Source organism: Canis lupus, chromosome 18, assembly GCF_011100685.1.
Source record: "Canis lupus familiaris isolate Mischka breed German Shepherd chromosome 18, alternate assembly UU_Cfam_GSD_1.0, whole genome shotgun sequence".
Lineage (NCBI taxonomy): Eukaryota > Metazoa > Chordata > Mammalia > Carnivora > Canidae > Canis > Canis lupus.
This window is the reverse complement of record NC_049239.1, coordinates 39,418,847-39,490,935: the sequence shown is the minus strand read 5'-3', so window position 1 is coordinate 39,490,935 and position 72,089 is coordinate 39,418,847. Positions and strand designations below refer to the sequence as shown.

At 41.8% G+C, this 72,089-nt stretch overlaps 1 protein-coding gene and 1 long non-coding RNA gene across 4 annotated transcripts; one reads left to right on the top strand and one right to left on the bottom strand.

Moving 5' to 3' along the window:
* The first annotated feature begins 5,187 nt into the window (after positions 1 to 5,187).
* OR5AK6 (olfactory receptor family 5 subfamily AK member 6) lies at positions 5,188 to 6,117 on the top strand. The gene is given in 1 exon segment (NM_001388598.1): positions 5,188 to 6,117. A coding segment is annotated over 1 exon segment (930 nt).
* An 11,587-nt stretch (positions 6,118 to 17,704) lies between these two features.
* On the bottom strand, positions 17,705 to 53,958 carry LOC111090962. 3 transcript variants are annotated; one of them, XR_005372956.1, is made up of 6 exons: positions 53,895 to 53,958; positions 32,498 to 32,599; positions 32,225 to 32,353; positions 20,425 to 20,545; positions 18,136 to 20,192; positions 17,705 to 17,758 (listed from the first exon to the last, which is right to left on the bottom strand). It is a non-coding gene; the product is annotated as an uncharacterized LOC111090962 (long non-coding RNA). The 3 variants fall into 3 exon arrangements; XR_005372957.1 differs by lacking the exons at positions 32,225 to 32,353; positions 32,498 to 32,599; positions 53,895 to 53,958 and adding an exon at positions 23,207 to 23,426; XR_005372958.1 differs by lacking the exons at positions 18,136 to 20,192; positions 32,225 to 32,353; positions 32,498 to 32,599; positions 53,895 to 53,958 and adding an exon at positions 23,207 to 23,405.
* Between the last annotated feature and the right edge of the window lie 18,131 nt (positions 53,959 to 72,089).

Genomic DNA, 72,089 nt, shown 5'->3' with positions numbered 1-72,089 from the left:
AATGGAGGAAGGGAGGCAAGAAGGGAAAAAGCAAGGAAAGAAGGAAGACAAGGAGGGAGGATGAGGAGGCAAGGAAGCAGGAAGGGAGAAAGGCAAGGAGGAAACCTCCCCAAAACAAAAACAACAAGTCTCTAATGGTAGTAATACAAAAACAAAGTTGTTCCCTCTGGAAATCCAAATATTTCTTCAGCAGAAAATAACTACTGAACATTGTTTTGTCTTATTTTTTTCCCAATTGCATCTCAGCCCTAAAACTTCAAATTCCCAAAAGAGCCAGTGTGGATCCCTTTTATAGTCCCAGCTATAAAATCCCTGACTGGAAGGAACCACACAGAGGTGGAAATCAGCTTGCACAAGTTTCAGAATACAGAAGAGAATCTGGAGGCAACTCCAGTGTAAGTGAAGCAAAGTAATTCTCAGTTTTCACCATCAGCTGTTTATCAACACAGTCAGTGCATGCAGGAGATGGCCTAGGGAAAGGATCAGAGCCGGAGTTCCCCAGCTTCACCCCAAGACCGGGAGGAATCACTTCATCATTGGTGAGGTCATGAAAATGAAGCAAGGGAACTCAGTTGGGCAGACTGTTGCCTGGGAAAGACATGAATGAACAAATAATTGAATGAATCCATTAATAGATCAATTAATCGATATTGTATGCCTTTAATGTATGCTTTGCATGTTATTATGGCCATTTGATGAGTACCCCATTGGATACCTGACCCTTTGCTGGGATGTTTACATGGATTTGCTCACTTGATCCTCACATAACTGCAAAGCAGACTTTACTTTTTCCTCTTCTTCGTTTTAGCTTTTTATTTTCAAGTCATTAATTTTCACAGAAAGATGATACAAAGAGGTACAAAGATAGTACACAGAGGTCTCATGTATCCGTCACCCATTTTCGAAGGAAAATGGTTGCATCTTATACAATTATACTATGATACCAAGCCAGGATTGTGTGTGATGATACTATGATACTATATCAAACAAGGTGTGAGTGACAATGTGTGTATCCAGCTCTGTGGCATTTTATCCCATGTACAGATTTGTGTAACCATCACCACAGTCAAGATGCAGACCTATGCTACCACAGACATCCCATTCCATACAAACCTCCCTTGTCTAACCCCTTGTAGCCATGTCCCTCCTCTCCCAACCCCCTGGCAATCACTAGTCTGTTCTCCATCTCTATGTTGTAATTTGGAGATTATTAGGTAAAAGGAATCCTGCACTATGTGACCTCTTGAGTTGGCTCTTTTCACTCACTCTACTGCCATTGCCATCCATTGGAATTGTTGCAAGCATCCATAGTTTGTTCCTCTTTATTGCTAAGTAATATTATTGCTAAATAATCTATTCCACAGTATAGATGTACCATTGTTTCTTTAACCAGTCACCTATTAGAGGATATTTTGGTTGTTTGTAGTTTTTAAGCGATCATCAAAAATTATGTACAGGCTTTTACATGTGTGTAAATTTTTTGCAAACATAATTTCCCAGGAGCATAAGTGCTGGGTGGTATGCCACGTGTGTGTTTAGTTGTTAAGAAACAGCCAAACTATTTTCCAGAGTGACCGTACCATGATACACTCCCCCCAGGCAGTGTGTGAGATATCCAGCTACTCTGCATGCTCCTCAGCATTTGGTATTGTCACTGGTTTTTATTTTAGCCATTCTGATGGAAGTGCAGTGATACCTCATCATGTTCTTAGTTTGCTTGTACCTAATGCCCAATGATGTAAGATATCTCGTCATATGCTTATTTATCATCTTTGAGATATTGGCCCTCGTTGGTGAATTTTCTGTTCATCTTTTACCCATTTTCTAATTTGATTGTTTTCTTTCATATAGACATTGCTAGTGTATATTCTAGGTATAGAAAGGACTCTATCCCTTTGTCAGATACATTTTATCAGTTTGAGTGAAATGTGGAAACTTTATTTCCCTTTGCATTCCTTTTTTCTCCCCATTTGTAGTATACTTGCCTGAAATATTTCCTCCACACATATTAAGAACCACATTAGACCAGGTCAAACCTTTTGCTTCAACTGTGAAACAGGGGCAGCCTGAGTGGCTCAGCAGTTTAAAGCCTACTTCAGCCCAGGGCATGATCCTGGAAACCTGAGATCAAGCCCCATGTCGGGCTCCCTGCATGGAGCCTGCTTCTCTCTCTGCCTGTGTCTCTGCCTCTCTCTCTCTCTCTCTCTCTCTCTTTCTCTCTCATGAATAAATAAATACCTATATGTTTGCTCTTCCCATGCTGTCCTTAAAAGATTCCTTCTTTTAAAATCAACTAAAAGAAAAAAGATAAACAATAAAAAAAATAATAATAAAATCAACTAAAAGAAAGAGTTTGGCAGAGTGCATAGAAAAACATTCTGCAATTATGTGATATGTACAAGAAACTCACTTCAAAGGTAGTGATATTTGTAGGTTTAAAGTAAGAAGACAATAAAGATATACCATGCAAACACTAATCGAAAAAATGAGACAGTAGCTATATTAATATCAGAAAGGGTACATTTCACAGAAAATAATAAAAGATTTTATTTTTTTTAATTTTTATTTATTTATGATAGTCACAGAGAGAGAGAGAGAGGCAGAGACACAGGCAGAGGGAGAAGCAGGCTCCATGCACCGGGAGCCCGACGTGGGATTTGATCCCAGGTCTTCAGGATCACGCCCTGGGCCAAAGGCAGGCGCCAAACCGCTGCACCACCCAGGGATCCCAATAAAAAAAAACCTACTAGGCCTAGAGAGGGACACTGCATAAGATAAAAAGATTAGCCTTCCAAGAAGAAATAGTATCTTAAATGCACAGGCACCAAGCAATGATTTGTCAGCATCTATCTACATCAAGCCTCACTCAGAGTAGACACACGCTAATTACTTTTAAATGAATAAACCAAAGAAGGCAGGAATGTCTAACTTCTTTTTGATATTTGCTCTGTCTTTTAGTTTTCTTTTTTTTTAAGTTACTTATTTGTTTGTTTGTTTGTTTATTGAGAGTGTATGTGAGTAGGGGGAAGGGCAGAGGAAGAAGGAGAGAGAGAGAGAGAGAGAATCCCAAGCAGGCTCCATGAGCAGTGTGAGCCCTGGGGCTCAGTCTCATGACCCTGAGATCATAATCTGAGCCAAAACCAAGAGTTGGACACTTAACTGACTGGTCACCAAGACAACCCTTAGTTTTCTGTTCTTAGAGTTAACCCCTCATGACTCCTTGAATCAGAGAGGCACATTTTTTTTAAAAAAATGAATATACCTTCTTAAGAGAAAACAAAATACTGTGCATTAATTGTGAAAAAATCTATCTGTAACTTTAGTTGTTCTGCTGCATTTCATAAATCTTTTCATTCATTTCCTCTTTCATTAATTAATTTATTTATATATTCAATTAGCCAGTATTTACAGAGGCAGGTACTTGCCCCAGCTGCTGTATTCATGGAACCTACAATTCATGAGAAAAATTGAAATTAAGCAAAGATGTATAAATAATTTTACAAATAATTATCAGTGTTAAACTGATAGAAGATAAAAGGACCAAGCTTATGGATTGACACACCCAGCTCAGTTGAGCAGTAGGAATAATAGCTGAGGAAGGGTTGTTCAAACTGAGGCCAGAATAAAGAGTAAGAGAAATGGAAATGACTATTGGAATGAAAACTGGACCAGATAGTACTTAAGGGAAAGGGAGGAAAATGCTGGAGAGGTCAGAAGTGGAGGAAAGCAAAGAACATGAGAACATGATGGCTGCTGCATTGTGCACACGGAAAGAAGAAACTTAATATGAGGATAGGAAATAAAGTAGGAGCCAGATCATGTGGAATTCTATGGATGAGTCGAAATCTTCAGATAATATAAATTGCATTTAGGTGTATTTTGGTATTTTAATAAAAATATGTGATGCATAAAAGAAAGCAAAAATTAATAAAAATATTTTGTATGTTCTTTAATTGATAGATTTTTAAAACACCAATCAGTTTGCACCCTGAGAACATATTTTTGGTCCATGGCAATTTCCCCAAACTGTAGATGAAGTTCTCTAAGTTTAGTGACAAGGTTCAGCTACCTCCATATTAGTCTTTAAAATCCCAAGTCTGGTTTCTTTGGAGATGTTTTGCTTAGAAGACCTATCGAGTATAGAAAGAGCTAGATTGAAGTCACCAAGTATAAGTGTATTATTATCTAAGTATTTCTTCACCTTGGTTTATGTATACAATGGAATATTACTCAGCTATTAGAAATAACAAATACCCACCATTTGCTTCAACGTGGATGGAACTGGAGGGTATTATGCTGAGTGAAGTAAGTCAGTCGGAGAAGGACAAACATTATATGTTCTCATTCATTTGGGGAATATAAGTAATAGTGAAAGGGAAAATAAGGGAAGGGGGAAGAAATGTGTGGGAAATATCAGAAAGGGAGACAGAACGTAAAGACTGCTAACTCTGGGAAACGAACTAGGGGTGGTAGAAGGGGAGGAGGGCGGGGAATGGGAGTGAATGGGTGATGGGCACTGGGTGTTATTCTGTATGTTAGTAAATTGAACACCAATAAAATAAATAAATAAATAAATAAATAAATAAATAAATAAATAAATAAAAAGAAAAAAAAAATCCCAAGTCTGGAGGGTATTATGCTGAGTGAAATAAGTCAATTGGAGAAGGACAAACATTATATGGTCTCATTAATTTGGGGAACATAAAAAATAGTGAAAGGGAATAAAGGGGAAAGAATAAAAAATGAGTGGGAAATATCAGAATGGGAGACAGAACATGAAGGACTCCTAACATTGGGAAACGAACTAGGGGTGGTGGAAGGGGAGGTGGGAGGCGGGTGGGGGTGACTAGGTGATGGGCACTGAGGTGGGCACTTGATGGGATGAGCACTGGGTGTTATTCTATATGTTGGCAAATTGAACAGCAATAAAAAATAAATTTATAAAAAGAAAAAAAAAGAAAATATTACCTAAAATAAATAAATAAATAAATAAATAAATAAATAAATAAATAAAATAAAATAAAATCCAAGTCTATTTGGTAACAGAAAATATCCTCTAACACCACTGTGAAACCAAATATTATATCAGTATATCATTGCCAATTCCAAAACTAAAGGACCACACATGGCTTTAGCTTTCTCTTCTTTCTTTGCTCCTTTTCAGCTGATGCTTAATCTTTGCTAGCCATGGAACAAAACAATGGCACTAAAGTAACTGAATTCATCCTCCTGGGATTTGCTGGTCAACACAAGTCTTGGCATATCCTCTTCATAGTATTTCTAGTGATCTATGTGGCCACCCTAATGGGGAATATTGGGATGATCCTACTCATCAAGATTGATTCTCGCCTTCACACCCCAATGTACTTTTTCCTACAACACCTGGCATTTGTGGATCTCTGCTACACCTCTGCTATCACTCCCAAGATGCTGCAAAACCTTGTAGAAACAGAGCAATCCATCTCATTCATAGGATGTATGGTGCAATTACTAGTCTATGGAGCTTTTGCAACAACCGACTGCTACATCCTGGCTGCAATGGCAGTGGACAGGTATGTGGCCATCTGCAACCCACTCCGCTATCCGACAGTCATGTCCCAGGCAGTCTGCATTCAACTCCTGATTGGCTCATACTTCGTAGGCTTCTTGAATGCCTCTGTAAACACAAGTTTTGCTTTTTCATTGAACTTTTGCAAATCCAATAAAATTAACCACTTTTTCTGTGATGAACCCCCACTCCTTGCCCTCTCGTGCTCCAACATTGACTTCAACATCATGCTACTAACTGTCTTTGTGGGGTTTAACTTGATGTTCACTGTGCTGGTTGTCATCTTTTCCTACATATATATTCTGGCTGCCATCCTGAAGATATCTTCTGCTGCAGGGAGGAAGAAAGCCTTCTCCACATGCGCCTCCCACTTGACAGCAGTCATAATTTTCTATGGGACTCTCTCTTACATGTACCTGCATCATGGGACCAAGGAGTCTCAAGAGCAAGAAAAAATGGCTTCTGTGTTTTATGGCATTATGATCCCCATGTTAAACCCCCTCATCTACAGCCTGAGAAACCAAGATGTGAAGGAAGCCCTAAAAGGGATTCCAAAGAAGGCCTTCTAGTTTCATCATTAATTTCTAATTCTTTACACTTGTAAACAACCAGACTCACAGTGCCAATGTTTAAGAAATCAAAACCAAGGAGCCAAACAACATAGGAAAAGTTGCTCAGTTTTTCTAATACTGAGCTGCAAATAAAGTAACAATGAGACAAACAGTTTACATCAGTGTAACTGGCAAAAACCGAAAAAAGAATGATAACACCTATTAATTGCTGTGATATAAGGAATATGATGCTCTCACCCATTGTTAATGGGAAATTGAAATGTTACTTCACTCTAGAAGGAATCTGGCAATATGTTTTTAAAACAAACAAAGAAAAACTCTTCAATTCAGAATTTCAGACTAGCAAATTGATATATGGAAATAAAAGTTCAAGTCTATAAGGCCATTTATTTAAAGATACTTATTGCAGCATTGTTTAGGAAGACAAGATCAAGAAAATGAATATTCCTTAATAGGGAAATAAATGTGTATTGTTGTAATTCCAAAATGTATCTATTGCTGCATAACAAATTTCTATAAATTTAAGGGCTTAAAAACATGATGATTATATTATAGTTTTATGGGTCAAGAATATGGACCCTGCTTAACTGCATCCTCTGAGATGCTACAATCAAGGTGTCAGTCAGAACTGGGAACTCATCTGAAGGCTCAACTGGGGATCCACTTCCAAGCTCCCTCACATTATTGGGACAATTTACCTCTTTGCAGTTCTAACATATTCCTGCCTTCCTGTTAGCCATTAACCAGAGGTTGCTCCCAGCTCTTAGAGTCTATCCACAGTTCTTCTCCATGTGGCCCTCTCCATAATCTTTCTCATATCATGGCAGCTTATTTCTTCAGTGCCAGAAGGCTATATACAGTCAATCAGTATACATACATCATGTGAAACAGCACACCTTTGTATGCTCAAATTGTACTGCTACTTCAAGAGTCAGTCTCTCCCTGAAGTTTTCCCAGCTTAGCACTTGTTCCTGCCAACTCTCTAAGAAGGTAATTCCTTCTTCCACTGAATCTCATAGCACTTTATTTGCAACAATAAACATTATTTATTATTTATCACTTCCTGTCTACATTATTTACTTGCCTAAAGACCCTCAATATCATTTATAAGGTAGTTGAGATACATTGTCTTTGTATAACCTTCTAACATCTGGTATAAAGACTTAGAGACAGTAGATATTCTATAAATATTGAATGAAGGAATGATGATAAAATACAATAATATAAACAGCTTTCTAACTGGAAGTTATGTGAGAATGTCGCCTACACTAGTGGTCTTTAAATATCAGTTGTAGACAGCAGCATTCAAATGATCACAAAAAGTTTTTTTTTAAGATGTTATTTATTTATTCATGAGAGACAGAGACAGAGAGAGAGAGGCAGAGACTCAGGCAGAGAGAGAAGCAGGCTTCATGCAGGGAGGCTGACGTGGGACTCGATCCCAGGTATCCAGGATCACTCCCTGGGCCAAAGACAGGCGCTAAACCACTTAGCCACCCAGGAATCCCCACAAAAAGTTTTTAAAGTGCAAATGATCATATCCTAGCCCCGGAGGTGTTGATTCAGTAACATTAGTCAGAGCCAAATATCTATAATTATCTATATATGCAGAGTGTTTCTTTAGTAGTATGGTCCACAGGAAAGTAGTATATAAGAGCACAGAATTTTGAATAGTTTAGTATGTTGTTGATAATGCCAACCCTGACACTCATCAGCAGTGTCCCTTTACAAGTTAGTTGGTCTTTCAAACCTTATTTCCCATAATAGTACATATCTCATGAGATTTTTTTGTTTGCTTGTTTGTTAGTAATAGATAGGTAAGCTAATGAATAGAAATCATAGTACCTGGCACTAAAAACTCTCAACAATTGTGAATAGTAATCAAGTACTAACAAGGATTATTTCAACGTGGGAATGGCAGACATTATAAAAATGCCTTCATTACACACAAACACACAGAGAGTCAATAAAAAGTCTCCCAAGGTTTGCAACATGAACACTTTCCCCTTTGGGAAACTCCTCTCTCCTTCAGCAGAAAGCTAACTAATGAGGTTGGGTTTGGGGGGCAGGGGTTGTTTATTTGGTTTTTTTTAATCCTATTTCAGCATCGAGAGTCACAGATGCTCCAGGGAAAAGGTACTACTCCCATAGACATCAAATATAAACTCTTTCTGTGAAGAAATCACTTGGCAAAAAAATCAGCCTGCACTAGCCTGCAGGGAAAAAAAATCTAATGACAAATCCCCTGTAAATAAATCAAATTGCATTTTTCCTACTCTGCTGGGCATTATTTCAATAGATGGGAACCACAGTAAAATCTATAGGACTAGAGCCAATATGGCAGCATAATCAACTCCAAGGTTGAGTAGAGTCATCTTATCTTCAGCAAGGTAAAAAGTATAAATGGAGAGGGGAAATTATCAATTGTTTTGAGAAGTTATAAAATAGCAGGGAGGGACACCTGGGTGCCTCAGTGATTGAGCGTCTGCCTTTGGCTCAGGTCATGATCCCAGGGTCCTGGGTTTGAGTCCCAGATCAGGCTCCCCACAAGGAGCCTGCTTCTCCCCCTGCCTATATCTCTGCCTATCTCTCATGAATGAATAAATAAAATCTTTTTAAAATAATTTTAAAAATTACTTCACATCCCACACATTTTTCTGCAAAATGCCTTACTCACCAACAATATGTTATTAACATTTTTCCTAAGAATACATATAGATCTATCTCATTATTTTTAGGTATTTCATGAAATACAAACTATAGATTAAGTCTCATTTGTTTTAGCATCACCCTATCTACCGTTTATATTTTGATATAAAAAGCAGTACTGTGTAGGGGATCCCTGGGTGGCTCAGCGGTTTGGTGCCTGCCTTTGTCCCAGGGCGCGATCCTGGAGTCCCGGGATCAAGTTCCACTTTGGGCTCCGGGTATGGAGCCTGCTTCTCCCTCCTCCTGTGTCTCTGCCTCTCTCTCTCACTCTGTGTCTATCATGAATAAATAAATAAATATTTAAACAAAAAAAAAGCAGTACTGCGTAGAATCCTCTGGGCTTAAATTTTTCCCATCTCATTTCATCAAAGATTAAACTGAGGTTGAGGGAAGTTTACAAGCTGTTGCCCAAAATCACATACCTTTTGAATGAGAGTTTCAAGATTCAAATCTAGATCTTTCCAACTGCTAATTCCAACTTTTCATGGCAGGTAGTATAAAATAAAAATTCAAGTTGGCTTAGACATAATATAATTTTGGCAACTTCAAAATACTTACATTATTCATCCAGTTAATAGTCCCTTCCAGAACTTCCACTTCTGGCCAAGATGGCCAGAGTAATAGGGATTGGATTTATCCTTCTTGAAACATGAAAAGGTGGACAAAATTATAAAATAATAGCTTGAAAGGTATATCAGGCAATAAAGAACAATGATTCTTAGAGGCAAGTAACAAATGAGCTCTAAAATTTCCCCAGGTTTATGCCTTAAGAAAGTTTTGAGACCCAATGCAGTGAGGTTCGGGGACTTCCTAAAGGAAATGGATCTGAAAATCTGGAGAGACCAAGGCAACTAGAACTTGCAGGACAGGATATTGAAGAAAAGGAGTTGCACAGAGAAAAAAAAGACCTAGATGTGCAGAGGGTCCCCGTCGATTATTTAGCTGAGTACTAGTCAGTACACACACATGAGGAAACAATTTGAGGTTAGAGAAGGAAATACTGAAAAGATTATAGATAACAGCACTTGATGCTCCCACAAGGCTGGGAATAGTGCCATTCTCACCAGCCAAACTGGAGAACTTTCAGGAGTCATGATGCATTGGGTAGACCACATGGAAAGAACTTGCTTCAGTAGTGGAAATAATTAGCCCTAAACTGAACAGTGTTCCTGTTCCAACTAAAAAATCTACAAAGAACGTCTCAAAAGTATTGTACTGTTGTGTGGAGGGGTAGGGCTAAATGGGTGATGGATGTTAAGGAGGGTACTTGCTATAATGAGCACTGACTGTTATATGTAAGTGATGAATCACTAAACTCTACTCCTGAAACTAATACTACACTATATGTTAACTAACTTAAATTTATTTATTTATTGGGGGAAAAAAGTATCATATTCTTTCCAAGTCATTTAACTGTGTTCCAGACAAAGCTCAAGAATATTTATGAGGGACACCTGGGTGGCTCAGCGGTTGAGCATCTGCCTTCAGCTCAGGGCATGATCCTGGGATCCAGGATCGAGTCCTGCATCTGGCTCCCTGCAAGGACCCTGCTTCTCCCTCTGCGTAGATCTCTGTGTGTGTCTCTCATGAATATATAAATAAATATTTTTTAAATAATATTTATAAGAATACAAAAACATCTATCACTAAACATGGTAAAATTCACAATGCCTAACATCCAATCAAAAATTACCATTCATGCAAAAAAGCAGGAAAATACAACCAAACCATAATGAGAGAAAAATCAATGGTCAAAACTGAACACTGCCAAAGATGTCAGAATTAGCCATTGAGAACATTAAAACAATTATTGTAACTGTACTCCATATGTTCAAAAAAGATAAGTAGGGGTTTGAAAGATCAGATAAAGACTACAGTGTCTGATTATAATATATATATATTTCATTATGTATTATGTATAATTAATTATACATTAATTAACTATAGATTAGACATTCCAAAACATGTGCTTAGTGATCCTAAAGACACAGCAATAGAAAGCATCCAAATTGAGAGAAAAGTGAATCAAAAGAAAAATGCAGAGCATATCAGTGAGCTGTGAAACAACCTCAAGAAAGTTCACATCTGTGTAATTGGAGTCCCTGAAGAACAGGAAAAAAACAGGGTTGATATAAATTTTTTTAAAAGACAATGCTAAAGGACGCTTGGGTGGCTCAAAAGTTGAGCGTCTGCCTTCAGCCCAGAACGTGATCCTGGAGTCCTGGGATCAAGTCCCTCATCGGGCTTCCTGCATGGAGCTTGCTTCTCTCTGCCTTTTAAAAAAAAGAAAAGAAAAGAAAGACAATGCCGAGAATTTTGTAAATTTGATGAAAACTTGAAAACCTGAAACCCACAAATTCAAGATCCACAAAAAACTCCATTCAAAAACGATACCAAGGCATATCAAAATCAAATGGTTCAACACCAGAAATAAAAGGAAAATCTTAAATACATTCAAAGAAAAAAAACACATTATGAATAGCAGAACATAAGTAAGCATAAAACACATTTCTCAGAAACAATGCAAACAGACAGTGGAGCAATGTCTTAAAGATCTTAAAGGAAAAGAAAATACTTTTAGAATAGACCAACTAATTGCATATCCACCCTTTCCTGAACACACCCACCCAGTGAATCCTTCGACTTTGCAATACACTCAAAACTTATTTATAATGTTAAACCATTTTTCACCTTTTATTTAAGTTATTGTCCAGGTGTCTTAATTTCAAAATTATTATGGATAAATTAAGATGATTTCCGTTATCGTTCCACCATACCTAAAGCAAGTCAGGTTGTCCCTGTATATTACCTTACTCTCTCCCCACTAGATTCAGAACTGCTCATAGGAAGAAACCAAATTTTATTCACTTATATAACAAACTCTTCGCAAAGAAGCATCTTACATTAAGTATGACCTGAAGTGAAGTGTCATTTATTTTCTTGCTAAAAGGTCACTTAGCTGTGAGCACTTATACATCAAGGAATTTGAAGGAACCCGAGGTGTCAATAATAACAGATATCTTCATATGCATTATAATCATATACCAGGGATCCCTGGGTGGCGCAGCGGTTTGGCGCCTGCCTTTGGCGCAGGGCGCGATCCTGGAGACCCGGAATCGAGTCCCAAGTCGGGCTCCCGGTGCATGGAGCCTGCTTCTCCCTCTGCCTATGTCTCTGCCTCTCTCTCTCTCTGTGACTATCATAAATAAATAAAAATTTTTAAATTTTTTTTTAAAAAATCATATACCAAAGCCATATTTTGACTTTATCTTAATGATAAAGAATCAATTCTAAGGTTACTTATGTTAACAAAGATAAGACCTGTAATGATTAACCAAATGAACATCTTTTCTTATCTCATGGCAACTTCTGAAGCTGCCACCCTAAATCTGTTGGTCAGAGCCAGACAGGTAAGAGTTTCTTAGTGTGATCATATTCAGAAGCTTAGCAATTCCTAAAACAGCAGGCGAGGATTTAAATCACCATAAAAATAATAAAGATTTCCAAATAGTCCCAGCTTTGGACTTCACCAGCTCCTAGAACTATAAAAAATGCTACTGATGTGATTTCAACTACTTTCCTTTAGAATTTTCTCATTATTCCTTTTCACCTGTCACAAAGTTCTTCCTCTATGTAGACTCTTTTTTTCTTCAGTAAAAATATGTAATATCTGTGCCTAAAGCTGTAGAAACATACAATGACCTTTTTTTCAATTTCTCTCTTTTTTAGTAGGTGACACAGGGATCAAAATACTTTAAAAGCATATTGCAGACTTCATTCCTTCATTTCATCTATTCCCTGCCTTGTTCCCAGGAAAAGTTTAAAGCATATTATGGACTGTCTAAACACAATTTTAGAATTTTTATTCAAGAAATTTTAAGCCACTATAAAATTTTAATCCACAAAGCCATTTTTTCAAATTTCAATCTGTAAAGGTGATTTTAATGTTGAAATACCCATTTAATAAGTGAACATAAACTTTCTATTTGAGACAAATTATTCTGCAAAACTTCATCATAGATGATTAGAGATTGAGGTAGCCTCAGTCTACACTAGCATCAAAATCCAATGACTTATAAAAGGGTAAAAGGGGGCAACCCTGGCGGCGCAGCAGTTTAGCGCCGCCTGCAGCCCAGGGTGTGATCCTGGAGACCTGGGATCGAGTCCCACATCGGGCTCTCTGCATGGAGCCTGCTTCTCCCTCTGCCTGTGTCTCTGCCTCTCATTCTCTCTCTGTGTCTCTATGAATAAATAAATAAAATTTAAAAAATAATAATAATAATAAATAAAAGGGTAAAAGGTAAGGAATGTGCTTCCTTGATCCTTGTGAGTTTTCACATTTTCTGGCAGATGTGAGTATAAAGGGAAGTAGAGAAATCAGTAGATAAAATGAGACCTTTGCTCTAAGAATTGTAAAGGGGAAGCTGGAGAAAATCAAACACTGGGAGCAAGTCCCCTGCAAAATCATTTCATGGAAGAATTGAATTTTACAATAGCGTCATTCCATGGATGAATGCCATGAATGTTCTTTTATGTAAGAAAGTTTATTATAATCTTGGAGAGGGAATTACACTTATTATTAACTAACATTATTATAGGCTTTCTACATGTCCACATATAGAAAATACATTATCACATTGACCTTTAACAAAAAAATGCCCATTTTCAGATTATGAAAACTTGATAATCCTTATTTTCACATTATGCAACTCAGAACAGTTGAACAACTTGTTCAAGCCTCATAACTCAATGGTGCAACTAGGTTTTTAATTTAATACCAGAGACTGCACTCTTGATATATATATACATATATATATATATATATATATATATATATATATATATGATTCATATATGTGAGATTCATATATGTGAGATTCATATATGTGAGATTCATAGTTTCATAGTCATGGGATTCTTAACATGTACATATGTTATGTACATATATGTCCTACCTCTTCATTATCCATCTGCAGCTCCAATGCCATCAATCACTTCATCTGTGCTGAACCCCCAGTGACTCTTTATGCTCCCATATACATATCATCATGGCAATCACTGCCTTTTTGGAGTTTAATCTGAGTATTGCATTGACTGTCATGTTTGGTCACCATATTGTCCCACATGTGTATCCTGGCTGCTGTCCTGAGGATGTCCTCAGGAAGGAGAAGACTTCCCTGCTCTGACTCTGACCTAACAGATGTTTCACCGTGTCCATAAGACTCTTGTGGATATTTACAGCATGATTCTAACAAACCCCAGGAGAATATGAAAGTGACCACCATGTCTTGCAGCACTGTGATTCCCATGTTGAACCCTTGATCTACAGGCTAAGAAACAAGGAAGTGATAGAAGCACAGATATGATAGCAAAGAACTATTTATGAACTGGACCTCATTTCTTAATATTAAGCACAAGGAAATATTCAAGCAAATTTTTTTCCAAGAAGCTATTTGCTCAAAGCAATTTCTCCAATAGCCTCAAAAACACATTGAGATTTCTAAACCCCTAAATTACATGAAAGGTTACCAAATTCTCACAGAGATAGATTTATCTGGAGAGGCAATATAGCCCTTCTGCCTGATGAGCAAGCTTCTCTTGCTAATGACTGATCTTTATAGAAAGTAGGAAAATCAGCAATCAATATGCTACAGCAATATCACCCAAAGGGTATTTGAAAACCAGTCAATGCAATATTAATCTGAGAAAAGCAACATCAACTTCCAAGAAAAGTTAAGGGTAGAAATGGGAACTTTCTGGGCACTGGGAAAGCAGGCAAGAGTCCATAAAGACATTTGAGGTAGACTGGGGTGCAAAAGAAAATATTAAACAAATACCCATGAAGGTCCATCACAGAGCAGAACCTCCAGGGGTAGTCAAAATAGAAAACTTTCCTCAGATCCTGGAGGAATACAGCTCTCATATTATCTCATCACCTGACTGCCCAGATGCCCTCTGCCAAAATCTGAAACCATTAGTGACCCCAGAGACATAGGACATCTTCAACTGGCCAAGGTGCTAACAGTCATGGCCAGCAGCAAGCTGCCATACCAAAAGGCTTCTAACATTAGGCCTAGCAGTATCCTGCCCAGTCAGTAGCATCGGCTGGCAAAACAATGGAAAGCTTCTCTCATTCCAGCATCACACATTCTGTTAGCTGCGTCAATGCAGACAACATCTGCCCTAACCCAGCATTTCCCAAAATGGAGTCCAGAGAATTTATTCTTACAACAAGCTCAACAGGAAAAGGATTCCAAGGCCAAGAAGTAAAAAAATTCTAAGCTAATCAATATCATATTTGTTTACCACTAGAGTTTCCAGAAGTATAGTACACAGAAATGTGCATTTTGAATCTTTCTGAAGACAGAAAGAGTATGGAGTATTTTCCAGATTTGTTGGGACACAGGACCCTTTTTAATCTAGGGGCCATTTGCTATATTGTCTCAATTCTAAAATGTATATTTCTTTCATATTTTAATGTTTCCGATGTTAGGGCTAGCTTAAAATCCAATGTACATTTAACAGAGCAATAAAATTATTCTAAAATTGAAGGTGACTGTCAATCTATCTACTATAATATAATAAAGGAAATACACTTTAACAGCTTGGAACTCATGTTTCCTCTAGAACAGTATGAAAAATACCTCTTTTAAAAAGAGCTGGCTAAATGCATTTATAAAAGTAACTAAAGTGGGTAGACTATTGAAGTAGTTCCCAGAAAACATCAGTTTAACAATATCTTCAGCTCTAAACAGAATGCCACATTTTGTATATAAATAATCAATATTTTATCCAGTCATTAACACAAGTGTCTTAAAGATTTCCAATAGAAAGCATGCTGTTTATTCTGTTCTAGTTATTGTGGATGTTAAACGTTTTTATTTCTTTAAAAAGTGTCTGGGGGCACCTGGGTGGCTCAGTGATGAGCATCTGCCTCTGGCTCAGGTCATGATCCCAGGGTCCAGGAATTGAGTCCCGCATCAGGCTCCTTGCAGGAAGCCTGCTTCTCCTTCTGCCTATGTCTCTGCTTCACTCTCTCAATCTCTCATGAATAAACAAAACAAAATCTTTTAAAAATAAAAATAAAAAAATAGAAAGTATCTGATGATTCAGGCTGGCCATTTCATACAGCCTACCTATTTTGGTGAATTCCTAGTTCTTGAACACACATACTATGGTCATTATTTACTAACTTTAATAATTTACTATGAGTCAGCTTTCTTCCTCACCTAAAGGGAAGTAAACTTTGTAAACACTTTCTATAATCCCAGCCTAGGCTGATCCAAAGAGTAGAAGTTAATTCCAGATGGGGTCTACTTCAGCTCCAAGAATGGTTAGTCATTCCCACGCATCAGCTCTCTCTGACCATACCTCATCTAATAGGATGCCACCCCACCTATGGACTTAGAATAGCCAAATGTCACTATCTGTACTCCTTGGTAGGGCTCTTGTAACAGAAACCACCAAACTGGAATTTATTGTCTCACATTTCTGGAGGCTAGAAGTCTGAAATCAAGGTGTTGACCAGATTGGTTCCTTCTGAGCACTTTAAGATAAAGGAGCTGTTCCAGGCCTCTCTCTTTGCCTTATGGATGGATGTCTTAACATATATTCACGTGGTGTTCTCTGTATCTATATGTCTGTCTCCAAATTTCCCCTATACGTAAGGACACCAATTATGTGACATCATTTTAATTTAATTTAATGTTTTAAAATATTTCTGTAAAGACTTTCTCTCCAAATAAGGCCCCATTCTGAGGTAGTGAGGTTTAGGACTTCAACACATGAATTTTGAACAGGTACAATTCAACCCATAGCACCATTTATAATAAAGGCCACTCAACTGTTTAGGACACTAAGAATATAGACCTAAACATCTAGGCCCAAAACAAAACCAGATCAATCCTTTATTCCCTCTTCCTTTCTTGATAGATGAGTTCTCTGGGTGGCAATTTAGACCGTCATGGCATTCCAGAGTTACCGGAATTCCATTCCATTATCTCTGGCCAGGATGCCTCTTACACTCTTTAAAAGAAGTGTGCTCTAGTTCACAAATCAGAACCAGACAGCCATAGAGAACAACTGAGCACCAATAAATTCTCAGGGGTATGACTTAAGCATAAGGAAGACCATAAGAAGGTGAAGGATTGGGTGTTATGCTATATGTTGACAAATTGAACTCCAATAAAAAAAAAGAAAGTGAAAGATTATTATTAAAAAAAACTCAATTTCAAGCTTAACTACAACCTCCAAAAGCACCAAACCCAAAATCAAAATTCAATGATAATAGCCAATAAGGATGATAATTCTAGCAACCATTTATTTATTGAATCATTACTGCGTGTCTGGAATAGATACTTTTTATGCATGGTTTTATTTCATCCTCAGTACCCCTGTATGAGGTTGATACTTTCAATTAAATTTTATATGTAAGTAAAAAGCTTACCACATACCCTGGAATGTGGTGTATGTTTAATAACCAAAGCTTGCATGAATGTCTAATTAATAGATGACAAAATAAAGCTTCAGAAGCACCTAGAGCTGCACAAATAGTGAAAGATGCAGGCTATATTTGGATCCAGGCATGTTAAACTCCACAGCCTAAGATTGTATCTACTAAACTATATTGTGGCCCATTCCCACCCTGTGTCACAGAAGCCTGTGATTGTATAAAACCCAAGACATCCATCACATCCTAAGTCACTGTAGCCTTTTATTGATTCCCCTATGTAGTCTTCAGAGCTTGAAAATCACTCTTTTAAGATTCAACTAGTGGGATCCCTGGGTGGCGCAGCGGTTTGGCGCCTGCCTTTGGCCCAGGGCGCGATCCTGGAGACCCGGGATCGAATCCCACGTCGGGCTTCCGGTGCATGGAGCCTGCTTCTCCCTCTGCCTGTGTCTCTGCCTCTCTCTCTCTCTCACTGTGTGCCTATCATAAAAAAAAAAAAAAAGATTCAACTAGGACCTCAGAAATGTGATTGTGAACCTCCTCTTTTTCCAGGACTCCTTCTCCACACACACACACACACACACACACACACACACACACACACATATACACACACAAATAGTCCCCAAAACTCTGTATGTGCATCAGGAATGGTCTGAGCTGCGTTTCACAGACTCATATGGCCAATGGCTTCCTGCTTCCCAGACTTAAGTGGCTGGCCGGTGAAAAGAAACCATTCCCTGGCTCAGATAAGCCCAAGAAGCTACTTCAACTGAATCTATTTCACATTTTCCAGCATCTAGCAGTTCTGGGAGCTATAGGCCCCAGCTCTGTGCTTGACCCACATGCCTATTTACCTGAGCTCAAGAACTCAGAGGCAGCGTGTCCCTGGGGTCTTCAAACTCAGCCTGTTTGGGGTTTCTTCAGTTTAAGAGAACTGTCCGAGCAGAACTTCTTCAGTCAAGAAGATCCAAGGATAGTGTAGTCTTGCTACCACCACCATTGTCCCCTACTACTCTCGTTGTCAGTAGAGGAAACACTGTGGCCTGGCCCAGCAAAACATGGTAAGTTTTCAGAGATACATGCTCTTTAACTTGACATCAATTGATGAATGTACCAGATCCCCCAATAATTGAAAGTCGATTGATTAAGGAAGAACCCTCTATTTGCTTAGTTTCTAAATCAACTGTTCTCTTTCAACTCACATTAGAGTTACCATTTCTTTTCCTTAATTTCTGTACCAGAACTATATAGAGTGTCCAAAAAAGTGCAAAGTGCTTCTACATACACCATCCTATCTGACATAACAACTCTATGAATCCACTCTGTCATTGGCAAAGAAAATTGTCCATTTTCTTTTATAGACAAAGAAAATGAAATTCAAAATGGTCCATTGGCTTTCCAAATCCCTCAACTAGGGAATCACAAACCAAGATGGGCATTTACTAGTTGGGTTTCTTTTTTTATTCTGTTTCCTTTCTATTACAACCCATTGCATCTCTGATTCTCAACACTCCCTTTCAACTCTAATGTCTCTGATGATATTACATAAACCCCATTTTCATTCTTGCTTCACAGTCTCTAATCAATTTTCGGAAATTCATTTCTTCAACAAATACTTTTAGGATGCATGCTCAGTGTCATATTTTGAGCTGAGTAAGGGCATAAAAATGAGGAAGCTGGGCATGGCATCTCCCTTCATGCAGCTTTACAGTCTAGCATTATTGGCACAACTTCTCCAGAACTTAGCTGAAGATGCCAAAAGCATACCACCAAAAAGATATGGTTCAACCATATTCAAACATAGGGAACAAAGGACCTTTCATAAAAGGAAGTCGGGGTTTAATTCCTGAAAGTACTCATTAGAAAGAATCCTGAGTGCTTAGAGAAATGATTTAAGAGGCTAAAGTGAGCCATCTATAAAGGGAACACCTGGCCAGCCTTCTGTCTGCGAGAGTTGAGAAAGCTCATTAGAAGAACATTTTTATCTTACCTTTTTACCATGTGAAATTCTCAAACCGAGCCAGACATAAAAGCTTCTGGAGTCTGTGTTTTCATAACAACTATTCATAACAACAGTGCGAGCCAAATTCAGTCTGACTAATGCAGCTAAATCACTGTCTACACTAGGACACAGGCTCCAGGCCATTAGTATCTGGAGCCTTTGTCTATAGTCCATATCTCTAAATTTCACAGGGTTTCCATGTTCTCATTTGTAATGTGGGGACTGCAATAACCTGTCAAAAATAATTGTTAGGAAGAATCTTTGAGAAAATGTAATCAAATACACTGTGAAAACTCTTCTTATATAATCCCTCCTAGAGTCTCTGTCCTAAGATTTTCTTAAGCTCAAAAGAGCTACCATTTTTAGAGTAATAAGGAAGTCTCTGCCATCTGGTTTGAAGAATAAAATTTGCCTTTGCAAGAGTCTAGCATTCTTAGAGGGAGCTCTTTGGTACCTTTTGTTATGCAGACATTAGCTGAGCATTTATTCTTTATTTGTTTTTGAGAGGAAGATCTGAGTAAGATCACTCAGGTGATTGTCCAAGGATTTAACTGGCTTCAGCTGCAGTTTGATCCAGAGGCTCAGATAATAACATGCAGACTTGGTTTCCTCGCATCATTTAGCTCTGCCTCGTTCCTGGGTTGTCCTCAGACTCTAGTTTGTCTCTCTCCTTATAGAAAATGTCTGTTGCAACTCCAAGCCTCACATGACCAAATCCAGTAGTGGGCAGAAAACATTTCTTTCCAGGAATTCCAGAAAATATCTGCTCAAAGCTCACTGTCTCAGCTTAGATTGTGTGCCATTCTCGGAAGCAACTGCAGCCGGGAGGGATGATCAGCTCATGCCGCTGACTCAGGAGATGGAGCCAGTCGTTCCCAACCACAAAACTGAATGGGAAGGATGGCTTCCCTGGAGGAAATTTACCAAAAGAAGAAAGATTAAACTCTAGACTACAAGTGATAGATGTCCACTTATTTGGGAAAAGAGAAATTCCTACACACATCATTGTAACACAAGGTAGACTAAGACCAGCCAGGTAAAGATATGGGCAAAGGGCAAGAGGCAAAGGTCAGGGACCAGAGAAAGGCTGATTCTGAGAAGGATTCAGGAAAGTCTTGAGCACTAGTCTTGATTCTCCTACCAGCATAGTGGGAACTGGTCTCATTTCATCTTCAGGAGCCCTGGGTTCCAGCTGCTGCTCCTTCACCGGCCTGTCAATGCCATATACACCAACATAATTCTCCTCTATAGAAGTTCCTCACCTACCAAAAATAAATAAATAAATAAATTAAAAAAAAAAAAAAAAAAAAAAACCTTAAACTCTTAAGCCTCTCCAGTTCTAACCTTTAGGATTTTAGCTCTGACCTGCACTGTTGGTTTCCTCCTCTCTCTGCCCTCAGGTATCTGGATACCCATGTGTCCCTTACTCTGTGATAGATATGCTGGTCCTGTCCTCTTTGGGTTCTGTTCCATCTCCTGTCATCAACCAGCCTGACATTAACTGCTTTGGTGAGTAATGAAAGAATTTCTGATATGGGATTGTTATTTGCATTTTGACAGAAGTCATCTAGAGCTTGTGTTTTAACACAACAGATTTATTAGAGTAATGGAAATTTGAGTATTTTGCTTTTATTTTTTTAATAAATTTATTTTTTATTGGTGTTCAATTTACCAACATACAGAATAACACCCAGTGTTCATCCTGTCAAGTGCCCCCCTCAGTGCCCGTCACCCATTCACCCCCACTCTCGCCCTCCTCCCCTTCCACCACCCCTAGTTCGTTTCCCAGAGTTAGGAGTCTTTATGTTCTGTCTCCCTTTCTGATATTTCCCACACATTTCTTCTCCCTTCCCTTATATTCCCTTTCACTATTACTTATATTCCCCAAATGAATGAGAACATATAATGTTTGTCCTTCTCCGATTGACTTACTGTTGGTGGGAATGTGAACTGGTGCAGCCACTCTGGAAAACTGTGTGGAGGTTCCTCAAAGAGGTAAAAATAGACCTGCCCTACAACCCAGCAATTGCACTGTTGGGGATTTACCCCAAAGATACAGAGTATTTTGCTTTTAATCAAGTGGGCCATGGTTTCTTTCTGAAACCATCCATGAACTTGGCTGCCTTCACTACAGTTAGCAGTAGAATAATTAAGGAAACCAGACTTAGAGAAGCCAACTTTCAGACTTTAATACTTATATTACATAGATGACAACAAACATATTAAAGAATTTTTTGTGCAGGCATTTGTAATTCCACTTTGACATAAGAGCTCTGAGTCCTCTCTAAAGTCATTTCCCTAAAGCAAGCATGAGACATTGTGAATTTTGAGGTTGTGCTTAAACAGTGGTACACAGTCTCATGTGGCTCAGAAGAAACATGAAAGAGCTGCCCTATGGAAAGAACTGATGTCTCTGGTCAACATCCCTCAAGAACTGATGTCTCCTCTGCCAACAGCCATCTGAGTGAGCTTCTTCCTCAGAGGAAGAGGATCTTCCTCCAGTAGAGCCTTGAAATAAGAGCACAGCTCTGACTAACACCTCTAAGACCCTGAGCCAGTTAAGCTATGTCTGGATTCTTGACCTGAAGAAACAATAGGATAATAACCATCCTTTACTTTAAGCCACTAAGTTTTAGGGTAATTTGTTATACAATAAGAAAAATTCCTATAATAACCAATCAAAGATGCCTTTCAGAATCCAACTTTAAAAAAAAAAAAAAAAAACTTTTCCTTCTTCCCCTATACCTGTCCCTCATGCTACAAATCACTTCTGGGCCTTTGTTATTCTTGAAAAGTCTACTATTTTTCAGGCAATGTACTGGCCTAGAGAATTAAACCCAGAATTGATCATTTCCATGAAATGTACTCTTTCCAAAAAATTGTATAGGCACCCAAATCTCAGAAAGGTTTTTTCCCATTAAAAATGTAGTCCCTGGGAAGTTGTGATTAAATACTTTTATATTTTAACATTTATATCTCTAACATATATATGTTTTATATATTATACATATAGTTCCCACAGGATTCTGTTTGCTGTCATCTCATTTCAGATAAACACACATTTCATATTAAGAAGCCTAGACTATAAGAAGAACAAAGTCCATTCAAATGCCCTAAACCAGCTGGCAGGTGAAAGCATATGAACCACCTCCCAAGAGATCATTTGGGGTCATTAGCTGACATTTTTAACAAACTTCACCTATTCATCATGTTCTTCCACAAGCCCCAGCATGACCATCACTGGTAAGCGGCTTCAGTTGCTAAAAAGCAGGGGGTCCAGCACTTAGGAAGGGACCCCATGGGGACTCTTAATTCTGAAAGGTCACAACTGCTGCTGGAAGAAGAGACACCATTGTCACTGGCAGGCACTCTATTAATATTCCATCAAAGTCCTCTAAGGCTTCTCTCTGTGTCTGACTCCCTCATTGGTTTCATATTAGATGTTAGACGGCTCACTTCAGCTTTCAAATTCCAGTGGATTTTTTAGTCAAATCAACCCTAAAACAGTTTTTATGTATCTGTTTGTTAGGGAGGGGAATTGGGGAGAAGGGAGAGACCGAAAATGACTAAAACACAGAGGTTGTTGCCTCAAGGACAGAGACTGTACAGAACTGAATAAAGAGTTTCAGCAATAGTTCAACAATGACCTCCAAAGGCACTGAAGTAGGAAGCTGAAGACCTAGAGTCTTAATTTCAGCTGGGCCCCCAGACATCACGTGTTCGTGGGCAAGTTACTTCCTCTCTCTGCCTCAGTTTTCTCATCTGTACAGGAAAAAATTGGGGCTGGATTGGGGATGGTGAAGTAGACAGAATTCTAGGATGGCCTCCCAAGATTCCCATCCCTCAATGGCAAGATCATGGGGAAAGTCACAGATCATAGGAGAACATTCCTTGGACCAAATCAAAGATGGAAGAGCCCCTACCTTTCCACCAAGTGCTCATCAGTTTTCCACAAATCTAAAAAATCGGAGTAGCAAGAAACTCAGACTCAGGATGCCCTCTCTGATATCATGGGAAGAGCATAGAAAGCTAATCAGACCAGGGTTCAAATCCTGACTCTGCCACTAACTGTGAGATCACAAAGTACTCTATTCTTTGGAGTCCCAGTCTCATCTATAATAATGATACCCACCTACAACTGACACAACAGCACTCATGGCAACACCCAACAGATGCTTAATAATGAACAGAAATAACAAAGACTGAACCTGCACTGTGGCATGGAACACACACTGGAGTGGTGGCCACAAGCCCTACTGGGCCTACAGGCTGCTGTAGACAACAGTTAAGACCCTGGACTCTGCAGCCAGACTTCCTTGGTTAGAATCCTAACTCCACCATTTACTAACTGTGGGGGAGCACTTCAATTTTATAAGTTACATGAACTTCAAAGTTACTTGAACATGCCATATCTTGGTGTTCCTCTCTATAAAATAACGACCATATTAATAGTCCCTCATTCATAACGCTGTTGTGAGAATTAAATGAGTTCAAAAGATGTGAAACACCAAAACCATATCTGACATGTAGTTCATACTCAATAAACATTAGTGATTATCATTATTATTCATTCATTCCACCTACATTTGTTGACAATAAAGGTTCCAAAAGCTATGTTAGGTGCCAGAACTACAAAAATGTGTATGTCAGGCTGCTCAATGGAGGATCTCAACAAAAGCAAATAAATAGATTTTTTTATATTTCATTTATTTATTTGAGAGAAAGAGCACATGCACAGGCAAGAGCAAGGGGAGAGGGGCAGAGGCAGAGGGAGAAGCAGACCTCCCGCTGAGCAGAGATTCCCAAGTTGGGGCTCCATCCCAGGACCCTGCGATCATGACCTGAGCCAAAAGCAGACACTTAATTGACTGAGCCACCCAGGTGCCCCTAGATTTTTTAAATTACAAAATGAAATCATAATTACAGCAACAAAAGAATTGAAATACTATGGGATCCCAGAAGAGGGCACCTAACATTGGAAGAAGAAAGGAAGTCATCCTAGAGAAGGGAATATTTTAATTGTACCTTACTTTGATAAGTCATGTAAAAAAAGAAAACCAAAGAGAACTGGGGAGGGGTCATAGCTGTCGAAAACTAAAAATAGTCATACCTTAGAAACATCATGCTGAGTGAAAAAAAAATTTATAACACTATACAATTTCTGTAATATGACTTTCATACAAAATGACAACCTACATTTTGCAAAAATACATACAAAAAAATAAAAAAAATCTCATGAGATATACTGAATGGGAGTGGAGAGACAAAATTTAAGAGCATGAATAAAATTTAAAGAGAGAGAAAACAAGATCATGAACACCCAATGGTGATGATGTATCAGCAGCCAGAAGTGGGAATTAGGGAGTAAGGACCAAATAAAATGTGGGGAAATTTGCTGATGATATATTCCACCTGAAATTCTGGAAGGGTCAGATCACTTACTGTTGGTAAAATAAGATATCAGGTTATTGATCTGAATTCTCAGAAGTAGTGTTACAAGCAGTGTACACATGTACACACACGTACAGACACACAAGTTTAAATGTGAAGAGGAGCACAAGCCCACCTGGGCCAATAGGAAAGGGGTAAATCAGGCCTGTACTAACCTACCTGACCCTCTTATACAGTAAGAAACAGGTACCCCTTCCCCTGGACAAACTCAGTAGTAATAGGGCCAGCAAGCAGAGCACAAGCTGGATTTTGGCGCCACGAATGCCCTCAGCAGGGTACCCTTGTGCAGGATACAAGTGCACAACCCTACCAGGTAGTCCTACAGATCAAACCTTTAGGAAAAAACTGAACAGCCCTAAACCACACAAAAAAAAATCAAAGGTGCAGGTGGTGAGAGCACCCTCTCTTGGCAAGTCCAGGAGTGCTGAGCCTCAGAGCAGGAAAGTGGCCAATGTCAGCCTCCCACATTACTGCATTTTCTGGGCTTGGGAAAGACCATCTCTTGCAAAATGAGATGACATCTCATCATCGTCATCAGATGGAATGTTTACAGTGCGCTCTAGGAATGCCCAAGTCAACACACGACTCTAACTTCAAATTATTTTCCCTCTGGCCAACGTGATTTAACCCAAACACTGCCTTTCTTTCTCTGGCCAAGGATCTTTATGGAGAAGTTACACCTACATTCCAAACTTTGAAGAATGGTGGGATGTTGGAAAGCGGCAGAGGGAGAAGAAGGTAAGAGAGGATGGGATATGAAGGGATTAAAGGAGTAACCAACCCAAAGTGAGAAAAAAAAAAACAAATCATAATCCAATCTTTAGTTGGTATAAAGAATTCAAAATCTGAAAAGGGAGACGTCTGGGTGGCTCAGTAGTTGAGCGTCTGCCTTTGGCTCAGGGTGTGATCCCAGAGTCCAAAACAGAGTCCTGCATTGGGCTCTCTGCGAGGAGCCTGCTTCTCCCTCTGCCTATGTGTCTGCCTCTCTCTGTGTGCCTCTCATGAATAAATAAACAAAATCTTTAAAAAATAAAAATAGAAAAAATAAAAATCTGAAAAGGAATTTCATATCCATAAGTTAATGGGATCTTCACAACAACCTTGTAGAATTGGTATTAAAATCATTAGTGGTGCTGGAAGAGGAAGAAGAGCCATTGTGAGGGGAGGGATGGGAGAGCTGGAGTCTCAAGGTAGGGAGGCCAGCTCTTTACCAGAGAAAAAAGTATGTTTAACTGTAGAAGCACATGGCAGGCAATCAGGCATCAGTAGTAGGGTCATAGACTCTGAAGACAAATGGATCTGGATTCCAGCCACCTAGAGGGGATTTGGAAAGTCCATTAACCATTTTAATCTCATTTCTTTATTTGCAAAAGGGGATGTAATAATACCTGCATCATAGAGTTATTATGAGGGATAAATTTACAAAGTGCTTAACAAAAAATGGCTATCACATAGTAACTGATAAATAGAAGCTACTGTTCATTCACGTATTCAAATAATATTACTGAGTGTTTTTGTGAGTCAATCCCTGATCCAAGCGCAGGGCCCAATGTTCAGCAAAAAAACAGACATGGTAATTGTCTTCATTAAACAGTCTTACGGAGTACATAGGCATATAGTTAGAAACAGGTACCCCTGTTTCTAAAATAAAATTTAAAAAAGAAAAAGAAAAGAAAAAAATAAAAAGCACTTCCACAATTTTCCTCCACCAAATCTTACCTGCCTGCCTGATTCTCTGTCCATATACTCCTACCATCCATCCCATGCTTATGTTCCTATGCAAAGTGAACCCCTCTGTTTACACACCAAACCCCATATCTTTTTGCTGAGTCAAGAATATTATTCTTTGATGTTGGCAAATCAAACTCCAATAAAAAAAAATATACAGGAAAAAAAGAATTAAAAGAATAATTACCAAAATAGATATTAATTGTGAACTATTCTATCTATCCTACCATCGTTGTACTGTCTCTCATATCTCATTTCCTTCCTTCCTTAGCTTAACTTCCATAGTCAGTCATCATTGCAATCCTCTGGGAACACATCTTTGGCTCCCTTGTCGCCCTCTTGCTTTGCCATATTCACTTGGTTAAAGTGTAGCTCTAATTCAATCCAATCCATTGGCCATTTTGCAGTGTTACCCATTCAACTAACAGACAAAAAACAGGCTACCATGTTGGCTGGTCTCACTTTATCCTCTTTCCATCCCAAAGCCCCATTTGCTATCTGGCAACCACACTATATTCCTCAGTCCATCCACTCTCTCAGCCAGCTATTTCATCTTAATCTCTTCTCTCCTCAAACCTTTAACATTACTGCCTCATCTTTAGTCACAGCTAAAGAATCTGGTTATTTCACAGAAAAAAATAAAAAGCACTTCCACAATTTTCCTCCACCAAATCTTACCTGCCTGCCTGATTCTCTGTCCATATACTCCTACCATTCCCTCCCATGCTTATGCTCCTATGCAAAGTGAACCCCTCTGTTTGCACACCAAACCCCATATCTTTTTGCTGAGTCAAGAATATTATTCTTTATAAAAAACAGTTAAAGGGAATAAAGGGGAAAGGAGAAACAATGAGTGGGAAATATCAGAAAGGGAGACAGAACATGAGAGACTCCTAACTCTGGGAAACGAACAAGGGATGGTAGAAAGGGAGGTGGGCGGGGGGTGGGGTACTGAGTGACGGGTACTGAGGGGGGCACTGGGTGGGATGAGCCTGGGTGTTGTGCTATATGTTGTCAAATTGAACTCCAATAAAAAAATTTTTTAATAAAAATTAATTATTTTTTTAAAAAAGAATATTATTCTTTGATGTTGGCAGATTGAACTCCAATAAAAAAAATACAGGAAAAAAAAAGAATATTATTCTTTGCATTTTCTCCTCCCTCTCTTAATATGTTAAGTGAAGTATTATAGCCACAGAGAAGACCATGCCTTATATCAGTTCATAGGGCCACTGGGAAATGAAAACACATTTATTAAAATTGAACTTGATATAGCCCTCCCCTTTGGAGCACAATTATCTAAAAATTTAGTGTCTTGATTGGCCTGGGAATTTTGTATTCAAACCAGTAGAATTTCCACATTTGCTGGGCACTAAACTGTATGCAATGTACTCTATTCTGTTGAGACATGGGTGTAAAGATAAAAATAAGAAAATAATTTCTTGATTTCTTCAATAATTTCTTCATTTTCGAAGCTTATTATGTGTTGAACTAAGAGCTTTATAACAAGTATATCATTTAATCCTTACAGCAACTCTGAAACACGTCCACATTATGACTAGGAGCTGGGTTAGCTCATCTTCCTCAGGCTCCAGACAAATAAATATCACAGTGGAAATTCCACTCCAAGTCCCTCTGACTCGGTGTGTCCTTAACCAGTGTGTCAGACCAGCTTCAGTTAAGAAGAATAAGAAGTTAAGAGGGGGTAAAATTCAGACTCACCCTTGTTCCCAGGAGCTGAGATTTTCAACAGAAAAACAACTAATTATTTTTGCTTAACATTGATCCCTGTAATCATAGATGTTAAGCAAAATTTTATCCTCTATTGAATAAGGTATTTGAATTATGTTTGAATTATAAGTAAAGTTTAAAAGACTAAAAAAAAAAGTTTAAAAGACTGATATATAAGACAAAGGGAATTCCAAGGGGAAGAGATTTTATCTGAAAAATCTTGAATCAACTAAGGGAACAATCTTCATCTGTACAAGACTCTGAAGGTACATTAAGATCCTCACTCTCCAGAAGAGATCAATAACTATACCCCACAGGAGGACCTTCACACTGAACTTCCACACATGCCATCTGTTTGGAATTATTAAAGGAATAAAGTCAGCATCAGCCCCTGAAGTTCTCCCTTTGGCCTGAACACCTCCCTTTCCTTATGTTAAGATCAGAACTTCCAGACAGATAATCAACGGGTTAACAACTTGCATCTAAAAGCTAAAAGCCCCTAGGAAAATTGCAATCTATAAATCACACTTCACTCTATCGATTCACTCCCTTCACTTCCTTCTAACCCAGCTGAGAGCAACTGTACAGCTGATGTACAGAGTATTGATGGGGAGAAGGCTGGGGAAGGAAGAGGAAGAGGTAAGTAGCTGGAGTAGACCCCAAGGGGTGGGTCTGAGTCAAGTCCTGAGGCCTAGCTGTCTGTTCATAAGAGCTCAGACACAGGAAAGGGTAAGACCAATGGTAGGAAGAAGGAGTCATTACAAAGAACTGAAACCCAACTCAAACTGACCTAAGCAAATTAGGGGATTGATTGGATCATGTCCCTGAACTAAATGGTAGTAGCTAAATGTACAGGCTCTGTCACCACTTTGTCTGACTTCAGATCTCTGCTCAAATACTTCCTCACTGTAGGACTTTGGGCATGTTACTTAACTTCTCTGGGCCTCACCTCCCTCATCTGGGTAAAGGCATGGTGATAAAAATCATGCCTACTTCATAGATTCGGTATGGGGAGTAAGTCAACACAAGTGTTATGGGTTTAATTATGCATCCTCCCCCCCTCAAAAAAAAAAAAGATACACTGAAGTAATAACTAAGCCTCAGTATCTCATTTGGAAATAGGATATTTGCAAATGTAGTCAGTCCAGATAAGGTCATACCAGAGTAGAGCAGACCCTTTATCCTTATAGGAAAGAAGAGATACTAGGAGACACAAGGGGAGAGCACCAGGGGCTGATGGAGGCAGAGACGGAAGTGTGGCAGCTGCCAGGCAAGGGACACCTGGGGCTACCAGAACCTGTAGGAGGCAAGGAAGGATTCTCTCCTACAGCTCTCAGAGGTGGCCTTATTAGTCTGACTGGGCTGTCATAATAAAATACCACAGACTAGGCAGCTAGAATGGCAGAAATTTATTTTCTGACAATTTGGAGGCTAGAAGGTCCAGAAGAGTCAGTTTCTAGTGAGAGCTCTCCCCACTTGCAGATGGCCAACTTCTCACCGTGTCCTCATATGGCAGAGAGAGTGCTAGAGAGCTCTCTGATGTCTCTTCTTATAATATAGACACTAAAACTGTCAAGTCAAGGCCCAACCCTATGATTTTAACTACCACAATTATTTCCTTCTAAGCCCTATTTCCAAATACAGTCACACTGAGGGTTAATGGTTCAACATATAAATTGTTGACAACACCTTGAATCTGAAATCTTTAGCCTCCAGAGCTGTGCATTTCTGTTGTTTTAAACTGCCTGGTTCATAGTATATGGTGATGGCAGCCTTAGGACATGGTTAGATCATGTAAAATGCTTGCACCAGTGCTGGTAGATAGTATTTAAGATGTGTCAGGTGTTAACGTTGCAACTCAGGCACTCAATATTCAATCCAGGTCCTCGAGCAGTGGCATCAGGACTTTTTTGCTCTTCATCTCTGGTGTTGCTTTCCTCTGCACTGGCTTACCCCCAGGGGCTCTCAGGCTGACTCACTCTCCTGCTGTCCCTGGGAACTCGAGCCTTCTGTGCCACCACCACCCTAGCAGTCCCAGCAAAAAGGCACATCTCTTTCTGAGTGATGGGGGGCCGGCTGCAGGGGGGAGAGGAGTCCTGGGACTGAATCTCATTGACCTGGATGAAGCCACATGCCCACCCCTGAACCAATCATGACAGCCGGAGGGTGGTGCTTCAGCCAGACAAACCCTACCCCTCAGCCACCACTGGAGTCTACTCCACTTGAACCACGTAGACTCAGAATGGAGAGAGTGGTTTGGAAGTGGAGAATCAGGTTGCTAGTGCCAGAAGGTACCAGAATGTGGAGGAGGCATAGACAACAGATAATCATTATGTGGATTTCAGCAAACTGAAGTTTATAAACATCCCTGAAGTTTTCCTTATGTTTGTGGTACTATGCTGGTAAGAATTGCTAGGAATAAACAACAGAAACCAGGATTAATTAATTTAAACAGAAAATGAATTTTCTGGAGTCTCTGGTAGCTTAGAAAGCTGTGAGGGAGCCTGCAGAATCAGCCTTGGGCAGGAGTGAGCACTGCCAATACTGGCCAGGGTCTTGCCTGTGTTGTCCCAGTCAGAGGACAAGGAATATGGATTTCTTCATCCCTCACCTGGCTTCTGTGCAAGAAGCAGGACTCTTCCACCCACATATTTAGGATTTCCCCCACCAACCCAAACAAGTAGAGTGTCTGGATGTTGAGTTGACAAAGGGAAAGATTCACTATTGTTTTCTGCTTAATGACAGCAAGGAAGTGGTCATGAATCAGACCAAGCATTTGAGTCTTCCAGAATGGGTGGTCCAGATAGGGACAGACTTCTTTAGAACTAACCAACAGTCAAGTCTGAGTGCAACACCAGACCCAGAGAGTGAGATGCTTTGGCTGAGAGAACCAGAGGAACCTGCGTAAGAGAAGTGGCAGCAAGACAACAAGGGTTGTTTTGACTGGAGCAGAAGAGCAGGAGTCAGGGTAGAAAAAAGAATTCTAGAAGAAGCAACAGCATGAGTGCAGACCTGGAGAACAGTAAAATCAGGCGAATAAAACAGGGAAGACTTTTTTGAATTCAGGAAATTTGTTTTTTTCAGCAGCATCTCAGTGCCTCAAAGATTATCTTTAAAAACAGCTGTTACCCAACAACTACTTAGGGCTTGAAATAAAGGAAAACATTCCCACGCCAATTCTGCACTCAAAATAGAAGCTGAAGAGACACAGAAATACTCAGGCCACTATGACAGCCTGAGTCGAAGCTTTTTATGGAACAAAGAGCTCCGTGGGCGCCTGAAGGCCTCACTCCTCCTCCTCACACAACTGTTGTCGCCCCTGAGCGCCCAGTGTCGGGGTGGTGGGGAGGGAGCAAGGGCGAGCAGCCATCTGGAGACAGCACCAGCCTCCAGTTCCCCTGCGCTCATGCCAGCATACTCTTCCCAGGAACAATGGTGATCCTAAAAATAATAAACGTTGTCTCCAGCATTTACTGAGTGCTTAACTGGGCTGGAGCCATTCTGAGAGCTTCACTCAGGTGATAGCATCGACAGCAACCCTATTTAGCAGGTGCTGCTCTAATCTCCATTGTACAGATGAAGAAACTGAGGCAGAGAGAAGTTAAGTCACGGGCCAGCCACTTAGAGAATCCCATCAATCTGCCTCACACTGCACCAAAGAATGCTAACTGAAATCTCTGCAATGCAGTAGACTTTTCTAAGGCTGAGGGCGGGGAGGGGCCTGGGTGGGGGAAGGCCAAGCGCTGAAGGCTGCTGAATACTTGCAACCTGCCAGGTTTTGTGCTGAGAACTCTACAAGTCTAGAAAATACAAACAAAATCTATTCAGTAAATGTACGACAATGTGAATAATGTAATGCCACTGAAGCTTGCATTTATAAATGGTTACAATGGTACATTTAATGTTATATATATTTTACTGCCATAAAAAAAAAATAATCTGTTCAGGTAATAGTATGTGGCAGGCTGATGCTCTGGAGGCATTAGTTCATTTTATCCTCCCAGCAGCCCTGGGAGGCAGGTGCCATTTACCATCCTCAGCAGACAAATGGAGAAATGGAGATTCCCAGAGGGTCCCGGAAGAAATGGAGGAGTCCCCGTGGTCAGGATCATGCAGCTGGTCCACGCTTTCATTTCCATTAGCCTCTGCTGCAGGTGGTACTGTAAGTAGTGATATTATGAGTTCTGTTAGTATTAATTACTATTATTTGTTATTGATAGTATTATTAAAAATGATATTAGTACTAATACTCTTATAGTACAGTAGCCCCCCGTTTCCCCACCACTTTCCATAGTTTCAGTTACCTGTGGTCAGGCAGCAGATGATCCTTCTGACACATCATGAAAAGGTCAGTAGTAGACTGATGTTACGTCATGTCTATGTCATTGACCTCACTTCATCTCATCCTGTAGGCATTTTATCATCCCACATCATCACAAGAAGAAGGGTGAGTACAGCACAAGTGAGATATTTTCAGAGAAAGAGAGCAAATCCATATTCTTATAACACTATGTAGTATATTACTGTGATTGTGTTATTTTATTATCGGTTATTGTGACTCTCTTACTGTGCCTAATTTATAAATTAAACTTTATCATATGTATGTACATATAGGAAAAACAGTATACATAGGATTTAGGATTATCCGAGGTCTCTGGCCTCAAATGGAGGAACGGCTGCTATTAGCATAGGCCCTAAAAGCAGCCAACGTGGTTTTGAATCACAAGTATACCATCTATTAGCTGTGTGATCATGGGCAAGTTAGTTGACTTCTCTGGCCCTGTTTGATCATTTTTAAAAGAGGGATAATAGCAGCACTTCTTTGATAGCATTGTCCAGTGGACTGAAATTGGGTTATTGGTCAAAAGTGTTTAAAGCAGGGGCAGTTGGGTGGCTCAGCTGGTTAAGCATCCAATTATTTATGTTCAGGTCATGATCTCAAGGTTGTGAGATGGAGCCTTGTTTTGGGGTCTGCACCCAGTGCAGAGGTGCATAAATTTCTCTCTTTTGCCCTCTTACTCTGCCCCTCCCCTCTCCCTCACTTAAAAAAAAAAAAAAAAAAGTGCTTAAAGCAGTACCTGGTGGGCAGCCCAAGTGGCTCAGAGGTTTAGCGCCACCTTCAGCCCAGGGCCTGATCCTGGAGACCTGGGATCAAGTCCCACGTCAGGCTCCCTGCCTGCTTCTCCCTCTGCCTGTGTCTCTGCCTCTCTCTCTCTCTCTCTCTCTCTCTGTGTGTGTGTGTGTATGTGTCTCATGAATAAATAAATATTTTTTTCTTAAAAAAAAAGCAGTGCCTGGCAAATAGAAGGTGTTAAAATATTATTGCTACTATTAAGCGTTTTCAGGAGGGAAATTATTTAAAGGGGCTGTGCAACTGGTCTGAGGCCACATAACTAATGAAAGAGGAAAGTCTCATGGCTTTACTGGCCCCAGTGGAAGAAGGAAGATGTTCACAGGAACAACATAGTACTTCATGCAGCCATCAGGTGACCATGACAGGGATTTCTGGAAGAGATGTCAGATCGATGAAGGCTCAGACATCTTGCTGAGTAGGGAGCTCTTTAATAAATCTATAAAAGTTTAAACCTACAGACATCCTATCCACAAAAGATATACATGTCAATGGACAAAAACTTGCAAATGAGTTCCCAGGATTCCCAGATTCCCAAAGTTCACTCTTCACCCAAGGGAGCCCTCTGGCAAGAACTCCTACCCTGGATAACCCAGCCAAAACCCCACACCCATTTTTTTATTTAGAAAAAAAATCTCCCAAAAAGGGCAGCCATCCTCACTTCTGTTTCAGACTCATTAAGACTGTTGTGAGATATAGTAATATACATTTGTAGCAAACTTCCCAAGAGATTCTGACTCAGGGAGCCACCATATTTTGAGAATCCTGAGTTTATAGGACTTGCCCACTGTCACTCAGATAAAATGAGATCAGCGCAGGATTGGCCCAAAGAAATGACTCCACCTAAAGGACCCTGAATCCAGCCTGTGTTCCTTCCACCTTTCACACAGCCTAAAAATCTCTTCAAATGAGTTAAAGAGTTAAAAATTTGTAAAATAAAACTATGTAAAGAAAGAAATCCTGCAGAGAAAAAGAAAACTAGAAGGGAATCCACCAAGAGTTTAGTCATGGGGGCTCTGAGAAAATGGGATTGTAACTTTTTTGTTCCCTTTTACTCACTTTTTAAATATTCTTCCAACTTTTGTACAATATTCCATATGAGATACCATTGAAAGTAAATCTTATGTTTAATGTGTATTTATTCATATTTTGGTTTCCTAGGCATTTAACTCAGAATATTAACCCACTGAGTTTATATTTTTCTTCACTTTTTACTTTTTAAAAAATGATGGATGGGTTGGGGAACTGAAATGAATTTACTTGAAAGTGAACCAAAGCAAAGATGAGAAGGAAAAATGTGATATTTAATTAACAACTCCGTGAAGAATTACAGATGCAGGCCTACAATTTTTGGACTTCTCTATCGAGCTCAAAGAGGAAAAAAAAAATGAAGAGTGCATCCTTGGATGATTTAAGAAGCATATGTTTTCAGATCTTTGGTGCTTTTATGAGAATGCCATTAGGAAGAAGAAGGTCAGGAAGACAGAAAAATACCTGCATCCTGGGAGTGTGATAACAAAAGAATAATGATAGAGCCTTCCATCTGTCTAGCACTTACCAGTCCTCAAAGCCCATTTATAATAATTAGCAATTGGAAAGAACCCAAATAGCCAACAATAGGGAATGGCTAAATAAACAGTGGTCGATTAACTCAGATGGAATACTTCATAAAGAGAGACAATGGTGAACTCGCAGACTGAGCTGATTCTGGAAATGTCTGGATGACCTCATATTAACTAAGAAAAAAGTGAAAAATAAAGTGCTGCCTTGGGACTTCAACAAGGCATTTTAAAAGGCCTATCACATTAGCTTCTTAGGCAAGATGGAGAAATGAGGGCTTTCATTGTTCGAGAAAAGAGCTGATGCCTGATTCTGGCTCCATCAGAAACTAGCTGAGTAGCAAGGGAGAGCTTAAAGACAATCCCCAATTTATGTAGATAATGCATTTCTGTCTCTAAAATATTTTAAAAGCCTGCGTTGGGAAATTAACTTACATGTCATAAGGAAGATTCTTTTCTCAAAGATGAAAATATGTAAAATCTCTAATACATCTCTCCTTCTTGAGACAATCTTTCTGGATTTATTTCTAGCAATTCATAACATCTTCAATCCTAACTCTTCTTTCTAGCTGAACCTGATATCTGAAGGCTTAAGTCTAAAGAGAGATCACTATTTTTGGCATTCCCAATCAATTTCTTTCTTTCTTTCTTTCTTTTAGGTTTTTATTTATTTACTTGAGAGAATGTGACAGTACATAGGAAGAGGGAGAAGCAGGCTCCCTGCTGTGTACGGAGCCCTATGCAGGCCTCGATTCCAGGACCCTGAGATCATGACCTGAGTGGAAGGCAGATGCTTAACCAACTGAGCCACCCAGATGCACCCCCCCAGTCAATTTCATTTTATTTTTTTAATTTTTTAGAAGCTTTTATTTATTTATTTGAGAGAGAGAGAGAGAGCGCGCGAGCCTCTGCACAATTGGGGGAGGGGAAGAGGGAGAAGCAGGCTCCTCCCCTGAGCAGGGAGCCTAATGGGACTCAATCCCAGGACTTCAGGATCATGACCTGGGTCGAAGGCAGACACCCAACCAACTGAGCCATCCAGTCACCCCCAATCAATTTCATTTTACTCTCAATATACGCTGAGTATTAAATATTAAGTTCATTATCACCAACATTAGAACTTAATGTTTTCCAGTTTCTACACAAATCACCAAACCGTGAATCAGGCATGAGAGTAATGTCTTTGCTCTGTCTAACATTTTTGTCTAAGAGATTCAGTGAATAACAAATCCAGATGGTTGTAAGAGCTCTTAATACCATGCCTGACACATAATTTGTTCTCAGTAGGTAATTACTAAATTTTATCTGGGATGCTAGTGTGAAGATTAATAACAATAAATAATGCGGACAAAATACTATTTTAAAAGTAGAAATGTTTACCTAGAAGGAGATCCCTGCTAACACACAACAGGGCTCCTGGCTGCTCACCGTAAGCTGTTTATCCCTGCATCAAGTGGTGATACAGAAGGTCAAACCATCAAATTTGTGAATGGCAAAAAAGCCAAGAAGAGGAGCAAATATCTTGGATGATGGGACAAAAATCTAGAATAATTTTGCCAAGTTATAAGTTATGGTTTATACATACCAAGATGAAAGTTGATGAGGGGGATGTAAGACCTTCCACTTATATTCAAAAAGACTAATTGCCCAAAAATAGGTTGGATAAAAAAATAACTCACCCTAGTATGTAGGAAAGGATTTAGGGACTTTGGCTAGAAAAAAGTCCACTGTGAGTCAGTGTTACAATTTGACGCCACAGAGACAAAAATGTATTTAGAATGTATTTAGAATGTATTTAGAGTGAGGGGCAAGGAGGCATTGTTTTGGGCAGTTTTGAGTTTTGTTCTGTTAAATTTACTTTGAAAAGGAAATAAGCAGAATAGGGTTTGTGTTTGGAAAAGAGTGACCAAGACAACTGATAAAAGGACTCATGGCTTTATCTTCTAAAGAATATTTGAAGTATCTGCTCAAAAAAAAAAAATGTTTCCAGGGGATATAGTAGCCTACAAATGCTACCAGCTATGGATGAAGAATTAACATTTACTGTGTGGCCCATTGGGGTAGGATCAAATGTGAGGTAAGATGGCTCAACATATGGAAAATTTCTAATGATCAGAACTTTCCAGAAATGAATCACATCTGCAGGTGGCAAGCTCACTTTCAATGGAGGTATTTGAGCATAGACAGGAGAATCACCTGCTGGAAAGTAGTAGAAATTCCACAAGCATACAAAGATGAGGAGGCAGGTACCCTTAAAAAGATAATTTCTAGGACGCCTGGGTAGCTCAGTAGTTGAGCATCTGCCTTCAGCTCAGGGCATGATCCCAGGATCGAGTCCCACATCAGGCTCCCTGCAGGGAGCCTATTTCTTCTTCTGCCTGTGTCTCTGCCCCTCTCTCTGTGTCTCTCATGAATAAATAAATAAAACCTTTTTTAAAAAGATAATTTCTAATATTGTTCCCTGTTCTATCTTGTGTCTGTGTTTATTTTAAGTACGTGGAAATAAGTGTGTGCAAGACTAAAATTAGAAGCACATATAGAAAGATGTGAACAATTTGAAGTTTAATGTGTGTTAGGTTCCTTCTTCATTTATCCATACTCCATTCCTTATACAATATAAGAACTGTACATGTGTGCGTGTGATGTGGGTGTGTCTGTGTGTACAGATAATAATCTAGACCCAAAAAACATAGAAATTAGAAAAGACTAGTTCTGAAAGAAAAAAGCAAAGAACTATATTAGACTACAGGTCACTTGGGGTCTATGTAGTACTAAATAAACCATGAATTTGGCACTGAGCTCCCTGGTTGCCAAAGCGAAAAGGGGGAATCAGTCACGTGATTCTCAATGTTCACAAGAAGAAAACATCTCAGATCTTCAGGGCAAGCAAAACTTCTCCTGGCACTAAATTCTTAAGGGAATAACTTTTGTGGGGCCATTGATAGATGTCAAATGCAGTGTCCTTAACAAAAATCCCTGCAGCAAACAAAATAATGTGAGCCTTCAGGCTGTATTTGACTGTTCCTGGGAGAAGATTGAGAGCATGACCCAAGGGCATGATGCAGTAGAAACAATTTTCTACAGACCTGGAAAAACATGGTTTGAGGTTCTTTATAGTCTAGGTATCCTAAAAATTAGTAATATCTAAACTTTATTTTTAAAATGGGATGGATGACATAGCTTTCAGGCGATCCTTCATATGCATTACTTCTCTAAACCAGTTAGAAAGTTTGAACTAATTCTCTGTGATAAGGAGTCAATCCTCTTTAAGATTTTAAGAATTCCTCTTTTTTTTTAACTCTTTTCCTTTAATTCCTCTCATATTATGCAGGGCCTTTGTCTTCTGTTGGGGATGTTTACTGTCCCCAGATGCTCACCTACAGCCTCTACATACAGCTCACTTCTCCCTTTGTGGTACATGGCAGCTTGTGTGACATGTATCCTCCCACTGTGAACTAAATTAAGACATCAAAATCTTGTCACATCAGGCACTTAATAATCACTAGTTGTTTGCTAGCACTGTTCATTTGGGATGAATGCAAAATTCTGATCCTGAAAGAAAGCTGCCAGTTTCTATTAACAATCAAAGTCAATCCAAATACTCTGACTGTAGCTAAGGGTAGAAAGCTGATAGACAAAGGGTTAATGAGCCTTTACCTACACCTTGAACTGGCATATCCTGATTTAAGGATTGATGGACCCTCTCATCATCATTCTACTGACCACTAGGTATGGGTGCAGCTTAACAGGAGACCTAGAGTGGGGAGGAGGCATCCAATAATGGCCTAGACACTAGAATTACAACCTACATGATAGATGTCAACCATGCCCGGTCCCTCTCTGCTACTGTCTCATCCACCTTCTTTCTAATCTTAAAGTTCCCTTCCTTTTTTTTTTTTTTTTTTTTTTTTATTGATTGTCTTTCTCCACCAACTAGAATGTGAAATCTTTAAATGCAAGGACCTGTGTATTTCCTGTCTCGTTAGAGAAGGGGTTTGGGCCAGTGTGGCTGAGATTGGCAGCTCTCCATCAATATGTGTTCTCCCTTCTTCTCTGGTAGGGGACCTAGCTGAGCATGTGGCTACCCAGCAGCTGGGTGGCCATGTGGCTAAGTTCCTGCCATTGGAATCCGAGCGGAAGTCAAGTGTGCATTCTGTGCTGTAGCCCTTAAGACAATAGAGGTGCTTCCTCTATATTCTATTTTCCCCTTTCCTGCCATCCATAAACTGCACAGGACAACCACCTAGCCTTCACAGGTGCAGTGAGGACACCCAGGAGGACACCAGAGCTGTCCAGCAGCCTGGGCAACCTGCACAGAGCCAAACTATTCACCCCAAAGCAAAAAATGAGCCATTGCATTTTGGAGTCTCTTTGTTAGAACAGTTTAACACCCCCTAAAAAGTACAACTAAATAATCTCTGAGGACCAGCTCCAACTCAGAAAAGCTTGGGACTGATGTCATCACATATAATAATCACTTACTGCATTTAAGCGATCTTGATTCTCAAGGACCATCATTATGTAAAAAAGATACACTTAAAATTTAATCTTTTCTTATGATTTTTCTCTATTTATATGAATGCGCATTTCTCAGAGACAAAACTTAGTTTGCACCTTTGAAACAAGGACGTATACCAGCTGAATGGAATGAGGGTCAAACATTTGGCTTCTTTAATAATCACAAGAAGAACAGTAGCAATACTTAGATAAATCACTGTGGTTTCACATGGAGAACAAACACTACTTGTTCCGTCACGGTTTAGAGAGTGTCCTAACAAATGTTCCCCCAAACTGTGGCAAGTATAGTAGGAATGAGAGATGAGATATGTCCTGTCCTTTAAGCAGGACACAGGCTTTTTAATTTTTTAATAGCTCTGTATTATTTTAATGTATACTTAATGTACCTTCTATTTATGGAAAACAACTGTGCTTCTCCATTAATGGGATTAATAGAGTTTTCCTTAAAAACAAATTTAAGTAAAAGATGAATCCATTTAAAGAAAAACACAATTAGTATAGGAAACAACAAAAATTGTGAAGGTGGTATGTATGCAAACACCTGAAACAGAGAAACTCAACACTATGGGTAGATTAAGAATACGATATGATATTCACTTTGTGGAGATGAAATGAATGCTCTCAATGGGCATTGGTCAACTAGATCAGCATACTAAACTATTAACTCGAGCTGAGATTACTGACAACTAGCACTCACAGGTACCTTTTTGTACAAAATCCTTTTTCTCGCCATCTCTTTTAATTTCATGATCGAATCTATTAAAATGTAATATTAAAGCAAGTGGAAAATAACACAGAGATGTATTATGTTGTGTAGAGCAGTGGTGGGAGAGAGTCTTTGTGGGTTTTAAGAATGTAAGATCTATGCTCTGAATTCACGTCAGTCGCTCACAAACTGTGGGTCCCAGAGATGGCCTCTCACTCAACAGTTAGTTGTTAGGTAGACCCTGGGTGTGCACCTGTAATGCGAGAGACAGGGCTCAAGTGCTTAGGATACATTCGTGAACAGATGCAAATGCGCTTGCCCTTGGGGAGCTTAACTCCTAATGAGGGAGACATACACTAAACACAAAAAATAAGTAAGTTAAATAATTCATTAGAAGACAAGAAGTGCTCTGTTGTAAAGGGGAAGCTGGGAAAAGAGAAACGGGACTGTGCAAAATAGAGCAATCATGGCAGGCTTCATGGAGGAAGTGGCATTTAACAAAGACTCAAAAGAGGCTGGGGCATGAGCTAAGTGAGTGTCTGGGGAAAGGAGAAGCCAGCAGTGGGACTTACTTGGGGTTTTCTAAGGCCAGGAATTAAGCTGAGACAACTGTTGGGGCCACCTCATTTATGTACCTTCTCTCGGGGATCTGAAGCTGCATGTTGTCCAATCTCTGAAAACCACTGTTTTATATGTTGCGTTGGTTGTTCAAGGTGGGAGGGTAAATCCAGTCCCTGTTGCTCCAAAGTTCAGTTCTGAATATGTTGAGTCTGAGTGGTCTACTGGACATCAAAATAAAGATGGAGAGCCCGCTGATCTTATGTCCAGAATTTCCAATTCAGTGGGTCTCGAGGGAGGCCCAGGTGATATGTTGCTGTTAATCAGGAACCATACCCCTGGGAACCACTGATATACTGTGATTTTTCCCCACAGTCTGACCAATGTTCTTTTTATAGAAATATAGATGGAGGGATGCCTGGGTGGCTCAGTGGTTGAGCATTTGCCTTCAGCTCAGGGTGTTAACCCTGGGGTCCTGGGATTGAATCCCACATCGGGCTCCCCTCAGGGAGCCTGCTTATGTCTCTGCCTCCCTCTGTCTCTCAAGAATAAATAAAATCTTTTTAAAAATAGATCAGAAAGTTACTTCCCTGCTCATAATTTGAGCTAGCTCCGGGGAGATCTCGAAGTCTGCCACCTTGCTTTCCTTTGCCAGCCTTCCAGTCTCCTTCCCCAACCTCTCCCACATCCCTGTGCCAAGCCACTCATGCAGCGCCCTGCCTGTGCCAAGTCCTGGGAGACTCACACGATGCCTGTGCTTATGCGGTATCCTCTTTCTAAGTGGTCCTCCTTCCACCAGAGCCTACAAGAGCAAGTCCAAGCCACCATTCCAGTCCCCTCTGTGAGTCCTTCCCATGCTGGTCTGTTGGATCCCATCCCTCTGTCATCACTTGGCACAGAGTTTCTCAGCTACTTACTTAATTTAATTTGCCTATCTTCCTCCATTACACTTGGATCTCCTTGAGGGTTCTTTTATTATTTTTTAATTATTCTTCACTTAATCCCTTTAGCTTCTCATCCTAATTGGATGGTAAAGACCCCTGGGAACTTTTTTACAACTTGCAGGAACAGTGTTAATTGTTGCAATAATGGGGGTGGGGGTAGTTGGGGGCAGACTCAGCATGTAGGGGGGCAGAGGTCACTAAAGCCTCACACAGCACGGGCTCATACCAGCAAGAATGGTCCCACATCCCTGTGATTTCCAAATGCCCGTCCAGATATCATGAAGGTAAAAAGCATGCTTCTCATGATCTGAGCCTAGAACCTAACTCTTTTAATAATAAACACAAAATATATTTTGTGCTGGAATGCCTGGGTAGCTGAGTCAGTTAAGCATTGGACTCTTGATTTCAACTCAGATCATGATCTCAGGATCATGAGATCGAGCCATGCATTGAGCTCCATACTGTGCATAGAATCTGCTTAAGATTCTCTCTCCCAACTCCTAACTCCGGGAAATGAACTAGGGTGGTAGAAAGGGAGGTGGGTGGGGGTGCGGGTGACTGGAAGACGGGCACTGAGGGGGGCACTTGGTGGGATGAGCACTGGGTGTCATTCTATATGTTGGCAAATTGAACACCAATAAAAAATAAATTTATAAAAAAAATAAAATCTTTGAAAAAAAATTTTCTCTCTCGCTCTTCCTCTCCTCCCCCAGCTTCCACCCCCACTCTCCCTATCTCTCTCTCTCTCTCTCAAAAAAAAAATATATATATAATGCAATTTAATATACACTCAATTTTCCTGGATTGCACCTACCACATGAGTGGGGAGGAAAGGTTGGACTTTGTTTTGCTGGAAACTTGACCAAGAAATGTTACCATTCAGAGAAATTACATTATCAGAAGCAACACTCTCATTGGACCTGAGCCTCCAGTACGTGAGAATCACTCACTCTGCCTTCACAGCTGGTGATGTCACGGCAACATACAGACATGGCATCTGTTTCATGCCATCCAGAGCAGCTGTGCTTAAGCATCTGAACATTAATTTTAAGTTACTTTCTTCTATCTTTCCTCTCCTTTAGGGTTTTACAAGTATCTTTTGCCTTACAAGTATCTTCCTAGGCATGTTATTCCATTTTATTTCAGGACAGGAAAGGAATTGCACTTAAACTGTTATCAAAGGGTCGTTTGGTGTGGTAAGCTGTGACCACCATCCTGCGGAATCATAGGATGGAACTGGAAGGCCTTCACAATTTCCCTCTGATGTCTCTGTCCAATCTCCATTCCAGCCTTCTCCCACTTCACCTTCTCCAGCCTCAGGGACTCCCAGCTGCTCCAGAGCACACCATAGCCTAATCCTTCACACATTCCCTAACTCCCCCCACCTGGAGGTTTTTCATCCCATCAATTGGGCTTCCATTGAGCCCTACTCAGATATTAGCTCCACACTAAAATCTTGTCCAGCCACTTTCTTTGGGGCACTCCCTGGGCTATTGTTCATATCACTCTGGGTAAGCACCCTCACTCTTGCTGTAGTAACTGTCTCTCCACCCCATCTGGGGACTTCCGAGGGACAGCATACTAGTTGAGGGCTTTGGCTTGGAGTCACCCAGCTGGGTTCACATTTACTTCTGACAGTCTCTATTTGAGTGATCTTGACTGTGGGCAATATAATTAACTTTTCTAAACCCCATGTTCTCATCCACATAGTAAAAGCAATGATACTTACCTCTCAAAGGGTTTGAATGAATTACTTGAAATCCTATATATACAGCAAATGCCTAGCATGGCACCTATCCCCTAGTGAATGCTCACTGACTAGTAGCTATCACCATCATGCTATTATCATTCATTCCCCACACCTATGATATCATGGCATATAGTGGATGTTCAGTAAATGTTTGCTGAATGAATTAATTTGGATCTAATATACTCTTCTCTAAAAATAACTTGTTTTTAAGAATCGCTAATTGTGGAATACCTAACCTCAGAGAAAGCTATTGAAAGAGAGAGAGATTAGTCAGAGGATTTTTATGAATCTCTCTAGTTGCACCATATAGACAATCCACCAAGCCAAGCCCTGCCCGTGCCTCTTGACCATTTATAATTAATCTGATTGGCCCAGATCTCAGATCAAGGGAATTAGCTAGAAAAATAGAGATGGTTGCTCTTTTTATTCAAGCTTCCGTGCCAGAATTATAGATAATCCTTTTAAGGGGAATTTTTAGACTCTGTGGGAAGACCTGTCTCATACTCCGTTCCAATTTAAAACAAGCACTGGAATTGGAGAGGAGCCAAGAACTCTGACATGGATGAGGGAGGAAGTGAGCATGCTCATTTCACCCACAGAAATGGCCAGAGAAAGTAGAGGAAATTCTTAACAACTCTAAAAGGAGAACCGAAGGAGAGTACAATCAATCACAAAAAAACAAACCAGGGAGGCTTTCCTAGTCCCTGCCACACTTGCAGTTACAGAGATTCTTCACTCTAGAAGATATACAAAGAACTGAAGTATGTATTTGGATCAGGAGAAATTTTTTACACAGTTACCAGAAATGTCAAATAAAAGTTGGTGTTATTGGAAGCCTAGATTTTCAGAAACTTCGATCAAATTTCTAAAGAGCCCCAAGTAAGGATTTCTTTCTGTTATTGTCTTTATGTTTAAATGTCACAGAGACAGTGTTTCTGCAGTTACTATGACATGTGTGATAAGAATGGGCTTTCGGAGAAACCCATTCGGAAGCTGATGATTTTTTCAGACATCCATTAGCAGTGCTTCGGTTCATTGACAACACATAGTGCAGTTGTCAAACTACTATAAAAAAGAAGAAGAAGAAGAAGAAGAAGAAGAAGAAGAAGAAGAAGAAGAAGAAGAAGAAGAAGAAGAAGAAGAAGAAGAAGAAGAAGAAGAAGAAGAAGAAGAAGAAGAAGAAGAAGAAGAAGAAGAAGAAGAAGAAGAAGAAGAAGAAGAAGAAGAAGAAGAAGAAGCTGATCCAGGCAGTTTCTGTTTCCTATTAAAATATAATTTATTTCAAATTTTTTTTAGTTGTGTGTTCTATTTGCTATGTATAAACACATATAGGGTATGAGTTACTCTCATCAGACTCAACTGTGGTCCTTTATTAACTAGTTAATTTCCTTGTTGACGCTTAGGTAAATGCTTTCCATTTCCACTCTCTCTGATGCTTGGGATCTGTCTATGGTTCCACTTGCCATTCCTCCTTCTTGAATAGCTACAGAGATAGACAAGTCTCAAAGTAAAAGTCCTGAGCTAAAACTGGCCAGAGCACTTCTTGACTTCTTGACTTCCAAATGTCTTCAAACCCTGGCCTTTGCTCATCTGTCCCGTTCCAGCTCTTTCTTTCATTTTCCATCCTTTCTGGCTTTTTCAGATCCTTTTAAGTTTCTCAAACATGCTTGGCTCTCTCTTATTTCCAGCCTTTGCACATTCTGTTCTCTCCACCTGGGACATTCCTATATTTCCCCTGCCCACTGCTGCTCACCCTTCCAGTCTTTATTTAAACTTCACTTCTACCTGAAGGCCTTCCTTGAGCCCTAGACTGGGCAAGAGGCTCATGTAAGGTGTCCTCAGAACGGCCTGTAATTCCCCCACTTAGGTTACTATCAGTTTCCTTTGCTGAATGACAGGATTCACAACTTCTGCTTTGGGCACACTGCTTCTCCATTGTTGAGTTTATAGCATGCATACTCAATAAATGTTGGATCTATTAACTGAATTAATAGATCCATGAGTGAATCAGTTGTTCCACACACCTTCACATGGCAAGAGAATATTCTATCATGTGTGTGAATTAACCAACGTCTCATGAGCTTAAGAGATTCGGCCAAGACCACTTAAGCATTTGGCATCAGAACTAGTACGTAAGTCTCCAACAGGCAGGATGGTACTATTTCTATTATTCTGAGGATTACACACCAAAATATCCACTCGAGTAACACCACATGCAAGATGTAAGACCACATGCAGGGGAACGGGTCTGTGATAAACTGAAGGACACACATCCACTATTCAGCTCCAGCCAATTGTTGCCATAGAACAAGACCCAGCATTGCCAGAACTTACGTTCTTTTTTTTTTTTTTTTTTTTAAGGATGAGAAATCCAGGGTCACCTGGTCAATCAGTTAAGCGCCCAACTCTTGATTTTGGCTCCAGTCATGATCTCAGGGTTGTGAGATCCACAAGGTTGTGGAGTCTGTTTAAGATCCTCTCTCTCGCTTTCTCTCTCTCCCTCTGCCCTTCCTCCAACTCATGTGCTTTCTCATTCTCTTTCAAATAAATAATTTTTAAAAAAAGAATGAGAAAAAAAAAGAAAAAAAAAAAGAATGAGAAATCTAGAACTTTATATGAAATATGTAGTCTGATGTCTTAATACTAGCCAAAAAAAAAGTGTTTTTAATGTACCATATTGTGCATTCCAAAGAGAACACTCAAGGGCTATGCAGAGCCTCCAAGCCTCTACTATGCTCTCTACAACTCTCTGGACTGAGCTTCTCTCTACACAACTCAACCTTACCTTTGGGGAGACCTTCCTGCATTATAACAACCAGCACTCAGCAATTCCATAGCCACCTACTAAAGGAAAATTGCTTGAGAATCAAAAACTTCAATAAAAAACAATTGCTTTTTCCTCGGTAAGAAACGCTCAGCTCCCTCATCTCCAATTGCTTCAGAATTGATTCACCCCCACAGCATTAAATTCAGCTCCCGCAGAGGCTATGATGACTTTTATGATCTCCCATGACAGAAACCCAAAACAACAATAGTAGAAAACCAATTTTTTTTCCACAGGAGGGTCCAAAGGACTAATTATATAAAGATACAAGACTGGTTTTTGTTTCTGGGAGAAAATGAACCAAAGTTTCTACTTGCCTTTCCACTCCGTTATGACTAATCAACATGTGAGGGAGAGAGAGTTCTAGCATCAGATTCAGAGAGGTTGGGTTTGGGGTCTGACCCTTGCCCTTGTAGCTCTATGATCTCAGGTAAGTGGTGACCTACCAAGAGCCTTAGTGCCCTCATAAAACAGATGACACGGGGAGGAAGAGCTGCCTCCACCCCATTGTCAAGAATTGATAATAAGCATAGCTTAAATGGATTTTATTATTCTTGTGATTCTATTCTAGGTAGAAAATGCCTGGTCTCAAAATCACTGCTCTGTGCCTGAATGTGGTACAGTTGGAACCTCAGTGGTCCACAGAATTAATTCACACAGAGAGGAAATCCCACTTCTGTGCCCTTGAGCCTAAATTGTCTAATTTTCATCCAGCTACTCTCCTGTCCTTCCCACTCAAATCCTGAGAAGTAATCATGAGTACTCCTTTCACTGCTTCCTCAGAACTTCTCTATAATTTCTCAGGGGCACTAACTGATGATGTTCCTTAGGTTCCTACAGGCACCATTGTCTGCATTGACCTGTGTTTGCTCATTTGACCCTTACATCCAAGCAATGGGTCAAACCCCCACAGCTGGAAAGTTGTGAGGCCAGGATTTGAATCCTGTTTCTCTGGTTCTTGATGCTGGAGAGATACCATAATACTTACTTGCCAGCATAATGTACCCACCATGATACTGACTTCCCCCATAATTTACCCACCATATTATTTACCTACCATGGTACTGACCTCTTCCTTGACCCACAGAGAATCTGGCTACTGCCCCTACCATTTCTTCATTCAATCATTCCCTCAGTCAACAATTACAGAGGAAGTGTCTACAATGTGCCAGGCCTTCATGAAGCTTACAACTCTAGTGGGTAAGCTAGAAATAAATACTAAGGAGGGAAAAAAGCAAGTAAGATGTCTGGGGCAGGAAGACCAGGCTGGCAGTTAGAACATGGATCCAAGGGCAGCTGATTCAGCAGCAGGCACAGCCTGCATGTAAACTGGTAGTATATGGGAGATCTGTGGGAAAGGAACCTGATGATTGAGCCCCAACCTTGTGCCAAACACGACACGTGCAATGTAAATTGTCTAATCCATCATCTATCCATCTTATTTGTCTGAGGTGCTATTATATAAATTTAAGAACCCAGAATTCTTAGTAACTTTATTTCTCTATTATTGATATACCTCAGAAGAAGGAGTCATCTCCCTGAAGATCAGGGACATTGCCCAACTCGCTCAAGGTTACCCAGCTGGTAAAGATGCAGGAGTAAGATTCAAACCCAGGAAGTACTCCACAGCTGAACATCTGTCTTCTAAACAACCTTACAGTAGTCAATAAACAAGAATCCAAGTTGGAAAGCAGTTTCAAGGAATGTGGCAACAGGTGACAGCAAGTGTATTATTTGGTTAGGACTGCCACAACAAAAGACCACAGCCTAGGTGGCTTAAGCAATAGAAATTTATTACTTACAGTTCTGGAAGCTTAAAGTCCAAGATCAAGGTACCAACATGGTTTGTGTCTGTTGAGGTCTCACTCAATGGCTTGCAGACAGCCACCCTCTCCTGAATGACCCTGAGTCACCAGCATCTGATGCAGAGTCCCGTATGGGTGCTCAGGCTGCAGACTTACTCCCTCATGGCCTCTACCTGCAAAGCCATGGTTTGATAGGGGCACAGGAACTGCAGCTATGGGACAAGAAGCTTGGAAATCATTTCACTCTGTCCAAGCAGCTGGGCTCAGGGCCCTAACATGTCTCTGCCAGTTTGCAGCTCTCTTTACTCAGCCATTTCTTCTCTTTCATTACAAAGGGGTGTGTGTGTGTGTGTGTGTGTGTGTGTGTGTGTGTGTGTTATTGTTATTCTAATTGGAGCCTATGTTTCTTAGCACTTGACACTCGTATCTATTCCCATCATCAATAAACTCTACTTAATCCATGTATACCTTTTTTACCTGTGTGCATATGTGTGCAAGTTTTGTCTATCTACCTAAGAGAATTAAGCAGATAGAATGAGACAGAAAAGAAGCAAAAGAAAAAGAAAGGGAAGAGAATGAAGTGAGAATCACTGGGAGAAGGGAGGGGGAAGGGTCATCCAGAGAATGAAAATCTGGGCACCATGCAGGGATCCATGACCTGTATAGTCAGGCAGCGGATGCTGGAGGAATCCAGGGGGCTCTTTAGATAGACAAGGCTGATTGTCCTGTCTATGGGCTTGTGGTTACCTGACTTGTAAAGAGTCTAAGCCAGTTTCCCAACCCCGTGCCATGCTCAGCCCGGCTATACCTGGGAGGCCAAAACCTCTAAGAGCATCTCTGGCAATAAGCAGCTTGTAACATCTACCCAGGAGGCCAAACTACGATTATATTTTTTATTCATGACAAGTCATGGAAAAGGTTAATGATCATGGCTCCAGATTAGCATTTCCCAAAGCAGGGGATTTTGCTGTCATTTTAGGATATGCTACATAGGGTATTCCCTTTTGCAAATACACTCACAAAATAGCATTAGCATAGGAACGGCTCTGAGAAGTTCTAAATGTAGGGGTTTGGGTGTGGTTTTAACTTTCCTTAGGCCTTTCAATATCACACTACACTACTGGTGAGCTTATGTCCTTAAATCAGTTGAATAAAACCAAGGACAGGTGCTATTAAAACTCCTACCCCAGACTGATGTTCTTTCTCTGCAGGAACCCTTACCAGGTGACCTTTCTGAAATAGATATAGTCTCTGGGATCATGTGGCCATCTTCCAGGCCAAGCAATGGGTTCCAAACAAGTAAACCAACATGTTCTTACTGGCCTAACCTCATGCTTCTAAAACCAATACCTGCCTCCTGCCAAGAGTTTATAGCTAGAAATAACCTTGTCGCAACTAGTATGTTGAAGCTTGGCCAAACATGAGCTTACTTCTTAAGGTTGAGAGTAGGGCTAAAAATTCACTATTTAAATTGTAGGAAAGTCGTGGGGCGCCTGGGTGGCTCAGTTGATTAAGTGGTCCGCTCTTAATTTCAACTCAGGTCATGATCTCAGGGTCCTGAGATGGAGGCCTGCATCAGGCTCTGCACTCAGCCGGGAGTCTGCTTGAGCATTCTCTCTCCTTCTCCCTCTGCCCCTCCCCCCGCTCACTTGCACTCTCTCTCTCTCTGGAATGAATAAGTCTTTAAAAAATAAAATTAAAAAAAATAATAATAAAATAAAAAATAAAAAATAAAATAAACTGTAGAAAAGTCATGCGAACCTGAGAACCTACAGAAGGAGTATGACTCAGGACAGATCATTATTCTCTTAACAGACCTCAGTTTTCCAAATCTATAAAGTGAGAGGATAAGATGACATTATGGGCTCAAGTGTTTGCCCCCATGTTCATATATTGAAGTTCTAAGTCCCAATACCTCAGAATGTCACTGTATTTGGAGTTGGGCCTGTAGAGGTCATCAAGGTAAAATGAGGTCCTGTGGGTGAACCCTAGTCCAATATAACTGATGTCTTTATAAAGAAAGGAGATAGGACACAGACACTCAGAGACAACTACGTGAAGATATGGTAAGAAAGCAGCTATCTACAAGCCAAGGAGAGAGACCGTAACAGCAACCAAACCTACTGATACCATCAGCTTGAGTTTCTAGCCTCCAGAATTGTGAGAAAACAAATTTCTGCAGTTTAAGTGCCTCTGCCTGTGGCATTTTGCAATGGCCAGCCTTGGCAACCTAATAAACTTGGAAAGACTTTTCAGAGCAAGCACTTGGTTGCCTATCCAGTATCCACTCTCTCTTTTCTTGCTAACACAACCTTCTTTTATTCAAAAATCTACCCTCTCCCATGTGACAGAGAGAAAGGTGATCTTACCACCAGCCCAATGGCACAGTGTGAATAAGCAATTGTGTTCAGTTTATTCCTGTTGGCAGTGATTAGCTCAGAAACAGGCATAAGACCAAACTCAGGCCAGAAGGCCTGGAGAGAAGTCTCCTGGGGGCTTCTAGGAAGTTCTTCCCTTCATGGAGAGACACACCATGGTCTCTTGCTCTTCTAAAAAAAAAAATTAAAAAATCCATGTGCTTAAATGGGACATTTAAAATACCCATAGTTTTGGGGGACCTACAAGGGAGACATTCTAAGGATAGATAATTTCCTAAGATGGAAAAAGAGGAGAAACAGGTGATAAAGCCTCTGATACTGGCTCAAGCAGCCCTGCAGTACAGCCCACCTCATCTTCCAGTGATGGCAGATGAAAAAAATCATCCTTTTTGTGAAAGCCAGTCAGAGTTTCCTGTGGTTGCAGCTGAAGGCATCCAACAAGATCCCTCTCTGATCCTCTCCAGCCCTATGATTTCCTGGCAGCCATGATCTGAAGACTACTGGTGATGCGTAACCCCTTCCAGAGAACCTTATAAACAGCCCCCAACAACTCTGGGAGGCAGGGACTATCTTTAGTCCCATTTAAGGAGACAACAGGGTTCACAGAGGTTAAGTCACTTGTCAAAGCCACTGTGAGATGTGGCCAGTACGTGAGACCTAACTGGTCTGGGATCTACTTTCCACCAGAGTCTCTAAAATCCAGAAATTTTCCAATCAGCCACAGGGCCCCCACAGGGCCCATAGGAGAAAAGTCCTTGACCACCCAGAAGGCTTCCACTTGACATATCTACCTGGCCAGAATGTCTTATACTCTTTTAAATTCTAAATCTCTGCAAAATTATTAGGATGAGCTAATAAGCAAAAAATGTAGTGTTTTCCTTTGGATTCTTCAACTAAAATGATAAATCACAGCTAATTCCTACCACCTTTTCCTAAGAGATTATACCTTTTCCAACAAATTGTTGACATTTTTTCAATAGTTCAAAGGTATATGGTTCTCCTTCTCTCTTTTTTTTTTTTTTTTTCTCCAGCTAACTTTTGGGAATTGTTAAGGAATTTTTCTCTATTCATTAGAAAAAATTGTAAATCCCTACTATGTACAAGTTACTATAAGAAGAAGAAGATAGAATGTAAAGAGATAAATGATCTGTCATAGAACAGAATTGGCCTTGAGTTATAACATATCCTGGCTCAGCACATGGGCAAACACTGTTCCTCCCACTTGGACCACACCTCTCCCTGGTCACACACTGAGCTCTTGCCTCTGCTATGGCGTATCACACCAGAAGGATGGTATTTGAGTTCATGTCTACCTCTTCCCATTGAGCCCTGAAGGGTCTCTGCCTCGCACTAAGGCATATTTTCTGGGCTTCAGGGGATGCCAGTGCATCAAGGAATATTTGAAGAAAGTAAGAGAGAACACAAATGGGGAGGAAAAAGAGGGGAACCAGGAGGGGAAAGGCCCTTCTGCTCCTTAACAAGTATCCCTGATGTGCTGCTGTTCCCTGGGGTATGAGAACACAAAGGCCAGTGGCAACCAGGCAGAGCAAATGTCTTCCATCCGTCATAACATACAAAGGCTCGCTTGATCCTCAGACTATCCCTCTGAGGCTACTGGCAATTATGCCCACATCTAGGAAGGAAAGTGACTTGGAAGGCCACCAGTCGATCTCAGCACCCAGAGCCAAAGGGATCTCTTCCCGCCAAGTGGACTTCTTCGTGGTCAACAGAGATGCCAGGGGCCGGTGGGTTCTGAGGCACCCAGGGCCAGGCGTGCCCCACTTGGAGCAGCCATCTGGGAGTCAGCCCCACTCGCCTAGTTCCTATCACAGCACAGACTTCGCCTTGTTCCCTTGGGTCCAGCAGCCTGCCACCTTCTCAGCTTGCTACTGGCCCCTGCTCTGTCCTACATCTGGGGAGACAGTGAATAAGCCTTCCTTTCTCTCTGGAGCTTGTTGCCTTCAAGGTATTTATAGACTGCTCCTGGTCCCGCTGAGGCATCTCTTCCCTCCTGTTTAAATTTAGCTCCCTTTGTCCTCTTCCCCTGACTTATCTCCTGATCCTGCCTGGGTTTCCTCTACTTTGTTCTCCCTGTGTTTGTTCCACATCTTCTTTCATCTGCAGAGCTGAAACCATCTCGCCAAAGAGTTGCTCTGAAGCCTTTATATCGCTGTCTCCATGCTCAGACCTCCCAGCAGCCCTCTCTGCCCACTCTCCACTTTCTCTTGCAAAGAAAAAAAAAAGGCTTCATCTTTATCTTCCCTCAATCTAGCCTGTTTACAGAAAGGGAAAATGGGCATGACTAATTTGCAAACAGAGCCAGAATCCAGTTTCCCAATTTTGTCTGCCCAAGGCTATTTTTACTTTTAAAAGCTCCTGGTTTCGATGCCCCTATCTTGAATCTCAACCCAGAATCATTTTTCTCTTATGTACAGCAAGCTGTGTCAGCGTCTTGTACATCTTTGTTTTCTCAGGCCCTGAAACTTACCTAAGACAATCTTATCTTAGTGCTGGGGAGAGCAGCTGCCATCAAAATCTGGAGGAGGGGCGTGCACTGCTTTCCTCTGATAAACATGTAATAGACACAATGTAGGTTGAGATTAGGTGTCTATACATGTAGATCACATATGTAGATGTAGACATCTATCCATGTAAATCATACGGAGGTCTCTAATCCCAACGCTTCCAGGAACAGGGCAGGTAAAGAAACAAATGAAGCAGGCCTGGCCACAGGCAGTGGGAACCTACAGCATATACATCGTGTCTAATGGAAGTGTCACACCACTTTACCCAGATTTTCTGATTTTTCCAGAGAGGTCAAGAAATCTGGACCTTTTTTTTTATGCTTCTATTTATTTATTTGAGAGAGCAAGAGAGAGCATGACCTGGGGAAGAAGCAGATGGAGAGGAAGAAGCAGACTCCCCGCTGAGCAGGGAACCTGATGCAGGATTCTATCCTAGGACCCGGAGAGCATGACCTGAGCTGAAGGCAGACACTTCACCAACCGAGCCACCCAGGTGCCCCAAGAATCTAAACTTTTAAATAATGACAAAATGGCATAATGGAATCTAAACTTTTAAAAACGGCAATTATTGGAAGTTTTCAAAACACTGTACAAGCAAGACTAGAAGATGGGCCACATGTGACCTGGGCACCCAGCCATCCACCCCACACCTTCACATCCATGAACCCTGCTCTTCACCATCTCCCTAGCCATGGCTTACAGACCCAATGGCCCTTCCAGTTCTAGTCAGAATCTCTCTGACTCTCAATACATATGGCTCCCTTACAATTCCTCTGCTATTCTTAAGACTGGATTCTAAATGGATAATAGCATAGCTCTGCCTCTAATTCAAGCTTCCCATTTCCTCTCTGTTCTCTCTGCTTGGTGAGAGTGATATTCATCTTTAAGATTGCCTTCCAGGAGATCTTCTGGGATGCATCAGTCAGGATGAGCTAGGCTATGCTGCAAAAACAAACAGCATTAAAATCCCCACAGCTTAAAATCACAAAGGTTCACTGCTTACCTGTGCTACAAGTCCTTTGTGTCTATTCTGGGACTTGGGCTCGTGGAGCAGCTACCACCTGAAACATTGCCATCATCATGACCGAGAAAGAGTATGATGGACGATACACAGGCTTTTATTTTTTTTAATTGAATTAACACACTGTTACATTAGTTTCAGGTGTAGGTATACTGACTGTAAACCTATTCCCCAGAAGTAATATTTGTATACTTTTTGCTCATCTAATTTCCCAAAGCAGATTACATGGCTTTAGTGTCATAGAAGGTGTCATAGAAGGTGAAAGAACAGCACATTTATCATGTGCCTGGAAGGTGGGACAATGGAAATATTCATGAACAGCACTAAGTAACTTCTACCTATGCTATTTCCACTTCTGGAGAGATTTTTAAGTGTTACTCAATGATTCTGAATTAAATTCATTTGTTCGTTTAACAGTTATGACTCGGCAAAGTCCTGAGGTTGTCAATTTGAGGACAACAGTTAAAACTTGTCTCTGCCTTCAAGCAAGTATGACTTGTTAGAGGATATCCACAGATCTATGCCAATAACTTGGAAACAATGTACAACATGGGAAGCACCACAGGCAAGTGTAAACAAAATCCTAAGCATAGAAAAAAAGCAGTAAACATGGAGACAGTGGTGCCTGAGAAAATCCTTGGGGTAGGGGAAAGTAGACGTGAGCAGGAAGGACTGCCCATCCCAAGCTGAGCCCCTCCATCCCAACACTAGGGACCACATGGCAGATCAAAATCCTACACAGGCACAGCTTCCTCAGAACTAGTCCTACCTCATGGCAATCCCTGTCGCTTCTAGGTGCCAAGGCCAGACTGGAGCCAGTTGCTTAGATTCAAACATCAGCTTCTCTAATTGCTAGACGACTTTGGGCAAGTCACTGAAACACCGGTGTCCATTTCCTCATCTGTTAAATGAGGGCGTTAATAGTACTTACCTTAAAGCATTGATAGGAAAATTGAATTCATCAATAGGAGGCTGAGCACATAGCAGACATCATGTCAGTCGTAGCTGGCATCCTGTTCTGTCCTTGTCATTGTCTTCCTCTTGACTCTTCTTTCTTCCACACCCTGGCTACAAGACTTTTTTTCCTAGCGTATTGATTAAGACTGTTCTTGAGTGGTCCTTGGAAAGAGATCTCATCTACATAAAGCACAAGGCAGAGGGAAGATGGTTCTCTGTCCTTAAGGCAGGTTCCCCTGAGAGCATCCTATGTCTGCTTCATCACCAGTCACATTCTCACAAATCTGTCTTCATGTATCACCCTACCCTAGTACTCCGTGAACTTCCAGCTAATGTCAGATTTTTACAGGACATGACACAGAACACAAATCCCATAAGATGGACTCCTAAGGAAAAAAGGCTTCTGTCCTACACTGCTCATAGAAAAGTCCCTTCTGGAGAAGAGCAGAGCACAGAGAAAAACAAAATCTGTTTCATTTCATTTAATCCAGCATTTTCTGACATGATGACTTTATTTTACATGTCACACACATTGGGAAATAGTGTGCAGAGGCTATGTCTTATTCATCCACAGATCCACAGAAATGTGGATGATGTGAGGAATATAATCAGCATGGGAAACGAGCCAATAAATTGGACTAAATTTGTTATGTAATCTCAGGGAAAATATTTCCACCCTGGGCTTCATTTTTAAAATGAAAGAATTGAATTAGAGAGTTGATAAGATCCTTTCTATCCTCCATTATTAACCAATCTTCCATTAGATATTTTTTCCTTGCCCTCTTGCCTGGTCATTATTGAGCCTCATTATTTTATTCAAGATGAGAGCAAAAGCAAAACTGTCAAGCCCCTGTGGGCAGGAGGCTAACAGGAAATGCTCAAAGCTGACATTTACTATGTGCCAGCCACTCTTCGGACGACTCTGTGGGAGTCGCAGCGTCTCTTCGCAAGAAGCAGAACAGAGAAGTACCATTATAAAAGTCATTTCCGTTTTACTTAAGACATTGAGGCACAAAGAGACTAAGCTATTGTTTAAGCAAGTCTACCTAGTTGGCTGAGATGGGATTTGAATCCAGGTCATTTGACTCCAAACTCATACTCTATACCATTAGACTACGCTTCTTCTAGGGTGGCATGAAGTTCAGGAGCCCTATAGAGTCAGAGTCTAGTTCTCTCTGTTTCCTGTTAAGAGAGGATAAAAAGCTCCAAGGATTCACTTCATTTCTTCAGAAAGACTCACCATGTTGGCTAATGTGATATTTGTCCATCCTTAGAGTCTGACTTTCTTTTGACTTCAACTTTCAGGAAAGAATGCAAGGAAGAGTAAAATTCCATGCATTTCTTTTCTTTTTATCAGTTACCACTATAATAATTATCCCCAGCATTTCCAAGAAGCACTTTCATATCTATTATCAGGTATGACTTTTTACACCTGCCTCCATGTTGATTTTACAATTGAGAGAACCAAGGCTCAAAGGGGTAGAGAGGTTTGTCTCAGACCTCATGACAGTAAACTGTGGTTCCTGGATTTGGACCTGGTCTTTGAGCCTCAGTGAGGAGATGGTCAGGGGCTCTCACCACAATCCAGGGCACTTGGCTGTCAAAGTCAATCCCAGGTTGGTGGTGGGTGGAGTTAATGAAGCTACAGGTGTGAACTCAGTGGGACTTGATGTGGAGGATCTGGAGCTAGTCAGGAAACCCAATACAATGGGCAGGGGGAAAGGAGTGGTCCTCTCTCTTCTTTGGTGTTGGGAGGGCAGGAGCACACTAGGTCCTCTTCATGCACCTGCTCTCTTGCTGCTTCCTTCTCTCTAACCTCTACCTTGTCAAGTCACCATCCACCTCCCAGATCATGGGCCCAGGACAGCTTATGCACTCACCCACAAACATTCACTGAGAGCCTGCAATATGCCAGGCCACCATCATAGGTACCAAGAAGACTGAGATGAGATATATATGAATCACTGCACTCCAGAAAGGTGATTGACTTCAGGCTCAGGAAACACTGCAAAGGTGCTGGATTAGGTCTGAGTCTGGATGGGTATGCAGGTGCCCTCTAGAAGGAGAGTGTGGGACAGAATAAATACTGGGCAAAATGTCTTCCAGGCAGAGATTCAGAATGCTTTCTGATTGAAGCACATGATGCATAGAGGGGAAGTGTCAGAGTTGAGGCCAGAAAGGAAAGTACAGCCAGTTCTTGATGGGCCTTGAGGTCCAGCTGAAGACATGGAATGTTAACTTTTGGAGTGAGGAAACATCCCTTATGTGCTAGGGATGGTTTTGACCTATCTTTGTTGTCCTGTTCTGCTCATAGGAAGTCCTCCCAAAGACCGAGAAACAAATTCATAAATTCTCATTATGATTAGGGAGGAATGTGAAGACCGAAAAAGGGAGTAAAAATACTCCCCTTGGTCAAAACAGTAACCATCACTTAAGGCACAGCATGCCATGAGGTCAGGAGGCCAACGGAAGCAAACAGAGGTCTCCATCCCTTGCCTAAAGCCCAGGAGGCAAGTAGAAACAGGTCCTCAAGATAGATCCTCTCTGCTCCCCTCCATGTGACTCTGTGTGAAGGGAACATGAGTGTCCATCCTGATGTCTTTGTTAATGAAGCCAGTCTGCCCATCTGAAAAGCTGAGCAAATGACAGTGGTAAGTCTCTGGGACAGGACTGACCCCCTGAGTTCGAGTCTTCTACAGCTTAAGGGAGCGGCTCTGCTGAGTGCTATGCACAAACTCGGCACAGGGAGGCAGTGTGGGCCCGTGGTCAGCCTCAGCCCAGGCTCTGTAGAATAGCCGACCGGGACAAACAGATGAGAGTAACAGGCCCAAATAACAGAAGTAGGAGGAAAGAGAGGCGAGTTTCTATAACAAATGTCTTGAGGTTTGCTTTTAATATAAGAGGTTTTCCTCTGGGAAGTACCTCTACTCTAGGAACCACTCCTTTGAATCTTATAACAGACCCTTGACAAGCAGAAATCTTATGAAAGTCCTCAGTCCTTGCTCATTTCCTGGGACTGGCACTTAATACCACTTGCCACCTGATTTCAGCCTTCTCTACCAGTTTCTTATCCATGCTCTCCCTCAAACGCAGGATGCTCAAGCCAGCTTCTCTTCCCCACACAGGCCGTTGTCTGTGTCTGTGCACCTGTTCTCTCCTCCCAGAACAGCCTTTTTCAAAAGACCCCTCCTCTGTTTCATTTCTGATCTAACTCGAATGTCCAACCATGTCTAACCAACACCACGGCTCCTTTCCTGAGCCCCTTAAGCTAGAAAAATCACTTCATTTCTCTCTCTTTCTCTCTCTCCCTCCCATTCTCCCTCTCTCCAATGTGTCCCAGAATAGTCTCTGCCCCTCTCTGCCACCAGCCATCATCTACCTTGCATGGCAATCATTTGTATATCTGGACAAATATGCTATCTTAATGTTTGTCACAGCATGTTCTGCAGGGGAGCCTTGCTCACAGTGGCTATTCAATGCATGTGCCAAAAGGATGTTAAGTCCCGTCTGAGGAATGACCAGGGATATTCCTGCTTGTCAGGTAAGCTTTAATTTTCTAATCTAGAGAAGGCTTAAAATAAAAAGATCAAATGCGGACTTACTAACTAAATTATGGTATATCTATACCTCGAAAAATCACACAGATTTTTTTTAATGAGTGAAAAAGTCTGTATTTCCTGGCATAGAAGTCTGCCCAAGATGTATACTTTAAAAACAAAAACAAAGCAAAACCAAAAATGGCAAACTACAGAATAGTATAATGGTACCACCTCAATTACTTCGGAGAAAAAAAAAATGTTGTACACATACATAGGATTGCACATAAATAGAAAAATTCTGGAAAAAATACATGTGGTTTGCATGGCCCATTGTGTCCATATGGTAGGATGGTAAAATACCACAATAGGACAGTTCCTTGATGCACATATATGATAGAAGGAAAGGAGACAGAGAAAAGGTCAGAAAAAAAATATTTGTGGAAATAATTGGCAAAACTCCTCAGTGCACACCCAAAGGGCTAACACAAAGATAATAACGCCAAGACGCATAGTACTCAAATGGCTGAATGCCAAAAACATAGAAAATCTTGAAAGCAACAGAAGTCATTTACCTCATCACTTACAAAGGAACAACAATATGATTAATGGCGGGTTTCCCATCAGGAACAATGAAGGCCAGAACGTAGCGGAAAGATATATTCAAGGTACTGAAAGAAAAAAGAACTGTCATCAAGAATTCTAAAATCAAGTAAGCAGTTCTCAGTATGGAAGGTGAAATAAAGACATTCCCAGATAAAGACCAAGAGAACTCATTGCTAGCAGATCCTTCTTATGAGAAATATTAAAGGTACAAGGACACCAGATGCTAATTAGAATCTACAAATAATAATAACAACAGTCTAAAAAACAAAGAGCACCAAAAACTGTAAATATTGGGCAAATATAAAATATAGTATACATCTATTTTTCTCTTTTCTTCTTTTAGCTCCTTTAAAAGACATAAGATTATGTGAAGCAATAATTGTGACACTGAGGTGTTGGATTATAACATAAATAAATGTCATACATATGACAATGATAGCACAGAGGAGAAGTATATGAAGTTCTATTGGATAAAATGTTTTCTATTTTACCAAAATTAAGTTGCAAAATTAAGTTTTTTAATTAGCCACTAAAAAAAAAAAAACTTTAAAAAGATAGCTTTAAAAAAGTCAACCAAATTGACAGATCAGTAAAATAGCAAAATCCAACTATACGCTGACTATAAGATGTGTGCTTGAAATACAACCACACATCGTTTTCAAAGAAACAGCTGAAAAGGAGACACAATGCAAACAGCCTACATGAATCATCTCTAATCCTTACAAGATCAATATTGTTACCCCATTTTTTCCCACTATATAACGAGGTGGTAATAGACACATAGTTCAATATAGGAACGGTACTAATTATTATTCCTATTTGTTTAATAAAATTGCATCATGTGCAAAGCACTATTTCTCTAGGCTCCAGAGATACAGTGATAACCAAGACTAAAGCCCCTAATCTCATAGCCTCTTTCTAGCACAATGGAAACAGCCAGAGCAAAACATAATAACAAATTAATCACATAGTAATAAGTGCAATGCAGAGATCTAAAGTAGAGCAGTATGGTAGAAGGATTGGGTGGGTAATTCAGATTGAGGAAATAATATTTAAGCTAAAATTGAAATTATAAAATTGAAATTATAAAAATTGAATTATAATTATTCAATTATAATTGAATTATAAAATTGAATTATAATTATTCAATTATAATTGAATTATAAAATTGAATTTTAATTGAAATTATAATATTTTTTTAATTTTTTATTTATTTATGACAGTCACACACAGAGAGAGAGAGAGAGGCAGAGACACAGGCAGAGGGAGAGGGAGAAGCAGGCTCCATGCACCGGGAGCCCGACGTGGGATTCGATCCCGGGTCTCCAGGATCGCGCCCTGGGCCAAAGGCAGGCGCCAAACCGCTGCGCCACCCAGGGATCCCTGAAATTATAATACTTAAGCTAAAATTGAAATTATAAAAAGAGACATGAAGGCCAGGAAGAATTGTAGTGTGGGTAGAGGTAACAGTGCAAAGGCCCTGGGACAGGAACAAGCTTAGTATATTGGAGAAAAGGTCACCGTGGCTGGAGAAGTGGCGTGGACACCAGGGACAGTAGTGCAATATGTGAATTAGAGAAGGTAGGTGTGTGAGGCTCTGTAAACCAGGGTAAGACGTCGATGTATAATTCCATGTGATAGGAGACAATCAGAGGGTTTCAAGTCAGTTGATGATATAATGTGATGCACATTTTAAAATAACACTGTTGCCTCAGAGAGGAAAATAAACTATAAGGCAGCAAGAACAGATACAAAGAGATCACCCAGAACTCATTGTGTGAGTCCAGGGAAGAGGGGGGCAGGAGAGGTGAAGAGAAGTGTACAAATTTGAACGGATTTTGGAGATAGAGCTAACTTGGCAAGCGACTATAGGAGGGGGGAAAGAGAAAGAGAGGAATCAAGGACGAGATTCAGGTTTTGAGCTTGAGGAACTGGGTGGTTGGTGGTACCATCAACCAAAAAGAGGAAGACTGGAGGAAGAACAGAATTGCTCAGGGGTGAGGTGGGGTGATGGAATCAGGCATCCTATTTCAGCCATGGTACATTGAGAGACTTAGCAGACTTTTTTAACTATTGCTACTAACCAACAATATAAAGGTGAGCAAGACAGAGATCCCATCTTCCAGGAATTCACAAGCCTACAAAGGGAGAAGAATGGATACATAAGAGTTCAAGAGAACTGTAGGTGCTTTTGGGAAAAGGCAATGGAAAACATAGGGGAGAGACAGGACCTAGCAGGGCAGCATGGTGTGGACAAATGGGGAGACTCCACAAAGCAAAAGGTGCTGGTTGAAATTGTAAGCATGGATGAACTTGAACAAGCATCACCAGAGTGTGAATAGATTCTGGGCAATGAGAAAAAACCTAACCTGAGTTTCTCTAGAAGTAAGGTGTGCCCAAAGATGGTTGAGCCAACAGGTGCTATGAAGGTTTAATGTGTGTTAGGGGAGGATGATGGAAAGGCCCTGGAAGAGTAGGTATGAATCACACCAGGAAAGATTATGAAGGCAAACGGAGGCCATGGGTTTTCTCCTGGGTCCATGAGCGGATGGGGAGTTACGGGGACTTTTAAGCAGAAAAGTGACCTGCTTGGAGATATGCATTAAGGTCACACTGGCAACAGTGTTTGAAAAGCAGTGGTGATGGATGGCAGAAATGGGGAGAGGGAGGAAGAAACAAAGCAGGAACCCAGTTCTCAGATTATCCTATAGTCTAGGTGAGGGTAAGGAAAGCCTGAAGGAAAGCATTAGGAATGAAAATGAAGGAAAGGATGAGAGTCCGAGAGATAGGGTTTGACGATTGATTGGATGTGGGGAAAGAAGACCAAGATAACTCTGAGATTGAGCATGAGTGTCTGGGAGACTCACGGTGCCATGAACCAAGATAAGGGACCAGTGAGGAGGAAACAGGACAAGGGAGAAAATGAGGAGTGAGGGGGATGGTGAGTGATTTTGATCATGTTTAGTTGGATGTGCCAACGTGACACAGGTTTCCAGGAAGGAATGATCGATCAGTACATTTGGGCCCAGGCTCAGGAGACTGGTCTAACTTCGAGGTCAGGATTTGAGTGTCCTTGGCACCAGTGATAATTGTGTATGTGGCAACAGGAGCTGAGTTAAATCCTTTACATGATTATCCCATTGCCTCCCCCATAAGGTGAGTCCTATTATTATTCCCATTCTACAAATGAGGACATTAGAAGGGAAGTTAAGCCCCTTGCTGAAAGTCACACACAAATTAAACAATAAGGTCAAGATTTGAACTTATGCACCTGTGTACTATTGTGCATGGTAAAATTAGGTGTGAAAAGGGGGTTGACTCTACTCAAATGTCCATGAACCATAGGGATCCCCGAGTCTCCTTCTCCCATCTCACAAAACGGCACCGAAGCCCAGAGAAGGGAATGCATTTCCCCAGGGTCACAATGATGTTCTGACACCTTTCTCCTTATATTTGATATAAAACCTGGACTCAGTTCCTCATGCTCTGGCCTCTCCACCTCTCCAGCCTCACAGGACAAGCACACTCCCCCTCAGGGCCTGTGTGTTGGCTGCTCCCTCTGCCTACAGGTCTCTCTCTCTCACAGGCTCTCAGGCTGCCTTCCTTCTCGTCATTAGGTCCCAGTTCCCAGGTCATCCCCAACAAACACCTGCTCCGACCAGCCAACCCAGCATAACCACCTCCTATCCAGCCCTATCTCTTGACACAATTCGATTTTCTTCATGGCGATCTCAATGCACCTTATTTGTCTACTTGATTATTAATATCCAGTCTCTACCTGCCAGAAGATACAGCAACTTTTACTGTGTCCCCAGAACTTGGACCAGAATTTAACACTGTGAGTGCTGAGTGTAGGAAGAGAGAAGAAAGGAAGGGAGGGAGGGAGGAAGAAAGGAAGGAAGAAAGGAAGGAAGGAAGGAAGGAAGGAAGGAAGGAGGGAGGGATGGAGGGCGGTCGGGTCTTCCTTCCAGTGGCCTTCCTTCTTACATGCCGTCCTTCAGCACGTCCTCCTCCTTCCCTTCATCTTCTCTTCCTCCTCCTCCTGCCAGGAAGGAAAGCCAAAGGAGACGGGAAGGGGGGGAGGAGGAAGGACACTTCCTTCCAAGGGAAGGTACAACCCGGAAGCAAGGAAGGGAGAATGGCGGGAGGAGGGGGGATTCTTGGAAGCGAAAGGGAAGGATGAAGATTCTTAAACTTCTTCCTGGGAGGCCCCTTGCTTCCCGCCTGGGATAGGTCACCCTGGCAGGGAGGCAGGCAGGGACCTCACTCTCTCATTGCTGGACGGGAGGCGGGAGGAAGTGACCTCCGGGGCGGAGTGCCAGGAGGAAGCCAAGGAGGAACAAAAGAAGAAGGGATAGGAAGGAAGGAAGGAAGAAGGGAGGAGGAAGGAAGGAAGGAAGGAAGGAAGGAAGGAAGGAAGGAAGGAAGGAAGGAAGAAGGGAGGGAGGGAGGGAGGGAGGAAGGAAGGAAGGAAGGAAGAAGGAAGGAAGGAAGGAAGGAAGAAGGAAGGAAGGAAGGAAGGAAGGAAGGAAGGAAGGAAGGAAGGAAGGAAGGAAGGAAGGAAGAGAGTTCTGAGGGACGGAGGGAATTCTCATGTGGATGAGGGGGCAGGAATGAGTTTGTCCAGAGCCTTCACTAATGAAGGACACGGCTGGGCCTCCTTGGAGCCCCGCCTCCTCCACTGTGATATCTGCAGCCCACAGATGAAAGAGAGTCATGGGCTAGGAAAAGCCAGGGCTCCATTGGAGAATAAAGAGAAAGAGATCCCACAGGAGTCCACATGCAGGTCAGCCCTTGGCACCAGAGCCACACTAGCCCAGGTCTATCTTTGAGTGTGTTCCCTCCATCCCACTCTGGATTCTTATCTCCTCCTTCTCCCCTAATGCCCATGCCCCCATTCTGCACAGGCCATCCTCACCCTGCCCCTTATCTGCCCATCCCCTCCATCATGGGCTCCGGGGAGGAGGGTGTCCCCTTTCATCTCCCCCTTCCCCTTATCTCCCTCTTGCCCCCCCAGCCTCCCCACACCCGCCTCCTCTGGGCCCCCCAATCACTTATCAAATGGCCCTCTTTCCATCACTGCCCCCTTATCTGCTCATCCCTCACCCACATGACTGTTCTTTTTTGTCTTCTTGATAGAGGCCTACAGGAAACAGCAGACTCAGAGGTTCTGCTCCAGGCTCCTAGGGACAGGCTGAGGGAGCCATTGGCCTACTCTCAGAGGCCAGAACAGGGCATCTCCAGCCCTTTCCTTTGGAATCGGTCCAGGCGGGAATCCTCCTCTAGAACTTGAACCATTTCTCTACCTAAGACCAAGAGATGTTGGGCTCATTGTTCCAACCTCCCTGAGCTTCATCTGTAACACCAGGCTTAAGAACACCTCCCTCCCAGGATCACGGGAGGCCAAGAACAGCACATGACAAAGGCTGGTCGCACTTTGGAGCCTGGCTTCTCCTGCTCCCCAACCACAGGCCCAGGGAGACACCTACATGAAGTCCTTGGTCACCCCAGAAGTCCTGTCCGGTAGAGGCTTTCAGTGCTGACATCCTACAGAGGGTAGAGCTGAGACCCATGGCCTAAGGTCACCAAGTCTGTCCCCAGTTGGCCTATAGGGGACCCCCACCGTTTTCCACACAGTGAAGCAGCTCCTGATAATAAGGGAGGAATCTCTCAGCACCCCCACCCCACAATTACCTGCCGTGACTCTAAATTCCAAAGCCAGACGAAGCCCCCAATGGCCTTCCTCTCACCTGGAACATCTGCCAGGTTCCCAGGACAAAAGGTAAAGGCGAGAAAGGAGTTTCTTCTAAAGAAAGGGAAGGGTCCACCTTCTTCCATTGGGACCTCAGGAAATGATGTCAGCAGGCCCACTTGGCCTGCTTTCTGGTGCTAATCATGTTCTCACACCCAAGAACACTTTGTCCCCACCTCCCGAGCCATATCCACCTCCTGAGCTTACCCTTCCTGACTATAATTAGGGATGTCACCCGGGTGCTGCTGTGCAAAGTGACACCAAGAGCCCTTCACACACCTGCTCTGGGAGGCAGTGGTGAGCCCGGCCTCAAGCAAGACAGAGAACCAGCTGCTGCCAGCTTGCCCAGTGGGGACAACAGGCTCACAGAAGGTGTGGATGTCACTACACCGCATAATGAAGTAGCAACAAGCAGCTGGAGCTGCTGCTCACACTTCTGGGGCCTATCTGGGCCAGTAGAAAGATCCCTCAGGAGTCGCCCACAGCAAACGGCTCCCTTACTTTTTGTCCAGGACAGCAGTGTCAAGAAAAGGGAAATACTTTGCCCTGAATCACACAGCACTAACTTGTTGGTATGAGGACCCAGGTGTCCTGCCTCCCCAGCCCATGTTCCCCACTCTGCCCCCACCTGCATTCAGGATGGCAGTTCTTAACCACGGTGGTCTTGCCCCCCAGGGAACGTCTGGCAATGTCAGGAGACACGTTGGGCTGTCCTGACTCCACAGGTGGGATGGTAAGAAGACAGCTCAACCTCCTACAGTACACACGCAGCCCCCTGCCACAAAACTTTTCTGATCCACAAGGTCTGTGGTGCTGAGATGGAGAAACCCTGATTTAGAAACATGGCCAATGGGGCCCCTGACTGCCGGTCATAGCAACTGCCCTTTTACCCAAGTGTCCCTCGGGCCCTTTTGGCAATTGTTGGATTTGGACACACAAAAAAAAATGTATATTGACAATAACAGCTCCCATGTAGTCCAGTGACTCTGGAGGAAGAACGTTCCTGGCACTTCCCCACTTCTGAGCCTTGCACAAGCTCTCCTCTTGGCCTGGGAGGGAGGCTGTCCCTGACCCTATCTCCTTGTGCCAAATCCCACTCATCTTTGTAAGCTGATCTGGCGCCACTGTCTCCAGGAAGCCATCCTTGGTTTCTCTTGCTGAGGATCATCTCTCCAGCTCTGATCTCCGCAGCAAGTCAGCAGTTCCCCCTTCCGATACTAAGAGGAGCCCATGGGGTATTCAAACTAGCAGGCAATATAATTCCATGTCACGTTGGTGGGCTTTGGACGCCAAAGCCCTGAGTCCAAATCCTGGCCATCCTACTTCCTCATTGTGTGGCTCTGGACAAGGTATTTAACTAATGTAAGCCTTATATGTGAAATGGGAGTGAGGATGTAGGTAGTAGAGGCTGCTCGTAGGATTATTGTGAACATATCATTAGTTAATCCACATAAAGCACTCAACACCATCCCCAACACATGGTTAGTGGGCAACGGAGGTTAGTGATCATAGTTAATATATCAAAATATCCACCAAGCTCTGTGAAACCCCCATGCATTCATTATCTCAGAGAAGGCGCAAGCCTGAGTCACAAAACCAGGACATCTGCATCTTCAGTTCACAGGTGTAAGCTCTGAGCCCTAGAAATGTCTTTCCCTAGGACCTGGGTCACACAGCTATGGAAAGAATGCTGAGAATCCAAGGCTGGTCTGAGCTTGGGCTTACCTCATTGGGCCACCCCAACTGTCCCCTCCTATACTCAGTCACAGGGCTTTTCCCAGACAGCCCCATGCCCACTCTCTCACTCATGCCCAGGCCTTGCCTTGGTACCACACAGTGGTTGTTAGGACTCATAGGCTGGTGATCATGACAGGATTTCTCTGAGCTAGGTACCTGTATGAACCTATGCACCCCTCCGAACAACCCAGTAAGATGGATGGCATTGTTGACTTTCTCCACATGAAGGAATTGAGACCTAGAGGGGTTGCATCACTAGCCCAACATAGGGCTGGTTCTTGAATCCTTGGCAGTGTGGGTCCAAAGCCCAAAGCACAGCCCCTGCAGCTTAAGCCTCCCTGCCATCCTCATACCTTCTACCCCAGCACACAGGGATCCTCAGGGCTTTGAAAAACCTGGAAATAATTCCATAATAAGCCCCTTGTAGTTCCAGTCTGGGATGGGTGATGAGGGATGCACCCTATCTGTCCATCCACAGCCTGGTCAGGAAGGCAGAGAAGGTAAGAAGCTGGGAAGGAAGTGCAGAAAGGGAGGCTGGGCCCATGGGAAGGATAAAGAGAACAAATGAGTGAAAAGACGGGAGGAAAGAGTCAGGTGAGGCAGGCCTGGAATGGAGGACCCAGAAGATGAAGGAAAGGAGGATGGGAGGCCAGGGGCGGAGGAGCAGCCTGGCTGAGCTATTTCTGTGAACCTGAGTGCAGCTGATTTCATGTTTAGCTTCTCTTTACATATTGAGGTCTGAAGGCCCCAGCTCTTCATATGAGAAGGAGTAGGAATTCATCAATGCAGCCTTCTGGAAGGCTCCTGAAGCACACCATGCTCAGCTTTTCCCTGATGGAAGAGAAAGAAGATAAAGGAGAAAAGAGAGAGAACCAATCCACCATCCCACAAGGGTGCACATCCACACAGGCTCCTACTCAATTAGGCAGGTGGCTTAACATCCATGGCCTCAGTTTCCCCACTCACAAAAGGAAGTGAAGTGGGCAAGGGCTCTGGAGGAGCCTAATCAAGTTAAGCAAATCACTCCATTAATTAATTCATTGAATGGGCAACGGAGATTAGCGATCATAGAGAATGGAGTCATATCTCAAAAGAGAATGGAGTCAAAGGGAGTTGTAGGAAAGTGATTCGCCAGGCATCTCAGTTGCACCCACAGTCTCTAAAAATAAATACATAAGTCTTAAAAAAAAAAAAAAAAAAAAAAAAAAGGACAATGGCCTCTGCTCAGGATGCCATCACCGAAAGGGAGGTTGAATGTCTCTGCTCAAGCTCAGTTGAAAGGGAGAATAAGCAGTGGAGACCAAGACATTCAACAGGGAGTCTGCCTCAGTAGGACAACAGAAAGGCAGAAAAGATCCCCTCTCCCTGCCTGCCTAGTGCCTGAAGATCTACCATTGATGATTCCTGAAGAAACTTGTACAAGTCATTTAACCTCCCTCTGCGTGAAAAACATAAAAGGCAGCCCTAGACATTTTGCTCTGGGCAGAGGCTAGGAGGATTCAATTACAAATGCAACTGCAATTTGTAAGGGTTACCAGGTGCCAGGGGCCATGCACGTAAGTGTCAGAGCAGAAACTGCTAGTTATCTCCCCAGTCTCCATTCTCCCTTCTGTGAGCAGATGTCTTCTCTGGGCACGTGGCCACCCAGCTACAAACCATCTTCCCCAATCTTCCTTTTGCAGCTAGCTGTGCCCAACTGTTTGGGTGGAGGCCAATGCCCTGTGAGCAGAAGCTGTGGTCAGGCCCTCAAAGAAAAGAAACATCTTTGCCTTCTCTCCACTGCTGCTTCCCAGAAAGATCCATGTGGCAATGGGAGCCAAACCGGCCATCTTTGCCACGAGATGAGACATGCATTTTAAAGACGGCAGAGCAACAAGAAAGAAAGTGCCAGATTCCCAGGCCATAGGGCCATTAAATCAGCCCCAGCCTGCTAGTGCTCACGTTGTTACACGGAGGAGACATAAACTTCCTTCTTGAAAGCCACGGTGACTCAATATGCCATGACGGTCAATGTCTTTCCTGGCCTCAGTGACAGGTGCTCCCAGCACCCACTCCCACACCATTTGGCAAGCACAGCTTGGTGCCCTGCACAGAGCCACCTGAGTACCGCTCCACCCCCAGCTCAGAGCTCCCTGCCCAAAGGCCTCTGCTACTTCTACTAGGATACAATTTGCTGATCCCCAAATGAGGTCCCACAATCTGACAAAGGATTTGGAGGCCCCTTTGGGGAACAAGAAGAACTCCAAGACATACAGTCTGGATGATATGATGTCAGTATTTATGGGATATTTTAAGCAAGTACAAGAACACTATCAATCTCAGATGCCGAGTTAGACTCAAAAACATAGGATGTGCGTTTCATTTAGGATGGGCCTGTACTCACAGACTCAATCCTTCTCCTGTCTTTCATCTCAACACCTCATATATGTAAGACACTTACCTGAACTGTGAAGGTATTAACTTTACAACCTCTAGGGTAAGTGGATCAAAGTTGAAGGTGGCCCCAAGAGAGAGGGTAGACTGTGGGTAGACTGTCTAAGCCCCAGCTTAGACCACGCCATGGGTTCTCTAGTTTTAGTTTTCAGTGGCAGGTGTTCCAACCACCTCCATGCCCCCAGTCAGAGACTAGATATTTAAAGTCCCAGGGAAGGAGTGTCTGTTTGTCTGGGGTGAGACATAATTCCCACAGTTAGCTTTTCTTAAGAGTAGGGTAAGAAGTGACTGATCCTCCCTGGCTCCCCTCACCAAAGGTGAGCACTGGAAATCATTTTCCCATCAAAACCCACACATATTGGGATGGATGGTTCCTATACCACGAAAATTTGGGAAATGATCTTGGGAAATGCAGCAGATACTGAGTGGCTAAGAAATGGAAAAACATCTATTAGCCACCTCTCCCTCTCAAAAAAAAAAAAAAAAATGAAATCAAAACAAAAGCAGACAAACGAAAGCCCCAGAAGAAACTTTACAGCCAAGGGGATTTCCTTCCCCACAGAGATATTATCACCACCAGGGGCATAATTTGATTTTTCTGGCAATGCCTGTGATTTAGTAAACAAGGAGTCAACATTGTTAACACAAGTCACAGAACATCATCAAGGTATGACCTCATCGTCACCCCCTGGAGGAAAGCCTTGATAAAGAAGCCCGGGGTAAACTCCCAGATGTCAGCAGCATGTGGAGATGGACTCCCTAGGGGACGGGACTGGGGATGGTGGTCTGGTTCTGTGATATTCCCAGACTCTACACTCCCCGGCAAGATTCCACAGTGCCCCCTCTTCCACCTAGACCTAATAGGATGTCCCTAGAAATGTAGTTTATGTTGTTACACACCTGAATGCCACTCAGCTGTTCTTGCAGACAGAAGGGACCATGCTTCCTGTCATTACCATCTGGCCACCTGCTATGCTTCTCAGTAAGGCCTCCTAAAAATACCCTCCTCCAATATCCCCTGTGAATTCAGCAGAATAAAAAGAAAAATCAAAGTTAATCTGCTCAGATTGGCTTTCCATCAAGGAATACTTCTGCAATGTGTGATAGAGTGGGAAAGCAGAAGTTTTAGAGACAGATTTGAATTAGAAGAATACGTGTTTTTATTATTACAGCTAGGATGTATTATTACCATGTGCTGGCCACGGCTCTAGCCGCTTCATACGGACTAGTGCATTTAATCATCTCAAAGATCCTCTGAGTTTAATAATTTCCCTCCATTTCATAGATGAGGAAACAGACACATAAGTAACTTTACCAAAGTCACTCAGCAAGAAAGCAGCAGTGCCAATCCGACTCCAGAAACAAGTTTGCAGCTCCTCTGCAGATTTGTCTCCAAATGAATGTTGGTGCCTTTCCCATCTCCCAGATCCTGGTTCAGGCAGACTCAGGCATGATGCAACTAGGCAGGAGGGGAAGGGGGGGATGTCTGAGGGGACAGGGATGGGAAGTCAACAGCCTAGTTGTCCTGAGGACCGTCAGAAAACATGCAGCACCTGAATAGGGGGCAGTTTGGGCAGCCTCTGGTGTCCAAGGAGAGCCCATGAGGCAACAGACAGGTTTCCAAATTATCCAGCTCCCAGCATCCTGGTTCTGAGCATTGACAAGGGCCAGAAAAGAAGCAAGTTGGCAGGAATTCAACGGCTCCCACTTCAGCATAAATAGAAGATGAGATAGACAGACAGACAGACAGATATATAGCACCATGCTTTATCAGATTCCCAGCCAGAGACAGAGCCATCTGTGACGAGGTTGGCCCATGACAGAGGCTGGTACAGTATTAGCAGGGTAGAATGACAGAGGGTAGGCTGGGGCTACTGGTAGACCTGCCCTGGTCAGTGCCATTCTACTCTGGTCCGGGCTCAGCCTTCAAACGGGGACATGGGGACTCTAGCCAAGGAGCGCTTAGCTAGTGTGAGATTCCACCTCCCTGCTCCTTCCCACATCTGTGTTCCGCGTGGGGTTCTAGTCATCCCTCTGGCCTATGGATCATCACTGGTGTCACCCTTCACATTTATTAAGCATTTACTTTGTTCATGGCTCAGAATGCCTCACCTCCCCTTTTTCATTAAACTATTGCAATAGACATATGCAGGAGGATGTCGTTTGAGGTCCTCAGGTTGCCAACAGCAAACTGTGCCCTGGTTCTACTGTCTCTCTCCTTATCGCAGTGCCCTTGGAGGGCACCCATGTCCGAAAAGGAAGGTAAAAAGTGGCCCAACTTCCTTCAGCCTTTAAGAAAGTGAAAAGTGAACTTTTATTGTGTTGAGCCACTGAGGACCAAAGATTAACTTGTTACTGCAGCTTTTCCCTGACTAATACACTACTCACTCCCTCATGGGTTTATTGTGAGAACTGAGTTTATGCGGGCAAAGGCTTTATAATCCGGCCTGATGTGTAGTCAGCACTCCATAAATGCCAGCTGGTGTCAGTATCATTCTCTGATGATGGAATGCTGAGAGTGGTCCCCAGAGGACTCAACATCTTACAGATGTTGCCATCTATTGCCCTACCATGATTATCCACTCGACTCCTGCTCTGAGCAGCTGGGGCTGGAGATGCTTCATGTTTACGAAGGGTTTTATCGGTTTGGGTTTTTTGGGGTTTTTTTAAGAGTTACACAGTAACCTCAGACTTATAGTCTGAAAGGATCGCAATGGTCACCTTGCCCATCCCTCAGCTGGGACTTAATGGCCTTCTCTGACTTTCATACTAAGGGTTCCTTCAGCCCAACTGAACACCGATGGGTGTTCAGCTCTTGCTGCTAGAAAGTTTCTTCCTCTTGCTTGCCTGACTGTCTCTGGCAGCCCCACCCTGGCCTGTACAGCTGCCCAGCAAATCCAGTGGCCCAGTGACCATTCATCCCATTCATTCAGCAAACAGTTATTGAGTTCCTAACTTTATGCCTGGCCTCGATGCTCCCTGTGATCTCAAGTGAGCCACTCACTCTCTCTGAGCTTCCAATCCTGCCTCTATAAAATCAGAGTAATAATAGCATCTAATTCACTGAGTCATCGTGAGGATTAGGTAAGGTCATGTGTAGGGGGCACATATCACAGAGTTTGGCACATGCCTAGTAAGGGCTCAGCAAGTACTACT